This window comes from Sesamum indicum, linkage group LG5 (genome assembly GCF_026168435.1).
Source record: "Sesamum indicum cultivar Baizhima isolate 11 linkage group LG5, ASM2616843v1, whole genome shotgun sequence".
Classification (NCBI taxonomy): Eukaryota; Viridiplantae; Streptophyta; class Magnoliopsida; order Lamiales; family Pedaliaceae; genus Sesamum; species Sesamum indicum.
Genome location: NC_142661.1, coordinates 1,695,510 through 1,756,457, shown reverse-complemented (window position 1 = coordinate 1,756,457; position 60,948 = coordinate 1,695,510). Strand labels below are relative to the sequence as shown.

At 33.4% G+C, this 60,948-nt stretch overlaps 5 protein-coding genes across 6 annotated transcripts; 3 read left to right on the top strand and 2 right to left on the bottom strand.

The window, feature by feature from the left end:
• Window positions 1–4,227: 4,227 nt before the first annotated feature.
• On the top strand, window positions 4,228–11,117 carry LOC105162838 (plasma membrane ATPase 4). Of its 2 annotated transcripts, XM_011080987.3 has the most exons (16): window positions 4,230–4,438; window positions 6,739–6,858; window positions 6,943–7,179; window positions 7,274–8,035; window positions 8,124–8,246; window positions 8,364–8,468; window positions 8,546–8,690; window positions 8,781–8,945; window positions 9,033–9,271; window positions 9,362–9,394; window positions 9,477–9,558; window positions 9,648–9,808; window positions 9,892–10,065; window positions 10,247–10,429; window positions 10,520–10,701; window positions 10,795–11,117. In XM_011080987.3, the coding sequence occupies exons 1-16, from the start codon at window positions 4,385–4,387 to the stop codon at window positions 10,889–10,891; spliced, it is 2,862 nt and encodes a 953-aa protein (XP_011079289.1). In that variant the 5' UTR covers window positions 4,230–4,384; the 3' UTR covers window positions 10,892–11,117. The 2 variants fall into 2 exon arrangements, with proteins under 2 accessions (XP_020549394.1, XP_011079289.1); XM_020693735.2 differs by having other exon boundaries at window positions 4,228–4,438; window positions 8,781–9,271.
• A 925-nt stretch (window positions 11,118–12,042) lies between these two features.
• Window positions 12,043–14,127, top strand: LOC105162839 (ribosomal RNA processing-like protein). Its single transcript, XM_011080988.3, has one exon. The coding sequence runs from the start codon at window positions 12,143–12,145 to the stop codon at window positions 13,871–13,873; it is 1,731 nt and encodes a 576-aa protein (XP_011079290.1). The 5' UTR covers window positions 12,043–12,142; the 3' UTR covers window positions 13,874–14,127.
• Window positions 14,128–21,175: 7,048 nt separating this feature from the next.
• Window positions 21,176–26,314, bottom strand: LOC105162840 (VIN3-like protein 2). Its single transcript, XM_011080990.3, has 5 exons — window positions 26,097–26,314; window positions 25,838–25,931; window positions 23,689–24,355; window positions 23,092–23,396; window positions 21,176–22,736 (listed from the first exon to the last, which is right to left on the bottom strand). Exons 2-5 carry the CDS (start codon window positions 25,857–25,859, stop codon window positions 21,559–21,561), a joined length of 2,172 nt encoding a protein of 723 aa, XP_011079292.1. The 5' UTR covers window positions 25,860–25,931; window positions 26,097–26,314; the 3' UTR covers window positions 21,176–21,558.
• A 17,382-nt stretch (window positions 26,315–43,696) lies between these two features.
• On the bottom strand, window positions 43,697–47,814 carry LOC105162841 (uncharacterized). Its single transcript, XM_011080993.3, has 16 exons — window positions 47,660–47,814; window positions 47,511–47,545; window positions 47,273–47,384; window positions 47,095–47,192; window positions 46,683–46,779; window positions 46,485–46,574; window positions 46,328–46,390; window positions 46,162–46,236; window positions 46,028–46,093; window positions 45,878–45,955; window positions 45,241–45,345; window positions 45,030–45,107; window positions 44,811–44,930; window positions 44,489–44,532; window positions 44,324–44,378; window positions 43,697–44,076 (listed from the first exon to the last, which is right to left on the bottom strand). The coding sequence occupies exons 1-16, from the start codon at window positions 47,690–47,692 to the stop codon at window positions 44,068–44,070; spliced, it is 1,158 nt and encodes a 385-aa protein (XP_011079295.1). The 5' UTR covers window positions 47,693–47,814; the 3' UTR covers window positions 43,697–44,067.
• Window positions 47,815–54,975: 7,161 nt separating this feature from the next.
• On the top strand, window positions 54,976–60,499 carry LOC105162842 (NADPH--cytochrome P450 reductase). The gene is made up of 18 exons (XM_011080994.3): window positions 54,976–55,628; window positions 55,928–55,987; window positions 56,092–56,168; window positions 56,338–56,395; window positions 56,472–56,555; window positions 56,679–56,715; window positions 57,201–57,270; window positions 57,359–57,556; window positions 57,645–57,737; window positions 57,880–58,105; window positions 58,198–58,281; window positions 58,383–58,534; window positions 58,778–58,874; window positions 59,018–59,167; window positions 59,252–59,329; window positions 59,422–59,544; window positions 59,683–59,796; window positions 60,050–60,499. The coding sequence occupies exons 1-18, from the start codon at window positions 55,293–55,295 to the stop codon at window positions 60,128–60,130; spliced, it is 2,118 nt and encodes a 705-aa protein (XP_011079296.1). The 5' UTR covers window positions 54,976–55,292; the 3' UTR covers window positions 60,131–60,499.
• The last annotated feature ends 449 nt before the right edge of the window (window positions 60,500–60,948 follow it).

The following is a 60,948-nucleotide window of genomic DNA, read 5'->3' as shown; positions in this document are numbered from 1 at the left end:
ATATTTATTAATTTAAAGGGGTAAATATTACATCAAAAATAGTTCAGAGACAAGTGTATTTTACCCTTTTATAATTGAGGATAATAATATAATATATATATATATATATATATATAACCCAATTTCTATATATACAAAAAAAAGAATACTAATTCAAACCATTATGGGAATAGCAATTCAAGCATTTTCTTCTAATTTAAATCATTATAAAAATAAAAACGCATGCTAAAGATGGAGTAATGTAAAAATAATTGCCTAGTAATAATTTAAGAAAACTAATAGAGTCTTTCATTTAAACATATGGCCACTCGCATTGTATGCGAAAAAATAAATAGAAAAAAATCGAATAAGCCACTCAAAGGGTATTAATGTACTTTTGAGTCAAATAAAATTGCATACCCATACTTTTATATATTATACCGTTGTTCGTATACAACATAAAAAATACATTTTAATTATTATTTTTGGATAGAGAATTTTATCTATAAATTTATCAAAACCTTCTATTTCATTAGTCATAAAAAAGAAACCAAAAAGAAAAAAGGAAAAAAAAATTGCTTTTTTTCAATAAAATTGCTTTTATTTTATAGAAATTGGATTAAATATGATTTTTTTTAAAAACATTATTGTCCTCAATTATGATTAAAATCAAAATGAATCAAAATAAATAAATTTTTGTGTGTAAAATGAAAGTCGAACATGTCCTTATATAGACAAATTCTTGCCTAATTTTCCCTTCAAAATTGGATGACCGTTTTTTTTAACAGTCAACTTAACAGATGGTACTCAGGTGGATGAAAATTAAAAATTTTGAGTACCAAGTCTGATGATTAAAAATTTGTGTACTAAAACTGAAAAAAGGGTATACTTTGGATATGAAAAGTGAAATTATCCCTAATGCAAACCAAACGTGTGATTATGCATGATATACAATTTTATCATACCTAATCACACGAATAAATGGGACCTTAAACTATTAATCTGCAAGACGTCACGGGGTTCGAGTTTTTTTGGGGTGCAGTTATTTATCATATTTTGTGTAAATTTATTGTAATTTATTTATAATTTTTTGTCATATTAATGCATTGATCGAACTAATATATTAAAAAAAGTGGCCTTATCCAGATTACAAAGAATATGAGATATTTGTGTAGGACAACTAGTAGACGTAATCAAAGCAAAAGATGAGGTGTAATTCACATTTCAAACACGAACACTATAATATATAGATGATGATATAAGGATTTTGTACTAAGATATTTTAATATGAGAAATATATATATATATATATATACTAATTTTATTTAATTTATAGAGTTGACTTAGTAGTAGATAAAATTAAATTTAAAAAAAAGAAGTCGCGATGTACAATAATGTCAAGCACATGAGTGTGTGATGTGCGTGTGTTTTGAGGTGCATTTCCATGACTTTATGCAACTTTGAAATTTAGTAACTAGATATCATTTAATTATGATTAATAATAAATAATTATAAAATATAATTATTGGCCACAATTTTGCAATAGTTGTTGGTCGTGGTTTCTATGAGGGTGGTAAATATTTTGACTATGGGTTCTTAGCCGTGATAGATAATTCTTTTTATGGTGAAAAATTAATTTTTTGCATCGATTTTATTTAACTGTAGTTAATAGTAGTCATTTACCATGATTTTTAGCTAGTTTGAAAGTAGTAAATGGCGTCCCATGGTTCAAAATAGTTGTGGGGTATTTAAAGGCCCAGATATTTGTATTAGTACGGGATCACGTGGCACGACATCGAACTCTCAGGTCTAGATTGATCAATGATCGTGTTTCGTGTGACCGGGTCGAGGAGGAACCCGACTCGAGTAAGAAAACACACAAATTCTAATCCCGTTTTAAGTATTTTGCCTTAATAAGGAATATTTTGATTGCTACATAACGCAGACTCGTATATTCCTATCAAAATCATAAAGAAAACTTTGTTTAAGTAATTATTATGATTTTTTTTAATAATTATTGATTGAATTGATGCAGTTTATATAAATTGTATAATACATAAATAAATAATTCTATGTGCAACTTTGACATCACATAATCCCCAGAAACATAGTTCTATTTATCATAAAATGCCTGTCCAGTCACACCTTTTTTAAAAAATATATATTTATATGTTTTCCAACTTTCTTGACCTTTTAATTTTTCAATTATTTATAATTTATTGAAATATTTGCATAAATATGGTTGTTTAAGTCAGAGAAATAGTGGTTCCGTGTCAAATAAAAATATGGATTTCACCTTATAATAAGTGTTTTTCGAGGACATAATTTTTTATTTCAAATATATATATGTTCTATTTAATAAATACACATTATGTGTAAAAAAAATGACGTAATCTTTGTATTCGTTATGTAGCACATATATACTATTGTATCTTATATTTTATTTAAAACGTATTATATTCTTTCAAGTAAAATAAATTACGTAATTTTTATATATAAATAGTAAAAATAAAAATAATTATAGGTTACTTGTATATATATATATATATAAAGTCATCATTATTTATCACAGATGATTTTGCTATTATTACTAACATTATTTTTTATAATTTTATTTTATATTGTCACGATTATATATTAAAAAGTAAATTTATGTTGGTATTTATGACATGAAACATCCCATGTACCTTATACGTAATTCACAAACAATTTTGTCTTTTTATGGGAGTCCACGATGGAGTAGGTCGATCATCAATTATTACACGCATGAGCATGACCTGTTTTCTTGTATTTACCATCAATTGTCATGCCTTTTTTTGTTGTTGTGTGTGTTAGATGACCGTATTTGAAGGGTATTTGTAATTATTCAAATAACGAAAAATATTTGTATTATAGTAGATTTCAGCGGTGCTCGTTGTAATTTATTTATTTATTTATTTTTATAATTATATATTTATAAATTAATATTTTATCCGGGTTCGAGATCGTAGTGAATTCAAGAATAGTCTAATTCTGAGTAAATGTCAGATATGAAATACCGATTGAATGATAGACTCTAATCGTATCCAATTCATTGAACCTCACTCAAAACCCATGGGTCTAGACCCGACTAAACCTAGACCCGATTCTCTCTTTTTTTTTTTTCAAATTAATTTTTTTACAAATCGTACTATTGGAATTATTTTTAAATTTTTTTATTTCTATCCATAATTTAACAATAAATTCAAATTTATTGTGAGACCAATTTACAAATAGCTCTTTTTTTTTTATAAAATTTTTTAAATAGTATATCGTTTAATTTAAATTTACAAAATAATTTTATGAAAAATATTACACGTTAAATAATGTTATGATGTTTTAAGTTTTTTAAAAATTTGTTAATTTGAAATTAGATCGCTTGATAAATAATAATCCAATTGAATAATGAAGAAAAATAAATATATTTTCTTTTTGTCTAAGTTCGATACATAGACCCATGGGTATATATGGGTAGACGCCCAACCCAGACCCAATCTATATTTTTTTAATAGGTTTGGATTTGGGTCTAATAATATTCATTAGATCTGGGTCTTAGAATTAATCTGAGTTTGAGTAGAATCTTACCCTACTCATTGACATTCCTATATAAAGCCATCTATTCGTTCATATTTGTATAGATTCATATGTCGTGATCTTCACTTTTCAAGTATTGAATGATCAATAGTGATGATTTTGGATCGTCGGGTGGAGTCGTGTGCAGGTAGAGAAGTGTGCGGTTTTCAATCTGTTTAGGCATTAATTTGAAATTGTTTGGGAGATATTCTTATATATTTTTATCCAATTGTTTGGAACTAATCAATCAACTCTTATAATGGTGAAGATATACCTCATCACATACATTAATGAAGATATACAAGGATAATTTGATCATAAAAGAATTTATTTGACCTGCAATAAATCAATAATAAGTCAAATCAGAGGTAAATATAAATTTTTATCCAATTTGCCATGGTTTGATGTAATTACACGTAAACCCCATATGATTTGAAAAATTACATCTAACATCCCTGATGTTTGCTTTTATCTAAAAAATTAAAGTCCCTCCATTAGTCAAATTCACTGATGACTATTATTAAAATAAACCAATACCCATACATTAATGAGGTCATGAAGTCTCAATTTTGCCAATTAAACTAAGCCTCGTCGTGAAGAGTGTAAAAATTAGATAAATGTGTGTGTGTGTTTTTGAATAAAAATGCATGTAGAGAAGGGTGTACCTGAGGGAGCTGGGATCAGTAGAAAATAGGGTGATTTGAGCGTATAAAAAGAGGGTAGACGCAGGAGAGGAGATAAACCAGTTTTCCTTACTCCGATTTTCCTTCCTCTCCACCAGCAAACGGGGATAGTCTCTGGGCTGTTTCCAAACATGGGAGGTGATGCTATTAGCCTGGAGCAGATCAAGAATGAGACTGTTGATCTGGTAAGATTTTTCCCTACTCTTTCTGTGTGTTTTTGTTTTTTCTGGAAATCTTGAACTGGGATTTGGTTATTTAATTGTTTTTTTTCAAGTTTATTGAAATTAGTTAGGGAAAATAGAATACAATTTTGTTTTTCTTGAATTTTATATGATTTTTAAGCCGTTTGTAGCTTCTAACGTAGGATAAATATTTTTCATGCATGTAGAATGTTAAAAACGTACATTCAGAAAGAAACAATACGAATCATTAGAGATGATATGTCGTGTGTACAGAAGAGAGAATTTATAAATTTTCAATATATGATATTATAACCTCTAATAGATGAAATAAAATATGAAAACAAAAGTAAAAATAGAGATACATAGACTCGTTGTATAAAAGTTACAAAGTCCGCTTTCTGTCTGATAAGATGGTCAATCATTGTTAGGATCACAAAACAAAATTTAGTCAAATATACTAACAAAATTCATCAAGTCCTGATAGTTGAGATTGAAATCCCGTGAAAAAAATACAAATTCATAGTTTGACTCCCACTAAATATATGGATATTTATCAAATTTTATCTGAGTTCATTGTGATATTTTATTATTACTTGTAATATGAATATTGTTGGTCGAGATACGAATGTAATTGTTGATATTGAGACAAAGTGATGTGATTATCATTTTTTATCAATAATAATAATAATAATAATAGCGCTCTTTTTGGTATTAATAATTGGGAGTAATAGTAAAGAAGAGATTTATAATTGCAATAATAAAAAAAATATTATATAGTTGGTAATTTATTTTTTAAATTATATATCAATTACAATATAAATATAGGGGTAATATTGAAAAGTCAACTTCAGATGGTCTCCATCACCATGGTCCGCATGATTGCTTGTGTCATTCTCATGTGGTGGTAACACTTACAGCGCGACGTCTTTATATATGTATATAATAAGTAATTTTTTATACTTTAAAATATATTAGATAATACTTTAAAATATACTAGATATAATAATAAAATATATAAATTGATGTATTATATTTAAAATAAATAAATAAATAAAATTAATTAAAAGATATTATCTACACCAAAAAATTGGTATTGCGTTGAGTGAAAAAGATCTTTTTTTTTTTAGATTATTATAAATAGATAGTATAAATATATACATGAAAATAAAAATTTGAATAGGGATGGTTGAAAAATATATAAGAAATATTTTTTATAATTTAAAAAATTAGTGCCGCTCTGTAAGTAACTGTTGTTTGTGAGTAAAAATAGAATTTTCCTTTTATTAGTATAGATATACAAAATTTTAAAATAAAAAAAAAAGAAATAAATGACGAATTGAATGAAAGTATAAAAGATGGCGAGTCATTTAAAATAAGTATACGTCATAATATGGCTAGAAATATTTAAGGGTATAATTGATATTTTAAAAATTTAGTATTATGGTATCATAAACAATCAATAAGTGAAATAATTTTTTTTTATATTAGTATAAATATATAGGAGTGTGCATACATGCTTAGACGTCTAGGAATATCAATGGGTCCAAATTAAAATTTAAATACATGGAATATAAGGTTATGATGAATAATTATTTTGTATTAAAATTATTACGTTGGCATATTTAGAAAGTTACGGTGATATTATTGCTTTTAATATAAAAATACTTTTATATTATTTTTAAAATTATAAAACTGGTGTACTAGGTTGACTTGTACAACTAAAATAGACAAATTGGATTTAATTTTTCTTAAATTTTGGTAATTTTACTATTTGTTTCTGTTGTAATATTTTGTCATTTAATTTTTTTAAAAAAATAGTATGAAAGATGTAAAGTGGGCCCGACAAATTTAATACGTTCAACTCTAAAGGTCTCGTTTAGGGTCTCATATTCATAAAATTTTGATACGTCGGATCTCGGATCGTGGTAAACCTATTTTTTGCCATTCCAACCCAATGAATTAGTATTGGGTTCATGTCCGAGAAATTTTTTACGGGTCGAGTATAGGGTAAACTCGAAGGTTGAAAGATAACTTAGGATTGTAGTAATCAAACTTAGTCTCACAAGAAATTCTAACTCAAATCAAGAAATTCTACAATAAGAAGACAAGAATAGGGATTTTTATGCAATAGACAACTTAGGATGTAATAATCAAACCACTTTCATGCATGCAAGTCCTAAGGCCACAAAGGTAAAAACATATGCAGTTTCCAACCAAAACTTGTGTATGTCTGAATTCTTTGTTATGGAAAATGATCATACTGAGGTTGGCAATTAACTGTATTTTCGTATTGAAAATAACAGGAAAAAGTTCCGATAGAGGAAGTCTTTGAGCAGTTGAAATGCACCCGTGAGGGGCTGAGTTCTGAAGAAGGAGCCAACAGGATTCAAATCTTTGGCCCCAACAAATTGGAAGAGAAGAAGGTTCGTCTCGTCGTTATTGTTTGCTTTTGCACTGTAATGACAACATTTAGCATTCTACTGATGTGAACATATTTATCGATGCAGGAAAGCAAATTACTCAAGTTTCTTGGTTTTATGTGGAATCCTCTGTCATGGGTGATGGAAGCTGCAGCCCTGATGGCCATCGTGCTGGCTAACGGAAGCGGACAGCCCCCCGACTGGCAGGACTTTGTCGGTATCGTCTGCCTGCTGGTGATCAACTCCACCATCAGTTTCATTGAAGAAAACAATGCTGGAAATGCTGCTGCAGCTCTTATGGCTGGTCTTGCTCCCAAAACTAAGGTATATTCTTTGAGGATGTGATGATTTATCCAACCCATGAATGAATGAATTGGCCGGCTTGTTTGTGATCGAACCTTTCTTTGAAAATGTGTAGGTTCTCAGAGATGGTAAATGGAGTGAGCAAGAAGCTGCCATTTTGGTTCCTGGAGACATTATAAGCATTAAACTTGGAGATATCATCCCTGCTGACGCTCGTCTTCTTGAAGGAGATCCATTGAAGGTTGATCAGTCGGCCCTCACGGGAGAATCGCTCCCCGTTACCAAGAATCCATACGACGAAGTTTTCTCTGGTTCAACGTGCAAACAAGGTGAGATTGAAGCGGTTGTGATTGCCACTGGGGTGCACACTTTCTTTGGAAAGGCAGCTCATCTTGTCGACAGCACAAACCAGGTGGGGCACTTCCAGAAAGTGCTGACTGCGATTGGGAACTTTTGCATTTGCTCTATAGCAGTGGGAATGTTGGCCGAGATCATCGTGATGTACCCAATTCAACATAGGAAGTACAGGCAGGGGATTGATAATCTCCTTGTTCTCTTGATTGGAGGTATTCCTATTGCCATGCCAACCGTCTTGTCGGTTACCATGGCTATCGGATCCCACAGGCTGTCCCAGCAAGGTGCCATCACGAAGCGAATGACAGCTATAGAGGAAATGGCTGGAATGGATGTTCTGTGTAGTGACAAGACGGGCACATTGACGCTCAACAAGTTGACGGTCGATAAAAGCTTGATCGAGGTCTTTGCAAAGGGTGTGGATCAAGAGCATGTGCTGCTTTTGGCTGCAAGAGCTTCAAGAACTGAGAATCAAGATGCAATTGATGCTGCTATTGTTGGTACTCTTGCTGATCCTAAGGAGGTGCGTTTGTCTCTATAATTTTTATCCGTGATTTTGTGTTTTCTATAAAGATTACACAGGTTAATGATTTGTACATTTGTATTCTTAGGCAAGAGCTGGTATCAGGGAGGTGCATTTCTTTCCCTTCAACCCTGTGGACAAGAGGACTGCTTTGACTTACATTGATTCGAAAGGGAACTGGCATCGAGCTAGCAAGGGAGCGCCTGAACAGGTCTTTTATTTTTTTTTTCTCTAGTTCTTTGTTTTCTTTCCCTGCTAATTCATGAATAAATAAACAGAACTTTGAGATCTTGATCGTCAATTTCGTTTCCGTCTCTCCTTAAATCAGATCTTGACCCTTTGCAACTGCAAGGAAGACTTCAAGAAAAACGTTCATTCTGTTATCAATAAGTTTGCTGAGCGTGGGCTCCGGTCGTTGGCTGTTGCTAGACAGGTCTGAAATGCCTTAGCTCTTAGCTAGCTTTTATTGAGAAAAGCTGGTTACTTAACCAAATGTCTTTACATTTTCAGGAAGTGCCAGAGAAATCTAAGGAAAGCCCAGGTGGTCCGTGGCAGTTTGTTGGACTCTTGTCGCTTTTCGATCCTCCTAGGCATGATAGTGCAGAGACAATCCGCAGGGCCCTCCATCTTGGTGTAAACGTCAAGATGATCACTGGTATGTTAACCGTTCATTAGCCTAGATATACAACATTTAAGCTACAATGTTTTCTCCATTAAACTCATACTCATAATCGTATACTCTTAGGTGATCAACTTGCTATTGCTAAGGAGACGGGACGTAGACTTGGGATGGGAGCTAATATGTACCCTTCCTCTTCTTTACTCGGCCAGCACAAAGATGAATCCATAGCTGGCCTTCCTGTTGAAGAACTGATTGAGAAGGCAGACGGTTTTGCAGGGGTCTTTCCCGGTGCGTACTTTTTTCGTCTTTTTCCATCATTATCTCTGAATGAAAACTCCACACTCATCTTGCTTTCAATTTTCTGGCCAACAACAGAGCACAAATATGAAATCGTTAAGAAGTTGCAAGAAAGAAAGCACATTGTTGGAATGACGGGAGATGGTGTAAATGATGCACCGGCTCTTAAAAAGGCTGACATTGGTATCGCTGTCGCTGATGCTACAGATGCTGCAAGAAGTGCTTCTGATATCGTGCTAACTGAACCCGGGCTCAGTGTTATCATCAGTGCAGTCTTGACCAGCCGAGCTATTTTCCAAAGAATGAAGAATTACACTGTTAGTTTCCATTCTTCTTTTGTTGTTTCTTTTTACGCAAATATATTTGCATTGAAGCAAGCTAAAATGTTTTTGTGTCATTTTTGGCAGATATATGCAGTGTCCATCACTATCCGTATTGTGGTAAGTTTTCGGAGAAGAAAACATTATTAGTATATTAGTTTCATGATAAGTTGATCCTATTCTATGAACTTGTGCTTTGCAGTTTGGTTTCATGCTTATTGCATTGATCTGGAAGTTCGATTTCTCTCCATTCATGGTTTTGATCATTGCCATCCTGAATGACGGTAATACTTCTCTGTTCCGTCTTGATTCCTTAACAACTTTTTAAGGTAATGTGTGGAGATTAATGAATCAATAACTGTGGTTTGTTCAGGTACAATCATGACCATCTCCAAGGACAGAGTGAAGCCATCTCCGTTGCCTGATAGCTGGAAGTTGAAAGAAATCTTCGCCACCGGTGTATTTCTTGGAGGCTATCTTGCCTTGATGACTGTTATATTCTTCTGGTTGATGCATAAAACCGACTTTTTTCCGGTAAAAAACATATTGTTTTGTTTTCTTGAAAAAATGAGTTCAATCATGAGAGTCTGAGTTCACTCTGTTGCTGATCAAAATAGGAAAAATTTGGAGTTAAACACATTAAACATAGTGAGCATGAGATGATGGCTGCTCTGTACTTGCAAGTGAGTATTGTTAGCCAGGCCCTCATTTTCGTTACCCGATCGCGCAGCTGGTCGTACGTCGAACGCCCTGGAGCACTGCTAATGACTGCTTTTGTCATTGCACAACTGGTAAAAGTTCCTACTCCTTCATTCAAGAAAGAGTTTCTTAATTTATTAACAGCCGGCCCACCTGCAAAAACTGGCGAAGTGTAATGTAGGGTCAGGCTCCATGCTTTCGACATAAACTTGCATGAAACGGAAGATTACATTATCATGGTTTGAAGTGCTGAAAACTGATCTGGTTTTTTAGGTTGCAACTCTGATTGCTGTCTATGCCAACTGGGGTTTTGCAAGAATCAAGGGATGCGGATGGGGATGGGCTGGTGTCATCTGGATTTACAGTGTCGTCTTCTACGTGCCCCTCGACCTAATGAAGTTTGCTGTACGTTACATCTTGAGTGGAAAGGCATGGCAGAACTTGTATGAGAACAAGGTTAGCCTATATACACACATTGTTTTCTTGTGGTTTTTTCATTTCGCTTCTAAATGATATCTTCCGTTTTCTTGCTTCCCTCTACAACAGATTGCTTTCACCACCAAGAAGGACTATGGCAAAGAGGAAAGAGAAGCGCAATGGGCGCTTGCTCAGAGGACCTTACACGGCCTTCAAACACCGGAAGCTACTACCGTCTTCAATGAGAAGAGCAGCTACAGAGAACTGTCTGAAATTGCAGAACAGGCAAAGAGGAGAGCTGAGATTGCAAGGTAACAACACTATTTCATTAAGTTTCTTTGTTCCAAAGTGCATCCTCCCCTTCTTCAACTATCTTGACTACAACATGCTCAAACCCGGTGCAGGCTGCGCGAGCTGCATACGCTCAAGGGTCACGTTGAGTCAGTCGTAAAGCTTAAGGGCCTCGACATTGAGACAATTCAGCAACATTACACCGTATGAAGCAATCGAACGACATCCCACAAGCCAAGATCTTAATTTAGAGACCTAAGAAGAGGAGTTTGTCTTAATAAAACAACCTTGTTTGCATGAGGCTGGAAAAAGAGCCACTTGTAGTTTCCTGATCTATCTTCTTGCTTTCTAATGGCCCTCAGAAAAGGGTTCTTGTAACACAGTTTTTCAAACTCAAGCTTTCCCCCCTTTATATTACCACTCACTTTCTAGTGTATTTTTGTTCGACTCATCAGTATCATCCTCGTGCACGGGCCATACTAATCTTCTCTATACCGATGATATATTTCACGACTTATATGTATCGATATGGACAATGCAATTAAACAGTAAACTCAAAAGTCGGTTCGAACCAGCAACAATAATAACTACTCGTGATTATGATCGTGAATACTCCGTTATGCGTGTTTTAAATTTAACTTCACAAGAATACTTCGATTTAAATAGTATTGCATACCATATTTTGATTTAATATATACACGTTACGTGGCCTGCATTATTTTGCTCCTTAGAAAAAAATAAATAAATAAAAGAAATATAACAAAACATTATTTATAAGTTTTAACATGTAATTTATCTACACTTGGCTCCTTTATTTTTTGCATGGACTATTTTTAGAAAAATCAATTGTTATATTGTAATCGATAGGATTTTCTATCGCATCGGCAATTTCATTTTACATATATTAGTCATGTGTACAAAAATTATGTCATTAATTTCATTTAAGGAAAGATTTTATATACGTAGCATGTATATGAAGTAGAAGATGTAACAGAAATCGTAATAGAAAATCTGATTAGTTAATTAACATGTTTTGTTGACGTTATTTATTTTTGTTTACATAAATTTATTTTAATTTTAACCTATTTTTTCACTTATAATAAATTTAATAAATATATTAGATAATTAAAGAAAGTTCATTTTATGATTTAAAAAATTTAATAGATATTGGAAGTTTTTTATTTTTTACAATTTGAACCAGAAATGTAGAGTGTGGAGGTGATGCTAGTATATATTGGGTAAGAAAGAGTAAGTTTATATTGTTTTTGGGTAGTAAAGTGTTAAAATGGGTAAATTTGTGGGCTGAAATGCTATTTACCATTCTTTGAGAATACCTTCTCAATTCAGTCTTAACCCCAGAAAACCCTAACCGATTGATAACCCGCATAAACCCTAATTGGCAACTGGAAGTTCCTCTCTCTCTCTCTCTCTCTCTCCACATACTACCACCAGTACTCCTCAATGAAGAAGAGACCTCGGGAGCCCAAACCTCTTCTTCCGTTTCTAGCATCGGCCACCGGCCCTGCCTTAATCAAACACTTGGCCTCATGCAATACCACTGTCAGATCTCAATCCTTAAGGCTTCTCCAGTCTTGGCTCGCCTCAGAGTCGCAGCAGCTCGCGGATTCTGATATCAAGAAGCTTTGGAAAGGGCTCTTTTATTGCCTCTGGCACGCTGACAAAACCCCCAATCAGCTAGCCCTAATCAATCGACTCACCAATCTGTTTCTGTCGCTCCAGCCCTCGCTTTCCTTGGAGTTCTTTCGTGGGTTTTTAGTTACCCTTCGGAGGGAGTGGCCTGGTATTGACCGGCTGAGGTTGGATAAGTTTTACTTGTTGATACGCCGTTTTGTGAAGGCGTTGTTTGAGTTGATGAGGTTGAGGAAATGGGATGTGGATGTTTTGGGGGAATATTTGGGGGTGTTGGAGAATGATGGGTTCTTGGCGGAGGACAAACTGCAGGGGAATGGGGTGAATTATCAGGTGGCGTCTGTATTTTTGGAGGAGCTGAAGGGGGTTGGTTTTCCTGTGAGGAAGGAAGTGGTTGATGTGATTCTTGGACCATTTTTTTCGGTTATGATGAGGAGTAAGGATAAGATTTTATTGGGGAAGGTAAAGAGTTGCCTATTTGATGAGTTGGTGAAACTAGGGAAGGAACTGTTGGCAAAGAAGAGGACAGGAGTGGATTGTGATGAAAAGGATGCGGATATGTTGTTGGGGGTGGTTGCTTTGAGAATGGGGTTATCCGCGAGGTTTTATGAGGTTGGTTCATCGGCGGACTGCATTCAGGCTAATAGGAAAGTTGTATTGGGGTTGCATGATGAGTTTCTGAAGTTGGAAAAAGATTTAGAATCATCTGGTGTTGAAATTGGTATACCTGAATACGGTGATGCAGGTGATTGTGGTGAGCATGAAGAGGTGCCTCAGTTGATCCCTATTGATTATGATGCTAGTAAGAGTAATGAGGAAACAAGGACGCAGGAAGGGGCTGATAATGCCTTTAAGAAGAAGAAAAAGAAGGCAAAAAAGGGGGTAGATGGAGATGATAAGAAGAGGAAGAAGAAGAAGAGAAAAGATGAAAATGGGGTTGCCAAGGATAACTCTGCAGCTGAGGAAAATGGTGATTTAGATAGGATTAATGGCACCGAGAATCTGTATTTGCATATTGGTTCTGAGAATAGTCTAAGTAATAACCTGGAAATTGATGGAACTTCAGTGGATTTGAATGAAAACGTGATACTGAATCTTCAGAAACAATTTGAGAAAGTTGCTACCGAAATGGGTTCCGAGAGTGATGAGGGTTCAGATTTCTCAGATACTCCTCTAGTATCCAAGAGGAAGAGAACGAAAGGTGCAGATGTGCAGGAGCCTGGCAATCCGAACACAAATTTGACTGGAGATGGAGGTGATGCTGCAAGGAGCATAGAGAAGAGTGCAAAGAAGGTTAGGTTTGCTATGAAGAATAACCTGGTTTGGAAGCCACAGACTCCATTGCCTCCTGAAAGTTTGAGATTGCCACCATCTGTCACTCCAAGGGGTAGTGCATTGAAGAAGGGGGTCCCCCCAGGGCCTATTATAGAGATGCCATCTGTCATGAAAAAGGCAAAGCAGAAGAAGAAAGCTCTAAATAGGTTGAAGAGTGCCACACCGTTGATGAAGCGGCGGAAAAAGATGCAAACACGATCTGTGTGATAGTATTCAGGTTGAAGGATTGTTTTCTTTAGATGCTTGTTTCTTTATTTATTTCCGGCTACTTGAGTTTTGACATGCTTTCTTCAATTTGATTAGTGATAACGTGTTGAAGTTGTGCTCTAAAACTCCTAGTGGCTTGTATTTGGTTCTCTTTTACTTCAATTTTACAATTTACTGAGAGCTGCACTGACATACACTGATGTTATAAGAAATTGAGGGTTGTCTTACAGCTATTTGGGCAATTCATTGTGAAATATGCTGTTGATTTTTCTGTGTTGTTAAATTTGAGCATGTTGGTCTATGAATTTTCAATCACATTTCATACCTCTATTGAGAAATCTGTAAGTGGTTCGTCTTCATTTTCTTGATTGAAGATATAATTGCTTGGTGAGATCACATTTCACGTATATACACAAAGATCAGAATGAAAACTAATCCTAATTTACATGCTTCCATATGCATGTTCAATAAGATGTGTGTATGAATTTTCTGAGGCTAGGTCTCCTTGGTTTGTGCTCTCTGTTTCTAGTTCCTTTCACTCTGTTAATTTGTTTGTTTCTACAAACTTAAATACGTCATTTTTGTAAGTCTTGTGTTCCTTTCCTAGATACAACAACGTTAAAATGGCTGATATGAACCTTCTATTTATCATCCAAAAAAAGGTGTTCTTGAAAATCTGGGCACTAGAGCCATAAATAGGAATTCGTTGCATTACACAAAGTTCAAGCTGGAGTTGCACAGAGTTGTCATCTTACACATAATGCCATATATCTTAGACTATTTGTTAGCCTATCGACCCAAGACTCGATTGAGGTTAGATGAATAAATACCTTAAAAGTAATTATCCTTGCAGATGATCGCGACAAGAATAGGTTACAAATGCAGTGGAATTGTTGGACAACTGAGTATAATAGTTCTACCCTAGTCCGGGACTTAATACCCAGTTAATATCACTAACCAATGAAATCGAAGAATGACTTTGAATGGTAGTAGGGAAGCTTCTCCACTGATCTTCAAATTTGAGTTGAGGTCATGTGTGTCTGAAAATGCATCTGCACTTTGTTAGACCGTCGAAAGGTACATCATTACGATGTTCAAATATTTATTCATTTGAGATATAATTCTTGGGCCATCGTAGCCATTCCCTGTATGCCATGACAGCAACTTTATATGATGATTTCCTTTGAGATTGACAATAGTTCTGGTAATTGTTCTTTTAGGATTATCTTTTACTTTCCTAATGTACTTAGAAAGTTTCGGGGGCTAACATGGAATTTTTGCCTTCCGTATCTATCTGCTTCTATTCTCTGTATTCTGTTCTGCTCTGCAGTTAAAAGAGTAATATTCTGTGTAAGTAACTAATGCCACACCATGGAATCCTTCTTGGATTGCTTGATCATGGAAAAATGCTGATAGAACTGAGATTTGAGTTTCACTGTAGGCGGCCTGAAACATAAAACTTGGCATGCATATGTAAAGTATAATACGATATTCAATACCAATTTGCAGTAGAAGATTTGAACTGAAATTATAACTATGAATGACCGAATATTAGTCATGCATTTATGAGTAGAAATATTGCATTTTGAATTGCCATTTGAAGCAATTGAAAAACTACTTGACCAAATTTATTCTATTACCATAAAAGTTGGATGCCATATTGAGACTTGAATCTTGTCACCTTTATGACTTTTGCTCATACATACTTTCTAAAATTAGAATTTATCGTTTGCAACTCCATTTTGTTGTCCGTTGAAGTAGCATTGTCAGCTCTAATAAGTAAAACATTTGGATTATTTATTATTTTAGGCATGATAATATTGATTATTATATTTGGTTCATGTTATTAGAGTTCAAATCTTGATTTTACAAATCTTAATTTATAGGATAATATATTCCACCTTGCTATCCCTTTAATCATTCTAAGCTAGAATTATTATTTTTTTCTCCTTATATGCCTTCAATTTAAAGTTGACATAATTTTTGTTATTCATATATTTGCTCATTATTAAGTTGGTTAATTATTTTTCATTTCTTCAATAAAATCAATTTTTTTTTTCACTCTGACTTTTTCCTTGTGAAATATGTTTGCTTAAAGGAATGTACTTTAAATGAGAATAATAAAATATAATAAAAAAATTACTAATACTTGAGTTTTCATTAGTTATTAAATTTTAAAAAGTACAATTTTTGCCATATTTCATAGTTTTTTTTTCCCGAAAAGTAAGCCTTCGTTCTCTTTTTTTTTTAATTATTATTATTGAATGTGTATTTTAAACTCCTGCTTCATATGAATATAGAAAAGAAAAATTAAAATATCGTAAAAATTATATTACAATAAATATTGAGGTTTTATCTTTTTATAATTATTCATAGCTTAATATTAAAAAAAATAACATAAAAATGATATCTTTAATATCATTTCACATTTAATTATAGTAGGAAGTTTCACGTGCAATGCACATGTAAGAATATATTTTTAGATTTGAATATAGAATTTATTAGTTAGTAAAGATATTAAACTCATAGTTTATTTATATTTCTATTATTGAATCATTAGTATATAATCTTTTTTCAAAAAACTTGATAATAATTGCTTTAGTTGATGAAGAAACCATTTAATTTGTTATTTGTGACGAATGCTAAATTTAATTGATAATATTAGATAAAAGTTTTGTTCCTTAAAATTGAAATTTTGCATTTCATATTTAATAGTTATTATGTTTAATGATTTCATATTAGAACAAGTTAGCACAAAAGTAAAATATAATATATAAAGCATCCAATATTAAAATAAAATTAATGAAGTCCCCTGTTTTTGGATTCTTTATAAGAAATTATAATTTAGTAAAATTGGTCATGTTTTATTTTTAATATAGGAAAAAATGCTAATAACCCTTTTGTGATATTGTAAGTGGGCAAATTACCCCCTTATAAAAAATAAATAGCGATTTATCTTCTTATATTTTTTAAAATATAACAATTTATCTCCTTATGCTTTTTAAAATGGAGCAATTAACCTCCGTGTATAAGGAGGTAAATTGCTTTATTTTAAAAAGTCTAGAGGGTAAATTGCTATATTGTTTTTATAGAGTAAGGTGTTCATTTTCAATATCATAGGGGGGTAAATTGCTATTCACCCTATTAATATATATTTTCTATTCTTTTAATTTTACTTTGTGTTTGTTATATATTTTTCTGAAATATCATATCTCGAATTCTTTTTTTTTTAAATGTAATGTGAAGTAATTTTAAACTAATTATTTATTAAATATTTTTTATAAAAAATTAATCTAATTAGACATATCCATATTAATTTGTATTAAGATGTCCTATAATTATTCTAATTATATTTTACTATCAATTTTTAAAGTTTGTCAAAATATTGTTTACATTCTTCATTAGCTTCTAAATTTAAAATATTATTCTTTACATTTTTAACTTCAAATTTTTAGTGTGATTTCTTAATCTATTAATTCATAGAAATTTAATTGGCATTATATTTATTATACAATAGTACTTTATTTTTTTAAAAACCTTAATTTTTATATACGCATACTATAAAACTTTCAACCGATTTCTATACTGAAAATTGATGGTTTTTATTTGGAATTTTCTAATATTTATTCTTTATTATTTTTTTTAATGTTTTGAAGTTTGGATTAATATATATTTACATCTTAGTTATATGCCATTTATTTTAAATCTTATAGTTCCCAGGTAAATTAATTTTTTAAAAAATATTTAAAATATTTCTTGCAAATTAACGTTAAAATTTAGGATAAATTGTATAAAATTCCCCTGTGTTTTCAGAATTTAGTTAAAAACTCCTTGTATTAAAAAAAACCCTGTATTTTATAAAATACATCAAAAAATCCCTCTCTATTAGAAACTAACAGAGAGTGTCTGACACTCGTCTATTGTACAAGTAGGCCTCATTTTATGACCTTTTTTTGGATTACTTTAAGTGTACGTATAATGTCCATTTTGCTCCTTTCTTTCACACTTAATTATATCTTAAATTAAATTATTTTATTTTGAATATATTTAATTAATTTAAATTATTTATTGAGTCCAAATATATCGTAATAAATTGTATTTACTTATAAAATATATTAATGTGATGTAAAAAGTATATAAATTTGTTAAAGATTAAAATTTTAAATTTATAAAACACAATACAAATATAATTTACTAAAATTCACTTTTCAAATAAAAGAATTATGCAATATAAAAGTCACTTAGAATAATTGTATATTATTAACTCAATTAGATTATTATTTACCAAATAAATTCTTTCACACATAAATAATGCTAATTAAATATAAAAAAATTAATATCAATTATTTTAAATTATATTATTTATTATAAAGAATCTTAAAATTAAATATTAAAATTATTAGTGTTTAAATTTTGAATATATTAAATTATTTATATTACTTTTAAAAAATATTTTTTTTTTAATCTTCTTCTCCATCACCGGCCACTACAGGCCGACGATGGTGCTTGGGCTACAGAAGTCGCCTTCTTCTCTTGGCGACGACAGTCATCAAGGTCAAAACTACGGGGGCAACGTCGCCCCTCGATTTTGGTTGCCGCCTCCTTCCAGTGAGCGCAAGGTCCCCCATTACAGGAGTGGTCAACTACGAGCAGGCGATCTCACCGTCGCCTTCTTTTTTATCGTCATTGCCCAGAAAAGTCTAGGCGACGGCTTCCCCGCCCACATAGACGGGGGACTTTGCTGCCTAAATTTTGTATAAATACATATTTATATATATTATATATAGTGTATTGTATAATATATTTTTATAATATATATTATATATAGTGTATGTATAGTATATATAAATATATTTTAAATTACTTAAAATTTAAATCATTCATTGTTTACAATTAAAGATAAACGGTTGTCATAAAAAGGGTATAATGGATAATTTAACAAAAAATTAATGGTGTTAGGATTTACTTAACGGGAGAGAGTATGCAATATTTTGAAAAATACAGAGGGTCTTTTTCCTATTTTTTTAACATAGAAAGTTTTTAACTAATATATATGTTATGCAACTTACCCTGAAATTTATTTATATTTTAGAATATATCATTCATTCCCTAAGTAATTCAGACAAATTAAAATTACCAAATAATTTTATGCTTTTAGCTCATTTCCTCGCTATGAATGATTACTAAATAATTACTGCTTTGATAGAATTTGATTCTTATAACTAATTCTTATTTAGAAATAATTATATGTGCACCCCTGTAATATATGACTTGTTTATAGAGATCACCCATGTCTTTTTTATAATTACATATACACCACCAGAAACATCAAAATTATTTACACAAATCACCATCAATTTTTAAAAAATTACACCCCCCCCCCCATGTATCAATATCATTACAATACCCTTATTCTTTGGTTGTTAGGGGTGGTTAATGTAATTATGTGAAAGGTATGGATAGTTTATATAAATACACCATAAATTAGGAAGTGTAAAAGTAATTATCCCTCTAATTTATTATTGAAAAGAGAACCACAGAAAAAATACGACATCTCCTCACAATCATAATAAACACTAAAAAGATTCTCACTATCACAAGTTGCACTTAGTAGTAGTATTTTATCTCCACTATATTATATGCTATAAATTAAAAGTACGTGAAAGTATAATCTTAAAATAATTTGCTACTACTAAAATTAAAATAAAATTAATTAGTAAGAAGTCACCAATGTTAAATTTTTGGAAAGCATTAATTAAGATTGATAATTTTTATTTAAATTTTCATGATATTTATTCTTGGCAAAATTGTAAAACTAGTCCTGTATTTATGGAAATTGGCAAAATTGGTCCCATAACCATGAGACTAACAATTTTAGTCTTTTATGTTTTAAATTTATAGCAATGTTGATCCTTCTGACCAAAAGTAACCAAAAAACAAATCAAATTAGGGATTAGGGTTTTGATGAAAAATGGACATTACATATGGTTAAAGACCACCCACCACCACTACACAGTCGGTCGTCGGAATTTTTTTCGGTACGTCTCTGGCCACGCACACCATCACTGAACTCTCCGTCAGACACTGATTCCAACCCTACAACATGTGTTTCAATCAGAGTTCAAATGAACCCCTAATTGCTTATCATAGTCTTGCCCTAAAACCTAAATTTGTTTTATTTCTTTTCTAGATTCGCCGCCGTCCGACATATCCATTGTTCGAGATCACCACCAATCAACTCCCCATCCTCCGGTGAGTTGATTGCACCCAAGCCCATTCATTTTTGTCCACTATCCGCCGATTTTCTTCATTTTCATTTTTGCCACTTTTTTGCCGCGCCCACGATGGGTCTCGCCGGCGGACAAACACCCTTGTATTTGCTCCCATGGCACTCACATCCCTCCGATCAGTTTCCATCAACGGCACCATCCACGTCACGATTTCTTTATCGTTTGACTTTTTTCTTATATGTTTTAATTTAATGGTAAATTTCGGTCCTTTCGACCAAAATTACCCGCCCCTTACCATGTCAGCAGCCACGCAAGACACCATCTGTTTAAGTTGAGACTAGTTGGCAGTCAGAAACATAAGCTCCAATTTTTTTGGGTAATTTGGCTGAAAGGACCAAAATTGCCACTAAATTAAAACGTATAGGACTAAAATTTTTAGTCCAGCAGTTATAGGACTAATTTTCCACCCTCCTATACTTACAAGGCTAATTTTGCCACCCCTATACTTATAGGACTAATTTTACAATTTTGTCTTTATTCTTTCATATATATATATATATATGTATGTATGTATTTTGAAGTTTATTATTTTTATGTATTATTCTGATATTATTCATTTTAAGTTATATTATGCTATAGTAAAATAATATTAATAAAGTATTTAAAAATATCGTCTAACAAATTAATGGCCTAAACATATGATTAGTCTATTGTTTTAGTAGGATTGTACGTTCTCATGTAGTTTAGAAGTATTAGAACTCTTAAATAGTCTTCTTTCAAAAGAATTTTATACTTTCATAATTAATTTTATTTATTATTATAAAGATTACTTAAATAAGAATAGGAATGTCTTTTCACAATGAGGAACAGACACATAAAAAATTCATAATAGTATAGACATAGATTTTGCAATCCCTTCAACAAAATACTATATTATATTATCACATAGGATAACACATACAATATATCAAACCAAACATTATCTAATGAATGATGAGATTAGTTATCATTTCATTTCCTATCCCACCAAATTTCATCACGCCTAATCCTATCTTACGAACCAAACAAAGCATTTGAGTATTAATGATAAATTGCACTTAATCAGAGAAAATATCAGACAAGACTGCCTGATTGGATACATGCAAGAACGACATTTTGCAGCTTAGCCTATGTACAATGCAAAAACTAATACTTCCATCTTTCACCAGAACATGAAATTTGAATTCCCCCCTCATGCACTACAACATAAAAGAGCTACAGATAGCCAGGAATTTCCAGAGCAAAAAAAAACAGACATGATCTTATAACACCAGCAAATATCTTAGTACCAAGTTTGTAAATGATGCTAGTTTCTATGAAGAATGATCAAGAAATTCCTAAGTCGAAAGAATAAAGCAGGCAGATCTCCTTAAATCTGCATGCTTAATCCCACAGTACTGGAATTTGTCGAACGTCTCAGTGCCAGAGCTTCGTGCAAAATCCAGCTGGTACCGTAGAACATCTCTTGTTTGAAATGACATCTGTGAAGGCGTCAATAAGTTGTCCAGCAAGAGATTCAGGATCTTCAATAAAAGTGTCGATGAATACTTTCACGACACGGACCTCTTGAGAGGTCGCTCTCAAGCTGTACCACGTCAAGAATTTCTGCCTAAATGCTGTCTCTATATGACCATCGCACTCCAACCACCGGATGACTTTCACATAGTACTCGAAATCTTTGTCCCCGATCCCAGAACACTCCTCCTCTTGCCTTTCTCCACTTCTCTTCTTAGAAGAGCTACCGGCCTGAGGCTCCTTTTCCCCTTCGGAACCAATATCGGCATCTTTGCCATTGAATTTGTATCTGTTGCTCCTCCCAGTGTCATCCTTCACATTCTCAAACTTGCAGGGAGTGATAGGCAAGCCCGCTTCTGAACTATCCACAATGGGAACACATTCTAAGCCAGTCGGAAGAGGTGTATTAGACCCATTCTCGGTGCTCGTTTCCTCAACCATCTGACCATTTGATGATTCTTTGTTTCTGGGATTCAACAGAGCATCACCACTTGGGGTGCAGCTAGTTTTCACCATGCTATATTCTTCATCCAACAAAGAAATTATGTCTCCAGGAGTCTCCTTCTGGCTCTTCTGACCCGAGAAGTTGATGGTGTCATCAACCATATCTGCAGTCATTTTACCAGCATTACCATTAAAAGGAAGAAAATTGTTATCCCCTCTGTTTTCATCCTCATCGTCCACTGAAGAAGGATTAGAGAGACTGCTGCAGTTAGTAGCGGGACTTTGGCTTCTTTCCACCTCTGAGCTCTTAGAGTTCAGATTTCGCAGCTCATCTTGAGACGTTACTGTCTGGAACTGAAATTCATGGAAGCCCATCTCTCTGTCGGAATCGAGGATAACAACTTTCAGAAAATACTGTGTAGCAGGTGTTAGACCAGAAAGGAGAAACTTTGTATTTGGTTTAAACAATCTACAAGTAGGCTCTATTGGATAGTCTATATCATCAGCTTTCCGATGCCATATGGAGTAACCCACGACATTTCCCATATTTGAATCATCAGAATTCAGAACCACCGCTAATGATGAGTCACGGACATCTTCAAATCTGACAAGCTTCGAGGCAAGTGTATTGCAATCTGGATAGATAATAAACCCCATGAATGGAGTCAGATGACAAACACTTGTCTTGACCAACAGTAAGGGAATATACAAAAGGCAGGATAACTGTTTTTTAGGTGTGGGAATAGGACCTAGTTGCACAAACACACACAGCAAGATTTTTCTTATGTATGCCGGGTGTGAAAACACCAAAAAGTGAGGATCGAACCACATTAGTAGTGGAACCTGTATTATAAGGACATGGTCAATCCTCACCGTATGGTAATTTTCCCGAAGAGTGCATGTAAGAATTGTTCCACAAAGAGACATAGAGATAGAGACAGAGACAGAGACAGAGATGGAGAGATAGAGAGAGAGAGAGAGAGAGAGCACCAGAAGGCACATCAGACAGCCGGTTAGAAAGCATCAAGTCAAGAGACTCCACAGCAGAAGCACAAATCCTCTGAATTTCAGGGCCTGATGAGAGCCTGTTCACAATCCCTCTAGCCTTCTTCACAGGTAAACCAGTTAGAGGACCCACTTCTTCTTCGAGCATTTTGACAGCTTCACCAATGATTCCATACAGATTCTGGTAATGTTTAGTACCAGCAAGAATCTTTTGGCCTAAGGAGAGCCGATAGCACAATATGTCGACCCGCCTGGTGTCCCTCGCCACTATTAGTTGCTTTCTCCAAGAGCTGCAATATCCCTTCTACATTGTTACTATTATTACTTTATCATGAAATGACCCATGGAAAATGATGAAAAAGTTGGACGTAACGGAAATTCATAAGCAGTCTCCAGTGACAATGAACCCCTACAGAAATCAAAGTTCATACACACTACTTCTCTTATATGAGAGAAGCAGAAATTGCAGGCAACAAAATCGCAACTCTAGAAGCAATGGGAATCTCATAATGTTGCACTATTAATCTTCGAAATATACCAGAAAACCAACAAAACAAATAAGAAGCAAGATTGGAAGTTTACCTGAGCAAATCGTTCACCTTTCCACAAGATACACAACAGAAGCTCCCATCAAGCCCCTTATCCTGCCTGTCCTGTGAGATGCCAGAATTTTCATGTCGTAAGGCACATTCGAGGTGACATGACATACCACATGACACACCATGAAATGGAGGGTCCGTGTTGCAAATTAACCACAGGCTTGGGTCCTTGTTATCATCATACTGGCGACAAATGCAGCATGAACACCGCTTGCAGAAAGCATCCCCAAGATTCATTTTAGCCTTGCAGGCTGAATTCTTGCAATACATAGTACTACCAGAATCAACATCAGGAACAACAGTTGCAGCACCATTTGTAGCAACAACCAGGTGATTTGGGTGGTCTGATTTCCGTTGCCTTTTAGGAGTCCTCTCACCATTTTCTAGTTCAGAAACATTTTCAGTTCCAAGCTCTTGCGATTTCTTTTCATATACAATTTTCAGAAGGTGTTCTATTAATTTTAACTTTGTTAATCCTGTGTATTTCCTTTCCTTTCCAAGCTCTACGCAGAGGATTTGCAATATTTCCTGGCGGCTCCATGCCTGTAGCATTTCTGTGGCACCATCTGGCCACTTTGACACTTCATAGACTAGTTCTCTCTTTTGCTCCATGCTCAACTTACTGCATTTTGATGGATCATATACTAATGCTGGACCCAAAAGCAATAACAGTCATCAAAAAATGTAGTGGTTCTCAACACAATTCTTCAGACAAATAGTTGATGTCAGTATTAAAAATAAAACGGGAGAATGACGAGCAGACAACATAACGACAGGAAAAGAGTAGCAATACTAGGTGAAAGAGGGACGAATGCAACTGCAGAGGATGGATCCAAAATCACCAGTTTTACTTCTTTCCTGGATTTCATGCCACTTAACTATGCATGGAATCATTACTCGAAACAACATAAACCTAAAACGTTCTCTTCTTTTATAATGCATGCGGCTTCATTCTCTTATTGATATAATAAAGGTCTGACCAACAGCAAAAAAACAAAGAAAGAATAAACTGAAAAGAAAAAGGATCACAGACCAAATAGCAATCAAATGAGAAAGCAACACGATAAATATTGCAAGCAAGTTGATTATAGCCATGTCTCAAGTAGGGCCATATATAGAACACACTTTCTTGGCTGCATAATATTTGTCCCTTTGAGATATACAAATACCTTTCCTATACTTGCATAGACATAGATAAAAATCAAGTGTGATGCTAAAATACGCAATAAATATGGAAAAGAACAAGCTAACTCATGCGTACTATGGCGCCCGTACATATCTGCAGTCAAGTCCACAGTTTGACACCCCAAATCAAGAAAACACAAACAATGGAAGACAATGGATTAGGCTACTGATAAAAGATCATATGGCTTATACAGGTCGCCCAAAGGTCTTATGAAATTATTCAGAAGTGAGAAACTTTACATCCTTGACTTTCGAAATGCCACTCCACCCACCCCACCCCAGTTGAAATTCCTTGAAGATTGAGAAACTAAATAATCAAATGTAATATTCTAAGCACAAAATACATCAATTTGACAGATAATATATACAAATTCATTCCACAAATTTAGGTAACCATCTTGCACACTAGAAGAGAGAGAGAGAGAGAGAGAGAGAGAGAGAGAAGATAATAATAAAAACAAGAAAAAGACAGCTGGCTGCTCATTGGCATCTTCATCATAGATGATTTTTTTCTTTTTTCTTAATAAGCATCTATGGAATTAATTGTTTTAGGTAGAGATGAAAGCCATAGAGAGTAGGTAATTCATAAATACTGATACATTATCTGACAACAAAATAAGTAATTATATATAGGAAAAAGAAAAAGAAACAAAAACAATAATGGAGTGTGAGTGAGCATGCGTGTCGATTTCATCGAAACATAAATCAAACAGAAAAACCAAAATATGAATTCAACAAACACTAATTCATGCCTGCAGTCAGACTACCAAATAGATCGACCAAGAATTTAACGACCCATTATGAACGAAATCTCCAAAACAAAGAATCTTTATTTTCTTTTACATAAAAAGTATCGAAAAATAGTCCAATGAACAACACAAACAAGAACCAAGATAAACAACTTGTCCAAGAAATACGGAAAAATAATGAAAAGAAAGAATCTTTACCCTCCAAAGCGGAAGCATCCATGGCCGCTCTTCTGTTCACAATAACAAAAGATTACGCCCACATTACCACCAAAAGCCCATTTGCTCCTGAAACCTGAAAGACAAAATTTTTGAACCCCACATACAAACACATAGAAAGAAACCCGTTCTTGTGTGTGTGCTTATGTGTGTGTGTGTTTCATATCTACATACACAAATACATATATATGTAAGAGAGAGAGAGAGGAGAGGGGAGAGAAAAAAAATAGAATACAATTACCAAGAAAAGGGAGAAGAGAGAATTCATGAAGAGATGGGTCCAAGACGTGGGTTTTTCAGCACCCGAAGCACCAATTGCAATTCTTGTATATACAAATAAATATATCTTGTGTGTATGTATGTATGTATGTATGTATGTGTGTGTGTAGAGAGGAGAGAGAGAGAGACAGACAGAGGATGAGAGGGGTGTATTTATGTGTGAGAGAGAGAGAGAGAGAGAAGGGCAGTTGAGAGGGATGAGAAAAGTAAGAGGAAAAAAAACCGAATAAATAAAAGAGGGTAAGAGAAGCAACAGATGGAAAAAAGCGGCTGAATGTACAAATCCCCTTTTCACCTTTTTCCACACTTCCCCAATTGCCCAATCACAATTTCACTTTTATTATTTATTTTTTTTATTATATTTATAAATAAATATATTTATTTAATTAACATAAAAGCCTGACATAAGTAGCCAAGTTGGTGTTCAAAATTAATTAAGATTTCAGTTTTCAAGATTTTTGTATTATTATTTATTTGACTATAAATTACCACCGACTAATATAGATAGTGTTGGATCAAGCAGGTATATCTTTATGTCAAAAATTACAGCTGGCAGCAATGATATATTTTCAATCTTTAAAGACTACATCACTCTAGAACACTGTTTTTTAACTACGATCCTTTAACGGGAACCGTCGTTGCTAGACACATTTTACTTTGAGCGGCCACATTTTAATTATGACTCTTTCGTAAAAGGAATGGCAACCGCACAAGCTCATAGTTCCCCTCCCTAGTAATTGTCTCAGATGTAACGTGTTAATTACGACTCTCTATAATAGCAATTGTTGTTACGCACGTTAATAGTTAATTCCCTGATAATTATTTTAAATCCCACGATTTAGATGCAGGCCTTCTGTGAGAGCAGTTGTTGTTGCACAACCTAACAATCCTACCCTCCCTAGCGATTGCCATGAGGGTCATTATTGGTCGGCAATACTCTTTCCAATAATTTGTCACAACGGCTACAAGAATCATTCTAATTAGGTTAAATTCATACTATATTCGATGTTTTGTGCATCAAATATATAGATAATTGTCACAATACATGTTAATAATCCCCTCCTGACAACTGATCATTACAAGAATCAACCTATAACCTTAGTTTTGATACCAGTCATAGATCATATACAAATCATTATGCTACAAGCTACGATCAACAATATCGATGCAGCTCAAAATTTTAAATTATAAAATATTGATGGAATTTGAATTTACAATATTTTAGCCATGATCTCTTGCTTTTATAAGGGATAATTATACTTTTCTTCCTGAAATTTGGTGTAATTACACATATATTTCTTGTAATTCAAAAAAAATTATATTAACCCCGATTGACTTATTACCGACTTATTGCAGGTCAAATAGATCTTTTTATGATCAAATTACCCTAATACGTCTTGACATGTTAATGCATGTAAGGAAGTATATCTTCACCGTTATAAAGGTAGCTTAGTTCGAAAATAAAATTATTTGACCTGTAATAAGTCAGTAATTAGTCAATCAGGGGATCAATTTCTATTCAAAAACTTTTTTTTTATTAACAGTACCAAATTCAGTGAATTTTAATTAATAATAAGACTTATTTGTTAGATGGAAGCAAACATCAAAAGTGTTAAATGTAACTTTCTAAAATATAAGGGGTTTCTATATAAAATTACACGAAATCTTATAGGAGGAGAGTATAATTATTCCTTTGATTATTCATAATATGATAATATATATAATTGGTTTACTCATATATATTGTGTTGGTCAATCTTTGTACATAATTGGGAACAACATAAATCAAATCCCAATTCAATCAACCCAACTTTTGCCTTGTCCTTTCCTTTAATTGGGATATTTTATATTTTTTTTTCAACTTTTATTTTCATTTGTTTATGAATTCTTTAAGGCCATAAATAGCCAATCTTGTAAATTCTTTATGAAAAGATTGAATTCCAAATGTAATTTTTTGCATTAAAGTTGCTTTGGTCTATCAACAAATACATCAAACTATCCATTCAAAAAGTGCATCCAAAATTGTGAAATATATAGTTGTTGCAATTTTATAAAGTTTCAAGAAGAGAATATAATACTTTAGCTTCAAAGTTTTCTAATTAATTAAACTTTTGTTCTACGCAACTTTCTATGATATTATCAATGAGCAAATTATTCAATTATAAAAAAAAATAGCGATTTTCCGTTTTGTATTTTTTAAAATACAGCAGTTTACCTTCCTAAAGCAATAAACTGCTTTATTTTAAAAAATATAGGGGGGTAAATTGTCATTTTTTTTATAGGGATAATTTGCTCATTTCCAATATTACAGAAGGATAAATTGCATTAAACCCTTTGTTTTATGAAATGTCTCGTGAGTTAATAAATATTAGAGATTTTTTTAAAAATATTTCAAAATCCCTATAAAAATTTACAAAATCAAATTAATATGTAGAATAATTGTGAAAAATAAAATTAAAAATTATCAAATTGCTGGTTTACTTCCCTTCGATTCATACCAAGTGAAAGTAAATCTCGAAATACTTTGTTGAATATGATGAAAACAAATTGGGTAAAAAAAATTAATTTTTATAGTTTCATCAATTAGCTCTTTTCTTTTCATTATGAATAAGGAAAAATCAAAATGAGAAATTTATATTTGTAAGTTCTTCTAGAAAAAACAAGAAATAAAAATAACGTATATTAATGGGAGAACGGAAATAGATATAAACGAAAAAATAAAAATATAGTTGGAGTAAAATTAAGCATATATATATATATATGCATAATTTTAAAATATTTTAATAAAGGTAAAGTAGTAATGTCCATCTCAATATTTAAGGGTTATATAATTATTTTTTATTTAAAAAATTATTTATAATTTTTAAAATAATAAAGGGATTCATAATTCTGCTAAACTTCAATAAATGTGTATGTTTTTGTATAACAAATAGTCCCTTCATTAGTGAAAATTTATAAAATTTGCTGATATAACAAAAAGATTAGAAAAAATCTATATTAAACATTGACTTATTGCAGGTCACATAAATTTTCACGTAGGTATGTGAAGATATATATCTTCACCGTTACAAGAATAGTTTAGTTCGAGAAAAAATTGTTCGAGTTGCAATAAGTGAACAATCAGTTAATCGGGTGTAAATATTAATTCTCGTTCAGTTCTTTTTGTTAATATCGACAAATTTAGTAAATTTTAACTAATGGTGGGACTTATTTGTTAGATAAAAATAAAATCTCAGAGGTGCTATATATAATATTTTAAATTATATGGGGTTTATATATAATTACACCAAATCTAAGGAAAACTAGTGTAATTATCCCTTAAATATATGTCCTATGTGCGTCTGTATTTTAAATATGGTGTACTAGCAAACAGAGAATAGTTATTTGAGTTAAGCATGAATGACAATTATGTAGCTTAGGTTTCAAAGTTTTCAAAACTTACCAAACACAGCGGAAATTGGGCTCATCTATTTAAGAGCGCACGCCCTTAAAATAGCGACTTTTGGGTTTTTGTGTAATAAATAGGCACATAATCGTCATTTTAAAGGACCAAAAATGAATGTAACCTAAATTACATAAAAGTAAGACTGTTAAACGATCAGCTCATCAAAAAATAATTATTAATATTTTTCTGATATTTGATAAAATTATGCAATCTTTAAATATAATGAAATAATCAACTTTGTTCTCGTTGAGTTCTTTTTTTTTTTGAAAAAAAAAAAGAATGATTGTAAAAAAATTGGCGACCACATGGCGATGGCGATGGCGATGTTAGCAGCGGTGGTTGAAGAGTACATTGCGGATGGTGATGGCAGCGACGCGGCGGCGTCGGTGGTGGTAGACCCAGGCATGAAGAATTTGTAACCATTAGAAGAATTACAATATTTAATTACAGTTAATTGTCATGATTAATAATCGTCATTTATCATGATTTTTTGTCATAGCCACTAATATTATAGCTAATAGTATTTTTTTTTTCCTGATGAACTACGGACTTGAAATTCATAATTCCAAATCCATTATCCAAATACAGCCTAAAAAGTAAACGAGTAAACTTAAGCGGTCTCGTCAAATTTCAAAAATATTATAAAATGCTTGAAAGCTTATAAGATATTATTCCGTACACTATAAACCACTACGATTTGAAAATCATGACAAATTAATATTATCTACCACGAGAAATTGATGCATAAAACTTAAATTTTGACAATGATTAATCAATATTTGTCATAATTTTACCTACTACTGAAATATTTATCATGGTTTTTACCTATAGTTAATATTTTGGCTTTATTTATAGAACAACGACTGCGCAGTTGTATTTGGTATATTTTTTTAACTTTTAACCATAACAATTAATTATAACGAAAAGTCGTGTATTTTAACAATTTTTTTTAAATAAATTAATAAATTATCATGACTAATATACTACAAGATTCATCATCTTATTTTACTTAAATATTTTAAATAATTATTTTAAAATAATAATTTGACATATTGTAAACTTTAAAAGTATTTTATAAAATAGGGACAATTACACTGCCCTCCCCTGAGGTTTGGTAATTATACGTAAACTCCTTTTAGTTTGAAAAATTACATCTAACACTCCTAATGTTTGCTTCTGTCTAACAAATAAGTCCCTACATTAGTCAAAATTTACAGAATTTATTGATATTAATAAAAAAAATTATATTTATCTCAAATTTGACTTAATATTGACTTATAGTAGGCAAATACATTTTTTATAACAAAATTATCCTTGTACGTCTTCTTGTGTTAATCCATGTAAGGAGGTATATCTTTACCGTTGTAAGAGTAACTTAGTCTGATTGATTTGTAATACATCAATCGACTGTAAATATCAATTTTCATTCAGTTTCTTCGTTAATATCAGCAAATTCAATAAATTTTGACTAGTGGGGAATTTATGTGTTAGATAAAAGCAAATCTTAGGGATGCTAAACGTAATTTTTCAACCCACATAGAATTTATGTGAAATTACATTAAATCTCAAAAGAGGCGGTATAATTATCCCTATAAAATATATGGATTTATAAAAAAAGATAAAAATTAATAGCATTAGCCAAACACCATCTTACACACGCAACTCAATGTACGGAAGACCTCCGATCAATAGATGTTGAGATCAAGAATATTTAATACCACAAATTTCAAACTGTTATAATGAGATTTATTATAATTATAAAAAAAAATTATTATTTAAAAATTCATAAGTATCCTATTAAAATGAGTAGTTATCTAATAAAATATATTTTTTTATAATAATCTATTATAAGGGTATTTATTTTATGATTGTCAATTCAAAATATTATTTATAAATTTTTAAATAATAATAAAGTATTTATAATTATTTAATAACCTATAATAGTTTGTTTAAATAAATTTATTATGATTATCGTAATTAAAAATAAAAATTACTATGTTACTTTGGTGAATATTTGTTAAAACATTGCTCAACGAATAGTGATATGTGGCATGTGATTCGAATATTTTGTAAGGCAAATCGAGTCAAATTTATTCTACGTTCAGTGTTTTGTGTATTGTGTATTCGGATGGTTGTTGATTGTTACTCGTCTCGTATTTCTTAATTTTAAATAATGGTGTATGTGTCAATCGTCTGACTTTTGACAAATCATTACTGGAGAAGTTGATTAATATCGTTAGGTACCCATTTAAATTAATATTTTTAAAAATTATATATCTATACTATATATTAAGCATGAGAAATCGAAATAAATATTTTTGGCGTGCATTTAATCTGTTGACTAAATTAACCCTATCTAAAAGGAAAAATGACAATGAAGATTTTGCTTTTTTTTTTCTTTTTCTTTTTTGTGTTTTTATGTATGATTTTTCTATCTTCATCATTTTATCCTCAAATATATATTTTTTCTTTCTCTCCAACTTATTGAAACTTTTTTAATTTATGTTTATTATATAATTAATAAAAATAAAATAAAAAATTGAATATGTTTATGTGGTTGTGGTTCATTTGCTGATGGGCGAATCGATAATTTTGCGCCTTATAAATATTGAGTGGTTTTTTTGTAACATTTTTCAGAAATGAATATATTTTTCTTTTCTTGATCATGATGAAAATATTATGATATTGATATAGGGACTACGCCCGAATTTCTTGGAATGATTAAAATGTTCATGTTGATAATTTATATCTTAACAGGCACTATCTTCGTAAATATACACTCGAGTCATACTAGTCTGAACCGGACCTAATTCAAACCCAAATGGAATACGCGTGTCAAGGGATGTCCCGTCAAAGCCCTAGACTCCTGGAGCAAAAGAACTCCTTGTTAACTAAGGAATCCTCAACGGTGAATAATCCCCCTCAGTTTGAAGTCATACTCTCTTCTCAGCAAGATTAGCAAGAGATGGATCGAATTATAGCTTATCTTAACAGCTCTTATCCGCTCCTCTCGAGATTAAAGGAAACATGCAGAATCCTGTCAAATGGGGAGACCCCTTATAAATACAGGTTTAGTCCCCAGGCGAGGAACACCTTCCAAACTCTAAATTCTTGCTGTCAATTCACTTTACACTCTAAGCACGATTTCTCTTACGAAATTCGATTACCATACTTCAATTTTTTTTTACAACTTATCTCTTAAATTCAATACTAATTTGATTGTCGAAGCGATATGTGTTATTTTGCAGGTTTCACTTTTCAAGTTCTTTTATTTGTTGGTCCAAGTCCAACATCAAAGTTCAAGCTCGTCGGACCCGTGCTGTTTTCTCATGCATCAATCTATATTTAGACATATATTTTTATACATAATATATATAATATTATATAAATATATTATTTAAATATATAGATGAATATGTATATTTTTAATATACATATATATATGTAGAGAGAGAAGGGGCCCATCCGCCATCGTCGGGACCCCTCTCCCCATCCAACGTCATCGGAAAGAGAAGGGCATTTTGATTATTAAACAGATAAAATAGTTACAATAGTCGTATTTGGAGTGCGTGAATTATATCACCAGATGGAGGGAGGGTTTTGTCCTATTTTTAATATTACATGAGGATAAAATGATAATTTTTTCCACACATACTTTTTTTAATATTTCCATATTGCATCAAACCCTAGAAGAGAATGATTAGACAGAGATTAGAATGGTAACCCATTTTTCTAAAAAAATCTTTTTTTTTTTTTTACCAAATTTGTACTATTTTAAATCACCCTGATTGAGAGAGAGAGAGATGAATAAAGAAAAAGACAGAGGGGATGGTGATTGGGCGGTGACCTAAGTAAAATTTGTCAAGATTTGGGAGTTGGTGACCCAATCAAATTTGGATAACTTGTGGGGATGACCCACTAATCCCAACCATCCATACTCCTCTCTTTTTAATAATTTCATTATTTATATATATATATATAGGAATATAATGCCCTAATTAAGTATTTTTTTAAAAATATTGATTATGACTGATGTTATGTTTTCAATCAATCATAGAAATGGGTAATTGTAAAACATACTTTAGAGGTTTAATGGATAAGAGTGAGAAGTATGCACTATGTTTGGTTTCATATTTTGGTATTTTTCGAGATAAGATAAAACGTACTTAATATTTATTTTTATATTTTTTATATTTTATTTGTATGTTTTTTATTTTTTAACTTTTTATATATAATATAAAAAAGACGTGATTTGACAATGAATAGTGATTTTTGTTTCTAAAAAATACAATACTAAATATACAATATTTATATATGTATATTTATATATAAAAGAGATATGATTTGATAAAGAATGGTGATTTTGTCTCCCAAATTCCAATAGTAAACCTACACCACTTACTTTAAAATATTTTAAATTGCCTCAAAATACAAATTCAAACATACCATCTATCTCCAACACACACTTATTTATTTCTATTTTTCTCTCTCTATCTTCAAAACACCAAAACAAAACATTCAAAATATAAAATTCAAACACTATGATAAGGTCTCGGACATTTGTACATTCAATTATTTTACGTGAGCCGTTTGTGACTGAGTCTTATGGTATGAAGAATTGTGTTTTAAGGTTGAAGTTTTATGAATTTATCTTTGAAAAGGCATTTTGCAATAGAGATGAAGTACTGGAGCTTATAAACTGTATAATTTTTTTTTTATCTTCAATAAATTTGGATTGTGTGACACTATTATTAGATCAGCACCGATTCATTGCGAACGAGCGACTTGAGCAACTTATAAGTCAATTCCACCTTCCTAGCGCTCCACACAATAGTGTCTTTTATGACAAAAACATACGAGTCCAACAAGAGTGGAAGATACTTAGCGTAAGGTCTCTGATTCAATGCGTGATTGGACGTCAAATCATTCGACGTTGTCTGATAAAATGAATTTATGTATCCGTCGCAATCCCATCGTTTTGGGACTAATGAATCGTCATTGACTTGTGCTTCAAACCGCTACAATTGAGGAGTTTGTGCGATTTATAAATTTATAGGGAAAAGTATTATTTTAGTCCGCTAAGTATGCCTAATTTTAATTTTAGTCCGATAACTATGTCCATTTTTATTTAGGTCCAGTAACTTACGAAATTGCTTACTTTTAGTCCTCTGGCAAATTTTCGGACAATTTTACCCCTTTGCAACTTTTGAAAAGCAGTTTTAGTCCATATGCACTCATAGGGGTAAAATTGTCCGAAAATCTGTTAAAGGACTAAAAGTAAGCAATTTCGTAAGTTCTTGGATCATAATAATAATTCTCATATATTTTTATTTAAATAGAATCGGTTTTAGTTTATTTTATTCACTACAACATACAAGTTTTGAATTTGCCAAAAATGAAGTACAAGATTAGAAAAATATGAATAAATGATTTTTTTTATATAAATTTAAATTGAAATGTTACAAACCTTTGAGAATAAGATTGGCTCTTAACTCTTCTCTCCAAATTGCAATTATATAATTGGAACTTGGAAGCTTATTGTTAGATTTGGAAGGGCAATTTCCTCCCAAATCGTGGGAGAAAATTATGAACTATCTTAAAAATAATATATTAAGGATTTGATGATTTGATATCAAGAAAGACATAAAACCTTTGTGATTACAGTGTCTCACCGTGATGAGAGTTTAAGGCTTACTTTGAACTTAAATCGCTGTGTATTTGTTTTGTGTGTGTGTGTGTGTGTGTGCATGTGATATATCCTTCATTTGTCCTAAAGGCAATTTTTTACAGGTACGAACAAGGGCTTAGATAGCTTATTTTTATTAGGTTTGAACAGCATGAGTTTTGACATGGATCAGTCTCTTACAGGGCATATTTGAACATGCTTTGACTCAATTAATCAATTCAAAATAAAAGAATTGTCTTGCGCTTTTATCTTCGATCAATTCATCAAAAATACATAAGGTCAAAATTTGGTTTGGATTTATTGAGAACTTTTCATTTCGAAAGTATGTAAAATTCAAATTTATTATAAATTTCAATCCGATACCAATTCTTAACCAACTTGTTTGGTCTTTTAATTGATAATTTATTTCAACTAAGATGGAGAAAGATTTTAATTCAAATTAAGAGGGTGTTTAGCTAAATTTATGTAAAAAATATTTTATAAGTTTCTATATTCTATATATAATATGTTATAAGAGCCTACATATATTGAATCTTATTTTAAATATAAATTCTTAAAATGTTTGATAAATAAGATATCAAAAATTATACGAATTCCAAAATATTTGATATAATAAGCTCTTTATACTGTAATATGACTGAAAAAATCTTATAAGAGGTTCTAAATGATATTGGGTGAGATTAACTATTTTTTTAAAGGACATATAAAATTTTGATATGGGTCGAGCTCCTTAGCGACCTAGTGGTGATGCGTTAACCTGGAGTATCGATCTTGACGAGTATCTGGAGTTGAATTAATAAAATTGGCCTACACACAAGACTTTAAGATAGCTGAAGGTCCCTCCGAAATTTAAGTTAGTTTAGAATTCGAAGCTATAGAGGTGGCAGAATTCAATCTGCCTATAGAGTGTGATATAGTACTAATAAATATATGCTTGTAGAATGAACTTTCCATGTATTATAGAGACTTATATATATATGAGTCGAAGACCGTAATCAAAATGGCCGTTGAATATTTTCAAGATTGATGGTTGTCAATTCAGGACACTTAACTAGGCTAGTCAGGCGTGATCTGACCCGCTCAAAAAAACGTGGATTCCTAGAGTGTTTGGGGCTTTTCTCATTGCTGTGGAGGGAAATTAATCCTTTTGGACTAGTGCTTCGTGTTTTTCCTACCAGATCCTAAAATGAGATATTTTAAATGTTATAAGCTCTCTTCAAAAAGAAAATTTACCAAATGATTTTCAAGAGTTTATAAACTTCCAAACATTTTATAAATTTTTTTGAAAAGTTTATAAACTGCTAAATTCCAAGAAGTGGAAGAACCATTTAATTGACGAACGCAACGGATCACACAACAAGAAGAGAAACTCTCTTTGTATTATTGAAATTGGAAGACTTCAGAGAAAAAAGAATTACTATTCTGATGCTCTGTAAACCTCCATATATATACAGAGCAAGAAGACTAACTAACCAACTAACAGAGAAGGAGTCAAACGGCTATAAAAGGTTGTCAAAAAGAAAAACACGATTTTGTAAGTGAAGTGGCGTCTTTTACTGTAGGCCCATCTTCTCCAATATACTCTGCTTCTTCCAACAGTAGAACAGCTGACAGAGCTTCAACTTCTTCAGCTCAAGGCTTCTCGAACTTCAACAGCCCCCCTTCAAGCTGGAACTGCATCATTGGAGATCAGACCCAGCTTGGAATATAGATGAGAGAAGGCACTTCCTGTGAGAACTTTTGTGAAGATATCTGCTATTTGATTCCTCGAGACCAGGTATGTGGGTGAGATCAATCCTTCCTTGAACTTGTCCCTCACAACATGGCAGTCAATTTCGACGTGTTTTGTCCGCTCATGGAAAACTGGGTTCTCAGTTATATGTAGTGCTGCCTTGTTGTCACAATAGAATGGTATAGGTGTCTGAACTTGTATGTGCAAGTCCTTAAGCAGGTTATTAACCCAAACAATTTCGCATACCGTTGCTGCCATGCTCCTGTACTCGGCTTCGGCTGATGACCTTGAGACTGTAGTTTGTTTTTTTGATTTCCACGATATTGGCGTTCTTCCCATGTAAATACAGTAACCTGTGGTTGACCTTCTGGTCCTCTTGCAAGTTGCCCAATCTGCATCAGAGAATGCCGTAAGTTTAAGCTCATTGTTAGAAGGGAAGAACAAACCTGATGTCTGATTTCCTTTCAAGTATCTGATCAAGTGAATGACAGCTTGCCAATGTTCTTCACAAGGCTCCTGGACAAACTGGCTTAGTTGTTGCGTAGCAAAACAAATATCTGGCCTTGTGAATCCTAAATACAGAAGCCTTCCTATGAGTCTCCTGTATCTACTTGCATCCTTCAAGGGCCTCTCTGGTTTTGAGGAGAAATTCAGTCCTGAGGGCAATGGTGTTGCCACAGACTTGCCTTCAAGCAATCCAATGTCCCTTATTATATCTCGAGTATATTTCTTCTGTGACAGAACAAGCCCCTTTTGAGTTCTGAAAAATTCAAGACCAAGGAAGTACTGTGCCTCACCAAGGTCCTTGATGGTGAAAAGACTATCAAGGTACTTCTTTACTTCCTGTATCAGCCCCTTTGTAGCTGCAGCAATGAGGATGTCATCTACATAGATAAGTAAAGCAATGAAATCATCATTAGTGCCTTTTGTAAACAAGCAATAATCATATTTTGATTGTTTGAAACCCAGTCCCTTTATTCTTTCAGTGAACTCATTGTTCCACTGCCTTGATGCTTGCTTCAATCCATACAAGGATTTTTTAAGTTTACAAACCATTTCCTTTCCCACCTCATAGCCTTCTGGTGGCTTCATGTATATGATCTCATCTAGAGTCCCATGAAGAAAGACATTATTTACATCCAAATGGTGTAAATGCCATCCTTTAGCAACTGCAGCACCAAGGAAGGTCCTTACAGTGACTGTCTTTGCAACTGGAGCAAAACAGTCACTGTAGTCCTCCCCTTCAACTTGATTGAAACCCTTAGCCACCAGTCTTGCTTTGTGTCTTTCTACACTACCATCAGGTCTCAGTTTTGTCTTAAAAACCCATTTGCAACCTATTGGTCTTTTTCCCTCAGGCAATGCACAAAGTTCCCAGGTATTGTTCTTTTCAAGAGCATCAATCTCTTGTTTCATGGCATTCCTCCATTCCAGGTGCATTTGAGCTTCTGAGAAGCACTTTGGTTCCTGCACAGCATAATTTTTCTCTACAAAACAGCCTTAAACCTGATTAGCACAGTTATCAGACATGCAATCAGAATAACAATAACACAAGAAGTCATTCATCCACACAGGTTTGTGAGTGTTCCTAGTAGATCTCCTAAGGTGGCTAACATCCTCTTGGGTAATGGCTTCCTGTTCTAATAGCCGAGTATCTTGATCATTTTGCTCATACTCAACAGTGGGTAAAGGGCATGAATTATCTTCTGATTTCATGTTTTCAAAAGGGAGATTATTCTCATGGAACACCACATCTCTAGCTATGTGCATTATGTTAGTGTCCAAATCTAAAACCTTGTATCCTTTCTTCCCTTGAGCATAACCTAAAAAGACACATTTCATAGCCCTTGGCTCAAATTTTCCTTTGTGAGGGAAAACATTTGTAGCAAAACATAGACAGCCAAAAACCTTAAGGTGTGAAAAATCAGGTGTTTTATTGTGAAGGACTTCATAAGGGCTTTTCCATTTCAAGGTAGGTGTAGGCATTCTATTTATCAGGTAAGTAGCAGTCAACAGTGATTCAACCCAAAATTTCTGAGGGAGTTTAGCATGAAACATGATAGACCTGGCAACTTGTAGTAGATGTTGGTGCTTTCTTTCAACAACACCGTTTTGTTGTGGGCTGTATACACATGTTTTTTGATGGAGGATCCCTCTATTTTGAAATAAGTCTTGGCATTGTTTGTTGGTAAACTCAGTTCCATTGTCACTTCTTACCTTTTTAACCTTAAAGTTGAATTGAGTTTCAACCATGTTCAAGAAATATTCCAGGTTTTGTTGTACTTGAGATTTATGGACCATCATGTAAATCCATGTGGCTCTACTACAATCATCAACAATTGTGAGCATATATGTGCAATTTGTGACAGAGTATTGATTATAAGGCCCCCAAACATCAACACGTATAAGATCAAAAGCAGTGCTAGAGTGATTTTCATTAAGTTTGAAAGGAAGTCTGTTTTGTTTAGCAAGGGGACACACTTCACAACAAGTAAGAGGTTCATTCCTAGCTACTTTAAAGGGCAAATGAAACATAACTTCTTTGCTTGGATGCCCTAGTCTATTGTGCCATACATCAACATGTTTATTTTCCCTTTTCAGATGTTTCAAATCCTCAATCAAATGAGCCATGTGTTTGTGCAGATCATGCTTCTTGCAGTTTTGAGTGTGTTCAAGCAGATACAGTCTCCCTCTTTTAATACCTATAGCAATGACCTTTTTAGTCACAAGGTCCTGCACAAAGCACTGAGAGTTGGTAAAAATGACACTAACATTTTCAGCTTCACACAATGCATTGACAGATAAAAGGTTATGCTTGAAGCTAGGGATATATAACACATTTTTAAGAGTAAGTGTGTCAGATATGTATATATCTCCTATCTTTTTCACATTGTACATGCTACCATCAGGTAATTTGACAGAATTAACAGTATCAAGGGGCCTCAAATTATGGAACAAGTCTTGGTTCATGGACATATGTGCCGAGGCACCACTGTCCATGATCCAATCTTCTTTAGAATGAAAGTTAGTTTTGTGAAGAAGTATACCTGCAAAATTTACAGAATTATCTGCATATATGCTGTTGGAGTAACTCTGAGAAAATTCTGGATTATGTAGAATTTTCTTTACTTCAGCCTTGATCAATTCGGTCAGATTGTTCTCATTCTGAGAAGAAGCTTGCATATTCCCTTTACCATTTTCCAGCTGTGCGTTGAAGGTTTTATTGATAACAGGTTTGTTGGCATCCTTTCTTTGCTTCATCAGCTCTTCATACCATTTCGGGTAGCCATTTATTTCAAAACATTGTTCCCTTATGTGACCAGATTTCTTGCAGTGTGTGCAATACATCTGTTTCTTTTCAGCTGCACTCCTCTTCTTGATGGGATTCTTGAAACCATTTTGTCTCCTCGTGTCTGCGGTTTGTACTGCCATGACTTCTTCTTTATTAAAGTCAAGGCTCTTGGCATTTACTTCCCTTTGTTTTTCGACTTGTAGGATCATGGAATATGCCCTTCCCATCGAAGGCAGTGGATCCATCACCAAAATTTGGTTACGGATGTGATCATAAGCATCATTCAAGCCCATCAAAAATTGGATGAGTTGAGTGAAATTGGTTTTCTCTGCGAATTTGGTTCCAGCTCCACAGGAGCATATCGGCGGTGGATCCAAGGTGGCTTGTTCATCCCACAATTTCTTGAGTTTGATGGAATATGCAGCAAGACTTGTGTTTCCCTGAGACACAGAACTGACTTCCTTTTGTAATTGGTACAAGAGTGGTCCGTTGCTTGCGCCAAATCTTGCTTCTAAGTCGAGCCAGAGGTTTCTTGAAGAGGTGGTGTACAAGAAGGCTTCAGCGATGTCTTTTGAAATGGAGTTGAGAATCCAGGTGATGACCATGTAGTCTGCTCTCCTCCATTGTTCGATTTCTGTTTTATCTTGTTCAGGCTTTGTGCAGGTTCCGTCTATGAACCCTTCTTTTCCTCTAGCACCAAGGGCAAATCTGATTGATCTAGCCCATGTGAAATAGTTGTTGCCGTCGAAAGGGGTTGTCACCAAGCTTATGGTGGCATGATCATTGTTCTGTAATTTCGTGCTTTCTGAAGAAGGCCTCGAATCGTCTTGCTTTCTTGTTTCTGTCGGCTTCTTGTCAGCCATTTTCTTCTTTCTTTGCCTTTCTTGTTGGGTTACAGGTAATTGCGGATCTTTCCTGCTCTTGATACCATGCTAAATTCCAAGAAGTGGAAGAACCATTTAATTGACGAACGCAACGGATCACACAACAAGAAGAGAAACTCTCTTTGTATTATTGAAATTGGAAGACTTCAGAGAAAAAAGAATTACTATTCTGATGCTCTGTAAACCTCCATATATATACAGAGCAAGAAGACTAACTAACCAACTAACAGAGAAGGAGTCAAACGGCTATAAAAGGTTGTCAAAAAGAAAAACATGATTTTGTAAGTGAAGTGGCGTCTTTTACTGTAGGCCCATCTTCTCCAATATACTTTGCTTCTTCCAACAGTAGAACAGCTGACAGAGCTTCAACTTCTTCAGCTCAAGGCTTCTCGAACTTCAACATAAACTCAATCAAACGCTCTTTAAGTAAAAGCAATTCATAATGAGTTATTTGTATTTGATACACATACAATTTATTTAAAAATTCAAAATAAAAATTAATAATTACAGAATAAACGCGATTTAAACAATAAGGTGAATAATTATATATATTTATGAAAGAACAACAATAGTTAGGCCCCACTCGAAATTCTTGCTTGTTTAGGCAAAATCGTGTAATTTTTTCATTGCACGGAAATAATTAATTAGAGTCATAATTGAATAATTGATGTCGCGGATGTTTTCATTGATAATTCATATCCTTAATTCTTGAAAGACTTTTAATGGATTAAAACGCGCTTTCTCTCCCTTTTCCAATTACAAGAGCGATTTCAAGAAAATGATATTAACTTTTGAGGGTAATTGTGCCATTCAATCAATTGTTTTATAATCAATTATGCAATTATCCGGCCAAAATTGGTTAAATTCGAGTCCAAATAACTTAATAAAACAACCAATTTGTGGTCTAGTGATTAAGATCAATCGTTGTCACACCCATGATATGGATTTGAATTCTTGTCGAGGTATTTGGTAGAGCTAAACATACGTTATAACCTATATTTTGATTGTCACGTGGTTATGTGTGAGTTTTTGCGAAAATAAATCAATTGTAAGGATTCTAATCGGCCCACATGATACAGGCGTAATCCTTCCTAGCGAGTTTGTGAAGTGCCACATTTGCTTTTCCTATTTATATAACAAAAACAAAACAAAAAAACAAACTAGTTAAATTGTATATATTATATCATTTTTTTGGCTAAGTTATAAAGATAATTTATCATTCCAAGATTTAAAATATGATATATTGTAAAAAAATTGCATCTAAGACAAGCAAATGCAGGTGATGATCATCATATCCAAAAATATCGCCCCATAATAACAAGTCTGAAATGAGCGTTTTATGTGAGTCGTCATCACGTCATTTGAGCTCTCTTATCTCTTTTGTTGCGAATAATACAAAGAAAATCGTGTCATCTGTAATGACAATTCATGCATGTCAATTGGACCCGCTTTAGATATAGTCCGTGTGAGGGGTTCCACTTTCGTCATATTACTATTGTCAAGACTAAAGACCTGAGACCCAATGAAAGACCAAGTTTAATGCAGATCTTGTCGAAAACCATGCAACTCTCTAGTTTTAATGTAATTATACATAAATTTTTTATAATTTAAAAAATTATAATTAACATTCATGATGCTTGTTTTATCTAACAAATAAATACCTCCATTGGTTAAGATTCAGCAAATTTACTAATATTTTACGGGAAAAAAAATTGAGTGAAAATTCATATCTATCTGCAATTGACTTATTACTTATTGTAAATCAAGCAAATTTTTTCGTGATCAAACTAACATTGTACATTTTTGTACCCTATTGCATATAAGGAAGTATATCATAACCCATATAATCATAATCTGGTTAGAGAAAAGCCATATTTCATGAATTCACTTGGATTCCACTAAATCCGGAACGGGCCCATAATTTCCCGAAACACAGAGTGGAAGGAAGTGAATTTGATCTGCAAATTCTTAACAAACAGAGCCCACAAATCTAATTTGGAGAAAATGGAACGTGAAAATCCCCATCCATATTTGGAACATTTCCTGTTCTTCATCACAAGAAAGCTGAAAGCCCCTATGCCTATGGGCCACCCACCATCAGGCTGTGATTTTTCTTCCCAACTGCATACTGTGAATATTGTACCAAGAAACCAATAATTTTTTTCACCTCAAAATACAAAACCTTGTAAAAAAGGGTGGGATAGTAATGGTGAAACACAAGTCTACGTTCAAATTAAAAATAAAAAAGTTCATAATAATTCGAAACTGATATATTGGGTTCATGCAACTGAAAATCTTGGTCTATACTCTATAGCAAGCCTTTACGCTTTCAGCTATGAGTTTGCATTCACGTTAAGTAGTTAGGGGCATAGCTGGATCTGGGTAGAACATGACGGATTTTTTAAAATAAGAATATCGGAATAGGGTAGCACGAACGCAGGAATAAAAATGCAGGTATTGGGTAGGTACTCCATTATGTTCAAGATTTGGGAAAGATACAAGTAAAGGATGATAGCAGGGTCAATAAACTGTATAATACCTTGTGGAAATATATATATTCCAGGAATCATAGTATATTGTGTTTGAATACAACATATCCTAGAAAAGGAAGCAGAAAGAAACCAACACATCAGACTTTAAGGGCCATTTCTCCTGCTGAATCGAGGTCTATAAGTTCATCCATATGGCAAGATATAGCACTACATACACACAGCATAGACACAAAAGGGAGCGAGCTACTAACCAAATGAAGATGCCGCATCAGAGAGAGAGTTTACCATCTTTTAAAGACTCCAATGCTATAGTATAAATAGATGTCAACAGTACAGAGCCTTTTTAATGCAGTAAGCGTGCCACAGCAAACAAGACCATGGTTAGCTATGCTGGTTTGGTGATTTACAGCCCCTACACAGAATAAAGAATGTGTAAATAATATCATGCAAGAGATTCAATGCAAAGAACACAGCATGCTTGTGCAAATTTTACAGCTGCAAAAGAACTTGATGATCAACAGAGTTTTAAGACTAACTCCTACTAAACTCTAGATAATTGGAAACAAAAAGGTTTTTGTACAAAAATCAGAAATCACAAAATACGAAACTTGACCTTCTTGATATTAAAAGGCATAAGAAGCAGAACTAACTAATAATACCTCAGGTGGTGATAATATTGAGTCTCTGTCAGAACTCAAATGCCCACTCAGTCTCCTGCAAAAGATTCATTCTTTAGTTATTCTTTTTTGTTCTTCTTCCTCCCCCATTCTTTTATGAGGGAGTTATTGTTGTTTGTGGGAAAAGACTTGTTCAGGAGACAATACCTTGGCCTCTCAGACTTTGCAAGATGTTTGGACATCATAGATGCCTGCATTATAAGTTATTGATTCTTATATAAGATGTCAAAGGATTACAAGGTAAATAAATTGACGCAAAGCAAGAGAGATATAAAAATATGATGGGAGGTTGCAATCAAATGAAAATGTAAGAAGTATGCCATGAAGAACTATAAGACTTTGGTGCTAATATATGGTGCCATTGTAAGTTTGTAACAATTCATTGATCAGACAGGAACGTGTGAAACAAAAATCATTTTACCAAAAACTGCCAGGGAAATAAACTGAGCTGCAAATAACAGTACGATACCTGTTCTTGAATTATGCTCCTTGCCTCAACAAGCTGAGCTTCCAGCTCAAGTTCTCTCTCCGTCACCTCAGTTGTGACTTCTGCACCTTTTTGTGCATCTTGGAGCTGAACCATTCGCTCCTTCAAATTTGGTCAGAATATACACAGCATTTAGTTACTATCATTCAACTGTCCTATGGAATTAAAGCGTCATTCTACCCAGATTACCAGTCAATCTACCTTTATAGAAGCCATCTTTGTTCTGAGACTTTCTTCAATTTGATCTCTAGCCATGTGGAGAGGCAGGTCAAACATATCCTGCAATGGGAGTTACTTCTATTATTGTTTTGTTTTAATTATTATTTGGAACTTCTATTACTGTTTAACCTCTATTAAGATCAATATAAATATATATATATATACACACATTATGTTACAAACATTGACATACCGTCCTCCCACCCAATGGAGACTGTGATGGATCTGCATCTGACCTCTCATTGATAGGACAAGATTGTTTTCCATTTGGAGCATTTAAGAACTCGCGCATATCAACCTGGAGTCACGATCAAATGGATCAATTCAGGAAATACAATGTCTACGGAGGTAAAAGCTTCTAGTCCATGTAAATTATGCCATAAGAATTAAAAGAATGGATAAAAATGTGTGCGCAATTTGACCAATATTCCACTTGAATATTACAGGTGCAGTATTCTGATGATCCAGCAACCTTGTTTGCAACCACTCTAACACAAAAGCAGGGGAGAGTAACCCATGACTAAAATTTGCTTCAAACTGCAATGCGCAATATTACGGAAACGCCGTACCGGCATTATAACAGAAAAGACAGAATAAGATACTTTACATATTTCGCCGAATAGGAAACTATTATTTGTAAACTCGATATTCCAAGAGTTGGAATTCTATTTGTAAACTATTATTTTTGTCCAGGGAGGGAAATAAATAAAGTCTATATACAGAAAAGAAATTTCAGAACTAAAGATAACACAGATATCAGGGAAAAAAGTCAATCATTCCAAATTGATTTAATTCAATGTAATTCTGTTTATACAGGCTTATGAAGAGACCTGCATTGAACGTAGTAATGCCCTCAAATCAGCATTTTCTGCCACAAGTTCTTGATTTTTTGCTTCATAAGCATCCACCTACAAGCGCGATAATCATGGGATAAATCAAGAGTGGCAGAGATGCTTAAACAAGTCAGGCACATGACATACAATCTTTTTGTAGAAGTCATTATCAGCCTTCTTCCCGTTCCATGTTCCCCGCTGCCGGCCTTCTTTCTATTGCCACAATATAGACCATTAGGAAAGAAATTATATAATGCAACAGAAGCTAGAAAGACATATACCTGTAATAAATTCATAATTTCAATGCCCGATCTTGATTCCTTCTTTTTCTCCATTAATACTTGATTAAGACGTTCCTGTAACAAATGAGATGTTTACTGCCTACATATGGTTTTTCATACTCCACCTATTCATTTTAGGCTAATAGAGCAAACAAAAGCATCGTACTTGGAGCTTCATATACTCCTTTTCTTTCTTCTTCATCTCATGTATCTGCTGAGTTCTCACTTGCTGTTTATCAAGGCATTTTCATTAAAATTATTAATACAACAACAATGAGTAGCTCATGTTACAAAGAAAATAAGGTAAAGTCAAAAGAGTAAACCTGATTACCCAAAACCATTTTTTGAAATTCATCTCGCTCCTGCTGCAACTTATCTATTTGGGCCTTAAAAGCTGCTGTAGCTTTAGCTTCCTGTTCATACATTTGTTGCAAATCAGGAAAAGTTTCTATTGTTAAGAACATTTCCAAGATATTTCGACACAAACTGTTTCCTGAATAGAAGATGAAAATATTTCTGACCGTTCTAGTCATCGTCGCTATATCTCTATCTTTAGTAGATAACTGTGCTTCCAGCCTCTCAACCTTCGCTTCCAGTCTTGAAATGTCTGATAAAAGTCTTTTAAAAGGATGAGGAAAGCTTCAGTAATTTTACCACCAAAAAACTTAAAACATTTTATTGTATTGTTAGACTAAGTCACTAAACCAAGATTTTAGACATCTCTGATCCTTTGGCCACTCATTATGAGCAGAAGCTTCGCAGACATATGTTAATTCCTCTCAATTATCTTCAACTGTTTGATTTATTTCCTAGTCATTCCCATTTCTCCATCACCAAAATCACAGCAGTACAAAGAGTCACCAATCATCCATCTTCAATTAGATAAACAATTTAGAATGAAGCAAACAGGGTAAACAAGTAAATAGACGATACCGCTGCCTCTGCTCATTTGCCGACTCCCTAAACTCAAAGTCCCTCTGTCTCTGCTGCAACAATGCATACATGCAGTTGCAAGTCCTTGCCACCGAAACCTACTTCCATGAAACAGTAAACACTTAAAAAAACCAAAACCTCTACAAAAATCTTACTACATTTAAAAGAAGAAACTCACAGGATCATTAGAAAAGAGATCGAGCGAAGCAGGGAAGCCAAAGGTGACAAGGGTTTGGTTCAAATACTTGGTGCAATGCTCCAAGTTGTTGATATCAGCAAATGCACATTCACTGCAAATGCAAATTCATAAAATCCCAAATCACTTTCCCCTTGTTTTCATCTTTCTTCAAACACATCATACAGAAAAATGGAAAATTCAGAAAATCCAGCATTATTCAAGGCTTCCACTCTCTTACCTCATGCCTAGAGTAGATGGATTAACCGATGATCTCTGTTAAAAGAAAAAAAAAACGCACCAACACACACAAAAACCAGAATTTTTAAACTGAAAATGTTGTTTAAATTATGCATTGAATTCTAGAGAGAGAGAAAGGAGAGATTTTACTCTGAGATCGGAGTCGATTTCAGTAGCAGGCATTGCCGGGAGCTCCTCACACTGTTGATGTATATGTATGGAAACTCGAAATTTGAAAAATTGAAATTTTACGAGGAAGAAAATGGGATAAAGCTGTTGGCAGCACCAGCCCTGTTTGTTAGGGATAATTTCCAAAAAGCTTTTTGGAGAAAAAGAGCATTTTTTTTTTAATATTAAAAACATTTTTACCTCATTTTATTTGCTTTTCTTTTTAGTTTCAACATCATTTGTTAATTGAATAAATTACAACGAACTCTCTTAAAATTTAAATAATTATATTACCAATACTTCTGATTTTAAGAACCGTCTAACAATTAACTTATTTCGTTATTTTCTATTAGATTTCATCCATTTTTATGGTAAACGAATCAAAATGCTCTTGTGAATTATGAATTAAAATTTTATTTATTTTTCAAATATTTAATTTTTTTCAATTTTTTTTATCTACCTCGTTTGATTTTTTTTTATAATTTTTTTATAAATACAACGAAGACAAAGTTGACAATTTCAAATCTCAATTCAAATATTATATAATTTTATTAAATATTAAAAAAATATTTTTAATTTTTTAAATAATAATAAATTATTTAAATATTATTTACGCTCGTTGTAATTTACCTTAATTATAATTATTATCCTTTTTTTTGAGATGGGAAAAACATTTTAATTGAAAAAACAAAATTGGGACTTGAAATTTCAACCAAATTGGGCTGAAATGTGTCATAAACTATGGGCTTAAAATTTAGACTTATGTTATTGTTTTGGGCCTATTTGTGAAACCTAATGGCCCATTTAACTAAGATATTAAATACGATTCTCAAAGTATTAAGAGTACATAGAGATACACGTACTGTGGGTGCGCTGATGGTTCGAGCTGCAAAGGATTCTTAGTGTAGAATTACCTATTGCTATTAGCACTTGTGCGCTTTACCGCTTATGGCGGATTTCTTGGCCTCTCGAGGAAACCGCTTAAATTAAGCAAGTTGTATTGTACTATTATACTTTTTTTACTTAATAAAAATTATTCTTACCGAAAAAAAAAGTATTTAAATAAAATAAAAAATAATAATTTTGTAATTAATACAGTCAAAATTGGAAGAATTTTTTTTAAATTTTGAAAATAATTTAAGAGTTTTTTTACGTTTTTTAAAGCGACTTATAAGTATTGTAGAAAAGTTTACGAAACAATTTTAACATCTTATAATTTTTTAAAAGTATTTTATAAGATGTTTTAAAAAGCTTATTAGCTCGTTCAAATACCCTCTTGCAAATGAAAGTGCACAAATTTTTTATTTTTTAAAAAAAAGATAATTATGAAAATGGTGTCAACATATTATATTATAAAATATTAAATGTATTCAAAATAAATAATAATAATAATAAAGATTAGGGCACCAAATTTCACCAAAAAAAAAAACATATAAAAAGTCCTCAAAAGGGCCATAACAATTATTTTGTGAAAATTCCATCCGAATTATATATAATCATATTATTTAATTTGGTCTGATCAAACCAACTTTGAGTAAAATTTTGTTGATCGTTCTTGTTTGGTCAAGAAACTACAAAATATACTTTCGTATTTATCTGATCGTGCAAAAAATGGTATTTGCTATCATAAAATTTGATTTCGTCAATTTAATTATTGTAATTTAATGGAGAACAACCTAAATGGACCCAAAATAATATAACAAATATAACTAATTATATTTTTATTTTCACACAAAAATACATCTTACTACTTAAAATTGAAAAAAGAAAAGCCAAACACAACCTAAAATTTGCCAATTTTGACAAGATGGCCTAGTCTTGAAATGAAACCCTTATGATTTTAGTAGAGTAGTAAAAACATATGTACGATGAACGGACCACCAAAACAGTTGACTTTTATTATTTTGCTGTCTTAATTGATATTTTATTAGCAACTTGGAAAATATTTTATTTATTTATTATTATTATTATTTTGTGAATCGAGTACAAGTATATATTAATTTTAATTATCAATAATTAATGCATCAATTATAAATATCAAATATCTATAATTAAATATATTTTTTATAATAGCTTAATCAAGTTATATAAAGGAGACAATCGAGGGGATCCCACTTGCTCTATGCAACTTAACGGTTCTCTAGTCTATTACATATAGAATAAAAAAATTTATAATAATTTCAACAATAATTTAAAAATCATTTGATTCTTACACGAATTGTAGACTTAATTTAACCTTGCAGAGGAGGGTGCCCGCCCTCCTCATCCCTGCATCGCCCATGAAGCAAGGACGATCGCATCGCCAGACGGGAGAGGCGGCATGCGCACCAATTGACCCCCTCCGGGGGAGGGAAGGGGAGGTGATCGCGGGGTAGGGAGTGGGGGTGGGTGATTGTTATTTTTTTACATAATATTTTTTTTTTATAAATTATTATAATAATGTATATAATATAATTGTATCCAACGTATCATCTAACTCATTTTTAAAGCCACGTAGGACCAAAAATCTCAAAAAAAAATATTTAATTGACATGCCATGTCATTTTTTTAGTTAAAATTAATTTTTTGGGCCATCAAAGGACTAAATTTCATTAACTTTGAAACTTAATACATAAATATTACGCATAATTATCGGATTAAAATTAATATTTGGCATATTTAACAGACAAAAAAATAATTTTTTCCATAGAAAAAAATTTAAATTTTATATACGATATGTATATTTTAATTAAAATTTATACAATATACTACATAAATATAAAATCTTTTCCCATATATACGGAGGGGTATTTCAGTCATTGTCCTTAAAAAAATAGGTCCAGATTGACCAGGGGTTGTGTGATTCATTGTTTATAACATACGGGTGACTTTTTATATTTAAATTTTCACAGGGAACTTTTTGATATTTTTCCATATCACATGGATCAAAATGAATATAACTCTATAATTAAAGTCGTTTGTTTTTATACAAGAATAATATATGTTTAATTAAATTCTTCGCTACCAATTTATCTTATGTAAATAAAATCTTTATGAATTGGTTTCAAATTATTTCACATAATGCCCGAATTTGTTGCTGTGTTTGCATAATCACTTGAGACAATGGGAGGGCATTTCTTTTATTCTCCCAAGTAGTCTTATTTACGTGTGGACGACGTAGAGGAGTATCTTTTAAATACGAAAAATACCTAATTATACCTGAAATTAACACCATTTATAGTCCTCCACATGGACTATTTTGTCCTCCCCAACTAAAACTCTATACAAATTGGTACATTTATTTATCAACGATGAGATTTTTGCCTAATGATTGAGGCTGAAATACTCTCATAACTTCTAATGTATAAAGAATCAATTTATATCAAATATGTGGTATTGATTGCTTGAAATGTTTGCAGCTTAGATGAAAATTTTTCATTTGTATTTTAAGTCTGATGAATGAGTTTCACTAAATTATCTAAATACTCCTGTCATTTTAAGGCATTTAAATCCCTATAGTTGACTATTTTGACCATCTTAACTAATTTTGATCAGGGAATAAATAAAGGCCATAGAATTATGATGACGTGGCAGCATCTCGAGGGGGACATGTGGCGCTTTCCTAGACGGTACTGTACGGCTATAAATAGCCCCATTTATGATTATTCAAATTACGTTGTATCTCATCATTCTTATCGCCATTTCATGATCTCGTTCGATCTCATTTTCATCTTTTTTATCCCAATTTTCTAACTTAAGTATTGGAGGGCCATGGCCGAGGGCTACTTGGCTAATCTCGCGTTTGTTTTGTTCTCAGGATCCACTAACAGGTAGTTCGAAAGAATGATTCAGCGACCCGACTTAACGATCCGACCCTGAGATCCGATCCCGATTTCGCGCGACCTACATCAAAGTCATTAAAGATGGGTTTACTTATTGGTTACACAAGTTATCATCGCACACGATTTCCGCGAGCATTTGGGTATGAGATGATAAAAAGAAAAGAAATTGTGAAAAGAATAGAATTATAATTAATTAATGTGAATTGAGAGAGAAACGTGGAGTAGTGGGTAATTAAGAAAAATAAATAAATATATTGAAATTACTAATTTGACCAAACATTTTTAAATAGAAGAAATGAAATAAAGGGTAAATTTGGGTACTCAAAAATTCTTACGACAAAAGATTTTCTTTTATAATAATATAGATATACATAAAGTTAAATTGAACAATTGGTATATAATTGATGAAGAATAAAAAATGAAATTCTCTTGATATACGAAATTAGAAAGAAAAAACAAAAAAAAAAAGATAATTATGCATCCTTCCCTAAGGCTTGGTATAACTACACGAAAATTCTTTTGATGTGAAGAATTGCATATAGTATCTATAATGTTTGTTTTCATCTAATAAATAAATTTCATCAAATTAATTAAAATTCACCAAATTTGTTGATATTAGAAAAAAAAAATTGAATGAAAATTCATATTTACCCTCGATTGACTTATTACTGACTTATTATAGGTAAATTTAATATTTTTCTGACCAAACTACCCTTATTTTACTTGTAATAAGTCAATAATAAGTTAATTGGGAGTAAATATGAATTTGCATTCAATTATTTTATTAATATAAACAAATTCGATAATTTTGTAACTAACAAATGAATTTATTTATTAGACGATTCTTATTAAAAAGTACATAAAAAATTTATAACAAACAAAATGATGTAACAAATTAACTATTATATGAATAGACAAATACCCAGATACTTGAGGCTCGAATTTGAAACTTCTAGTCACCGACGAGTTTTGAGGTCTCAACTAGGGGTGGGCGGGAGTCGGGTATTTCGGATCAGGTACCCGACTTTGTTGGATAGTATATTTGACTACTCGACAGAAACTTGATAAAATCGGGTACCCGTAATTGGATACCTGATTTTTCTTTTTGTTAATTTAGATTTGAAGAAAAGTAGAAGCACCAAATATATTTAAAAGCATGTATTTTTTTAAAAAAAAAATTATACTTGTAAATTATAATTTGTACGCCTGGTGTGACTTTATTTTTAAAATAATATTCAATTGATGTCTCACTTATTCCATAGTGGTGAACGTACACTTTACATAAAATGTTTCAAGTATTCACAATTTAGTGAGATAATGATTTTGTGAAAAGAAAAAAAAAAAGAGGGGGGGGGAGGGGGGAGATGGGATGGAGAGGCGAGACATGATTGACCTTTATCATGATAGATGCAGTCGACAACATAATAAATAAATAGTTTTTGTTTTTGAGGAGGAGAAGGTATGAAGATTGGCCCCCGCCCGGTCTCATGTTTCTGGCACTCTTTTTTTATTTTTTGTTTTTTGCATTCCACAACTAAATTTTGAGGAAGGTCGAGTTGCAACACTTGGCTTTATTAGCGTAATGCCCTATAGAATTGAGCGAAAACACTTTTGTTTATGCGTGTAAATAGGCTAAGTTTACAATTGAGTGAAAACACTTTTGTCAACGGGTGAGGCTAAGTTTTGCAATTATGCTATCGCTAAAATCAAATTAATAAAAAATTGGCTTCTAGGGACGTAATATTTTTTTTTTGACTATTGTTCTATAATGGATCTAGTTACGACAATTGGGGTAGCTCAGTTTGAAATTATTCTTATACTTAGCTTCTAAACTTTTATCATCGGCACCTTAAAATAGAACAGGCTTGCGGAAGTTCTGATTAAATTCCTAAATATCGATATTTAGGAATTTGGAGGCTGTTGATGGAGGAAAAAATCAACAAAAAAAAGGAAAAGTTTACATCTTCAAAGAAAGAAGGTGTTGAAGAAGGAAATGTTGATACTCTGAAAAAGGAAAGAAATCGAAAGAAAAATGAGATATTACTTATCAAATCCACTCGGATGTAGCAAATTACTGAATTGGCTTTGGCGAAGTAATCCTAGCCATGTAATAGGAGTAGGTGAGGAATAAAACAGTACCTTACCCCTATTTACCTTAATCAGTGTAATATTGTATTTGTATAAATACCCCATTCATCTTTGAAAGGAGCAAGGGAGGCGGTTCCTTTCCCGACTCCTAGTCCAAGCAAAACCTCCGGAAAAGCAAGGGGCAGTGACTGATTTCTTAGTTGTATGATTGTGCTAAATTGTATTCCCGACTAATAAAAATTTAGTCGATCTTATTTTTTACTATCATATACATATATTACTTTGAATCACACTTATTTGAATTTTAAAATTTTTATTTTTTTTATAGAGTTATAATATTCAACCTTGTCCTTTCCATAATAAATTTTATAAATTATGTATTCTCATGTTTAAAACAAAAGAAATAATTATCCGCTTTTGGGAGATCAAACGGAGCTCGATTAGTTTCTGCTAGACGAGAAATAAAAAACATAACCAATAAAGGGAACAAGGGAATACCGGACCATATCTGCTTTTGCGCCATGACAATCTCACTCGAATTACGGGGACCTACACATATTAGTACAGTATACCGGGGTCCCCGGCCAGAACCACACGTGCAAGTTTCCCTGCATGGGGCTCGTCCGTGCTTTTCGAGGCGCTGCCTGTGACTCAGCATGCGATAAGGGGGCGGAACTGCACAGGAAAGTGTTTAGAGCATTGTCCGAGTGAGTAGGCGCTCATTTTTCACATATAAACGATAATTTGTAATACAATAATATTAATTATACTTTTAAATAAAATAAAATATAATTATTTAGTTCTTCCAAATAATTTATATTAATTTGAAATATCGATGAACAATCATGTTATTCTGATACCCTCACTCGTGTTTATCTCTTATCTCACTTTTAGTTGTAATTCTTTCTATCATATTTCTCTTTTGACTTTCATTCCATATTCATTGTTTGTTCGACTTTTAATCATGTTTGGTTTGTTTTTAAAACATGCACAACGTTCCGTATGCCTGCAAATATTGTTGACATGATAACTGGTAAAAAAATCAAAATCTAATAGCAATTAGCATGTAGAAAAATCTTACTCATATTAGATTTGGTTGAATCAAATCAATCACATGATAAGTCTAATAAGATTGGTTACTTTTCTTAAATTGTAGACCAATCACACACTAAATATATTATAATTATCATATAATTGGTTCTGATTTGACAAATTCGATTCGAGTTAAAATTTGGGTCGACATTCAATACAAATCAACGAATTTAAGGGTAAAAAGGGAGAAATCATTACCCTAATTCTCCGAAATCTAACCATGGTTAAATAGTGTGTTAGGTGGGGTTGACCACTCTGGTTTGGTGGGCGTTTGTGTGTTTTCCCCTCTGTTTTCCTTCTCTCTCTTCAATTTCTCTCTCCACTCTCCCCATAAACTCCATTTAACGCCTCTCGACTCTTCCGCACTAAGTCAGAGTTCTCTCCAAACCCACCTACACTCTCTCAACAATAATAATCGGACCCAATTCAGACATTAGAATTCAGAAAGAGGGAGGGAGAGTCTCAAGATCGCACTCCAAATAATTGTCATTGTTCGACGATTTTTTAGCGGGAGGATTAGTGATTCCCGCTGTCTGATTTGATTTTATTTTAGCAGAAGGATTCAAGATTTTTTTGGTTATTTGGAAATCTACCGAAGGACTAGTTGGTAGCTCATGGAACCCACATCGGAAAAGCTCTCTCCGTTTGATTTGGTGGCAGCGATCTTGAAGGGCGTGAAACTTGATGGTTCCGACGGGTCGCCGGAGGTGGTTGCGCTCCTGATGGAGAATAGGGACCTCGTTATGGTGCTTACTACGTCCGTCGCTGTGCTCATAGGCTGTGTGGTTGTGTTGGCCTGGCGGCGCGGATCGGGGAAGAAGAAGCCAGTGGAACCGCCAAAGCTGGTGTTGCCGAAGGCTGCGCTGGAACCGGAGGAAGTGGATGATGGAAAGAAGAAAGTTTCGGTCTTTTTCGGAACGCAGACTGGTACTGCCGAAGGCTTTGCCAAGGTGAAGAAAGTGTTTGCACTTTTACTAAAAACTAAAAGCAAATAAACGAAAAGAAAGTATTTAAATGACATCGGGCTTCTTCCCTAACCAAGGAAGGAGAATTTCCAAGAGATGTGTAACTTTCTTGATGTATAAGATTCATGGGAATTGTCGAATCTGAAATTTGGAATTACAAGGGTTGTCCTATTGCATGATGTGTTGGTTTTGCTTGGCCGCAACTTTTAGTAACGGTACCTTTTTCCATGAAAACGTTTGATCTCTTTTGTTGTAAGTCAAATGATATTTTCTTATCATATTAGGCATTCTCTGAGGAAGCTAAAGCAAGATATCAGCAGGCCAAGTTTAAAGTAATTGACTTGGTAGGTTCTTATGTAACTTTCTCTTTGTTTCTTTATTGGGAAATTCTCTTAAATTTTCTTGTTCTGGTGGTGTCAAGTTCCAATCTTGATCTCTTTTGTGGTAGGATGATTATGCTGCAGATGATGAAGAGTATGAGGAGAAGTTGAAGAAGGAGACTTTAGCATTCTTCTTCCTTGCCTCGTAGGTTCATTTTAATTTTTAACTTCTAATCTTAGAGTGATTGCATTAAGACCATTTTTTTTTATGAGCAAAAATATCGATGCATTAGTGAAAGTACCATGTCTAGTGGTAAACAATCTCCTTTGTGCACATATACTTTATTGAGTTGTTGAGGACTGGTTGATTGCAGATATGGAGATGGTGAGCCCACAGATAATGCAGCGAGGTTCTACAAATGGTTTACTGAGGTGAGACATCTCAAGAATTACCAATTTTCTTCATTTTTTGACTGCGGGGTTGATTTTACTGAGTCTTGTGGTGCAGGGAAAAGAGCGGGGGGACTGGCTCAAGAATCTTCAGTATGGTATATTTGGTCTTGGGAACAGGCAATATGAACATTTCAACAAGGTGTGCCTTTTATGATACTGACATTGTTAAGATTCTGGCCGGACGGGGGGGGGGGGGTCGACTCTTAATTTTGTACTGATACGTCTTTTCTTTTTCTTTGCATTTTGCTTTTTTGGATAACAGATCGCAATAGTGGTGGATAACATTATGGCTGAGCAAGGTATGTTTATTTTGAGAATGTTCATTAGTTTGACTAGTTGGGATGGATGTTAGCCACGCAGGGTGCTTGATTAACCTTGATGATCTCAACTGTTATTGCCATGCTAATACTGTTCTTTGCAACTGTTATGCATCTTAAATGGTCTTGTTATCATCCTTTCTGAGTACACATGTGGAAAGTTACACTGAAATTTCCTTTACTCCTGTTGTTCTCTTAGAACTCTTGGAACCTCATTCTTAACATATTCTCTTGCCACTTAATCAGATAATTATTCAGAGAAATTTAGTTTGTTATATCCCCGAATTTTGTCTCCAACTAAATTATGCCTCTCCATTATATAGTGGATGGTATTACTCTGTCCAGAAGCTAGCTTAAACATGAAAATTAGATCGGTAATTTTGATGAAAGATCTATAATATATTTACTGGCTCATGTCTTTCTCTCTATTCTTTTCCATTTCTTACCTGCGGTTTATTTAAGTTCAGGAGGAAAGCGGCTTGTTTCGGTGGGTCTTGGAGACGACGATCAGTGCATTGAAGATGACTTTGCTGCATGGTAATTGGATGTGCCATCATTAAAATGATTGAATTCCTCTATCTTACAATATATTGTACAATAGCCTTACGTTTGTTTGGTGATACAGGCGTGAGTTAGTGTGGCCTGAGTTGGATAAATTGCTCCGTGACGAGGATGATGCAACTGTTGCCACCCCATACACTGCTGCCGTTTTGGAATATCGTGTTGTCTTCCATGACCAAGCAGAAGGATCAATTTTGGAGAGCAGCTTAGCCAATGGTCATGCCAATGGCAATGCTATTTATGATGCTCAGCATCCCTGCAGGTATATGTTTGCCTCTGTTTTCCTTCTGGATTGTTCTGGTATTATTTGAATGCCTTTTGTGCATAACATCTGCATGTTTTCCTTGAAGAGCAAATGTTGCTGTAAGGAAGGAGCTTCACACTCCTGCCTCTGATCGATCTTGCATTCACTTGGAATTTGACATATCTGGCACTGGACTTGCGTAAGTTTATACCATTTTGTTTAGCCTATTTTGTACTCTAGATACTAATTGTCCTGTTAGGCATACTACTCAGCTTTTGGCTGACTTTGAACTCAGGGCAGAAGAGGCAGAATGTTGAACTAAAGTTTTCTTTATTTTTCAGGTATGAAACTGGGGACCATGTTGGTGTTTACTGTGAGAATTTGATTGAAACTGTGGAAGAAGCAGAAAGATTACTGAATCTGCCTCCGCAAACGTACTTTTCAATTCATACCGATAAAGAGGATGGCACTCCGCTCAGTGGGAGCTCCTTGTCACCTCCATTCCCTCCTTGCAGTTTGAGAACAGCACTAACTCGATATGCAGATCTCTTGAGTGCTCCCAAGAAGGTATGCTGACTCATCATGTTGCTGCATCATTATGTTCTTGGTTTGCCTTGAACGTAACTGGAATGAAAGCTCAAATGTATCTGTTTTTCCAGTCTGCTTTAATTGCATTAGCAGCTTATGCTTCTGACCCCAGTGAAGCTGATCGGCTCAGACATCTTGCATCCCCTGCTGGAAAGGTTTGGATTGTTCATTCATCCTTGGATGGTAACTTATGTGTTTTAGTGTTCAAGTTAACTCTGTATCTTTTTCTTATGAATATATGTATCTGTATCTTCAGGAGGAATATGCACAATATGTTGTTGCAAGTCAGAGAAGCCTTCTTGAGGTAATGGCAGACTTCTCATCAGCCAAGCCTCCAATTGGTGTTTTCTTTGCAGCAGTCGCTCCTCGTCTGCAGCCCAGATTTTATTCCATCTCATCCTCCCCAAGGTGAGTATTCAGTTTCTTGTAACATTTGGTGATCTTTTTGAGATAAAAGATTTGGGGCTGTGCTGCAGTTTACGATGCATTTCTAACTAGGTCTTGGGTAGGTCATATTTGTTGCTGACTTGTTAAAATTCTGCTACAATAATATGTCTGCATAAAAAGTTCTCTTCCTTGGTGTATTTTAATTTTTACCCTATATGTCCACCTGCAACTAGCCTTCTCACTGTCTCCAAACTATTTTTCCAGGATTGCACCATCCAGAATCCATGTGACTTGTGCTTTGGTTTATGACAAAACACCAACAGGGCGGATACACAAGGGTGTGTGCTCAACATGGATGAAGGTAATTATCATTTCAAGATGACCTTAATCATTGTTAGTCTTATTGTGGTTGATGGAGTTGATCTGAGATGTTCTAAGTTTTAGCAACTCTTGTAACTTGAACACTTGTCTTGTTCCTTGAGTCTCACTTCTGTCTCTTATCAGAACGCTGTGCCTTTGGAGGAAAGCCCGGATTGCAGTTGGGCTCCGATTTTTGTTCGGACCTCTAACTTCAGACTCCCAGCTGATCCTAAAGTACCCATTATAATGATTGGTCCTGGTACTGGCTTGGCTCCATTCAGGGGTTTCCTTCAGGTTTGTGTCAAAGAAATTCCACTTTGCCTACTTCTGCTCATTTCATATCTAAAATGATCTAGTATTTTTCTGTTTGTATTTCAGGAAAGGTTAGCTCTAAAGGAATCTGGTGCTGAACTTGGTCCTGCCATACTATTTTTCGGTTGTAGGAACCGTCAAATGGTTAGTAGTACTGACAATTTATAAATGCACTGATATTTCTCAAAATGTATGCCAATTGTGTGATTTTTTATTTGACTTGCTGCATTCTGCAGGATTTCATTTATGAAGATGAGTTGAACAACTTTGTCAAAGCTGGAGTAATTTCCGAGCTTATCGTTGCATTCTCACGAGAGGGACCCACAAAGGAATATGTGCAGCACAAGATGACACAAAAGGTATGCAACCACATTCACCAATTATTAGTCTGGATTTTCAGATAATTCTAGAGTAATGTTTTAATGACATTGTAGATTTTTTCAGCAAATTACATGGTGTTATCTTTAGATATTTAAATGACATATATTGAACAACAGGCTTCAGACATCTGGAACATAATCTCTGAGGGAGGCTACGTCTACGTCTGTGGTGATGCCAAGGGCATGGCACGTGATGTCCACCGAACTCTTCACACCATTGTGCAAGAGCAGGTTTGTATCTTAGCAACTTAACGCGATTCTTGTTCTTTTTGTAGGTCCTAATGTTCCCCTTTTGTCAGGACCATTGTATTTTTCTTGGCATTTGAGAGCTAGTCAATTATTTATCTGAAAAGGACAGAATGTCGTTTTCTATACCCATCACTTAGCCTTTTGATGCTACCTGTTTAGGACTTAACTCTATTGTGTAGCAAATTGGTGGAAAGAAATATTATCAGCACTACACTGATAGAAACTTGTATTTCAGGGATCTCGGAGCAGCTCGGAAGCTGAGGGCATGGTGAAGAATCTGCAAATGACTGGAAGGTACTTGCGTGATGTGTGGTGATAACTGTCTCGATAAATATATCCTGATACGAGCCGGAAAACAAGGTTTGATGCTTCTACACCCACCAAGATTGTACATGTTGAGACCAATAAGATGCCAGTTATGAAATACTAGGGGAGGCAATGTGCTAAGGGGTAAAAGGCTTGAGTGTTGTTATAATATATCAGATAGTTATTTGTGATTCTTTTTATGAAGGGATTTTTTGGTTCGTATAATTTATACATACAACATGACGTCAAGGTAATGCTAGGTATAGTTGCTCTAAAATCTCCTAATGAGCCAGCAATTTGGTTCTTCTGACTACACATGATGTTTCTGGGATTGTTGTATAATTTCAATTCCTTATTATATTCTTCTTTCAATTTTTAACGTGGCTTCTTGGATTTTGAGTTGCTTGTGGATCCATGCTTATCGATAATTGCACTGTATGATGGGAGAATTTAGATGCCGGCATTGAGATAGGAATGCTTGGGGGAGCGAATGGGATCGGATGCCTACTCGTTTTAGCATGTTAGGCATAGCTAATACGTACCACCGAGTACCCAAGAATGAGATTTTTAAAGGAATTGATGACCTTTTCGCAGCTCCTCTCTTCTGGAAAAAATCATGATCCAAGATTGATGAAAAATGCTTGATATGAATTTTTTAGAGAAAAAAATGTGGGGACAAAAAGTTGCAAAATGGGTGTAAAGAAAGATGGGTACTTGTTCGAGTTTTTGTGGAATTTTTCCCTTTTTTCAAAATTATAAATAACAGTAAATAAAGTATCATAACTCGTCTGATTCATTAAACACTACTTTATCAATTAATATATAAAA

Coding starts and splice junctions, on each gene's coding strand:
- LOC105162838 (XM_020693735.2), top strand. CDS start 4,385: ATGGGAGGTGATGCTATTAGCCTGGAGCAGATCAAGAATGAGACTGTT. Junction 4,439..6,738: donor AGAATGAGACTGTTGATCTG/GTAAGATTTTTC, acceptor TGAAAATAACAG/GAAAAAGTTCCGATAGAGGA. Junction 7,180..7,273: donor GTCTTGCTCCCAAAACTAAG/GTATATTCTTTG, acceptor GAAAATGTGTAG/GTTCTCAGAGATGGTAAATG.
- LOC105162839 (XM_011080988.3), top strand. CDS start 12,143: ATGAAGAAGAGACCTCGGGAGCCCAAACCTCTTCTTCCGTTTCTAGCA.
- LOC105162840 (XM_011080990.3), bottom strand. CDS start 25,859: ATGGATGCTTCCGCTTTGGAGG. Junction 24,356..25,837: donor GGATGCTTCCGCTTTGGAGG/GTAAAGATTCTT, acceptor TTTTGGGTCCAG/CATTAGTATATGATCCATCA. Junction 22,737..23,091: donor GCTGTCTGATGTGCCTTCTG/GTGCTCTCTCTC, acceptor TTATCTATCCAG/ATTGCAATACACTTGCCTCG.
- LOC105162841 (XM_011080993.3), bottom strand. CDS start 47,692: ATGCCTGCTACTGAAATCGACTCCGATCTCAGA. Junction 45,108..45,240: donor CTCCATTGGGTGGGAGGACG/GTATGTCAATGT, acceptor CTCCCATTGCAG/GATATGTTTGACCTGCCTCT. Junction 44,379..44,488: donor GCAAAGTCTGAGAGGCCAAG/GTATTGTCTCCT, acceptor AATCTTTTGCAG/GAGACTGAGTGGGCATTTGA.
- LOC105162842 (XM_011080994.3), top strand. CDS start 55,293: ATGGAACCCACATCGGAAAAGCTCTCTCCGTTTGATTTGGTGGCAGCG. Junction 56,716..57,200: donor TAACATTATGGCTGAGCAAG/GTATGTTTATTT, acceptor ATTTAAGTTCAG/GAGGAAAGCGGCTTGTTTCG. Junction 59,330..59,421: donor GTTGTAGGAACCGTCAAATG/GTTAGTAGTACT, acceptor TGCATTCTGCAG/GATTTCATTTATGAAGATGA.